Source organism: Molothrus ater, chromosome W, assembly GCF_012460135.2.
Source record: "Molothrus ater isolate BHLD 08-10-18 breed brown headed cowbird chromosome W, BPBGC_Mater_1.1, whole genome shotgun sequence".
NCBI classification, from domain to species: Eukaryota; Metazoa; Chordata; class Aves; order Passeriformes; family Icteridae; genus Molothrus; species Molothrus ater.
In genome coordinates, this window is record NC_050510.2 from 8,921,130 (window position 1) to 8,991,970 (window position 70,841).

A 70,841-nucleotide genomic window follows, 5' to 3' on the forward strand; every position below is an offset into this window, starting at 1 on the left:
CCTCCTCTGGGCTGCTAAACCTCTGAGCTTTTCTTCTTCCTTAATCTTTAAGCTTTTCATTTAGTAGTTGCCAAGCAAATTAAGAAGTGCACTGGCAGATGAGTTTTAGAGACTAGAGTGTGCCTGTTGTTTCCTACCATAGTTTAGATCCCTGTTGCCTCTCAGAGCCACTGACCACCTTACCGTTGGGGCTACACAAGCTCCCTAAGTTGGGCAGACACTGAGATAGTAAAAAGCTAGTTTCCTCTATATTTTTACCTCCCCATTGCTCCAAACTAGTGCAGCCCAATTTCTGTGGGGCTGAAAGAGTGTGAAATACCCAAACCAGACTACCTGCCCTCCTTTACTCCCTAGGCCCAACTCTGTGCCCATGTCTAGTGATTTCCTCTCTTGATCAACTCCTGGGAGTTTTTCTTTAGCTGAGGGCTGTATCCTGAAAGCTTCACTCTGCTTCGCCTTCCAGGCTCTCCTCCCTCAACCAAGAAAAAACACTCTTAAGAATAGCAGAGCTACAAGAGATCATAGCATAAAACTGTGAAATGAGCACAATTTCAGATCCATTCTTGCATCTGAGACCTGTCGTACCAGGGATTTACTGTGCAGTCTCCTGCTGCCTCCTACTCTAGTAGCTGCAAGAAGATTAATTAGTCATCACTTGTAGCGAAGTGAGAGGGAAAGTCAAGGAGCTGCCAGCACGAAGGTGTGCTTCCTCCTTCTAGCAGAGATGCTCAAGAAAGAAGGGAAAGAAATTAGAGACTTTCCCGGTTTGTACCTCACTGCATATTGCAGTCCTAATGCAGTAACATTTTCCCTTTGTTTGTAACTTCCTCTGCTATTTTAGCGTAAAGGAGTAGCTAGCTCCTGGCAAACTATGTTTTATAGTTTGTAGCCCCCTCTCCCCTGTAGTTTGATGCCTTCTTCACCACTCAACTCATCTGTTGTGTTCTTTTCCTTCCCTGAAGCTTTTCCTGCTTCCCTGCAACACTGCCAAGTGTTAGGAAGAGCAAGAACAGCCTTCAGCAAAGCCCTGTACCTGTAATGAAACAAGTCCTGGCATTTCCAGCCTCAAAAACCATCCGTGCTAGAAGTAGAGAGGGTTATATTTACCCAACATGTTATATTCTTCTGCTTCCTGTAAGTAGAGTCCTGTTAGAACATGTTTGTCATGCTTTGAACTCCTTTAGCTAAAAGTCTTGAGCTGCCTCCACTCAACTTTAACACTGGCAAAGAGCTACTTCTCTTTCAGGTTAAGAGAAGAGCTTAAGTGTCAAAAACTTAGATAATTTTCCATGCATGACACAGATACCTTTCCCTTTTTCAGTCCAAGATGACAACTTAATAAAAACTTTGTCTCAAAGTCACTGTCACCCCTGCAGAGAGGCCTGAAGCTTTCCTTAGCATATCCCCAGAAGACCATGAGCTACCCTTCAAAGTAATAAAAAACACAAGTATCCCTCAGTTAAGACCCATGAACAAAACACAAGCTTCCAAGGCAGTGGGATAAGGCTGTTGTTAGTTCCTACCCCAACATCCCATGATAATGTAAGGAGTGAAAAACGCCATGAGTGCTATGCACTAGCAGTAATCCTCAATAAGTCCTTCTAGTCCTCTCCTTTGTGCTAGTCAAGCTCCTGAGGAAAACAAGACAGCAAAAAGTGCCCAGCTTTGCCCTTATAGAGTGAGAAGCAAAAAGCAAAAATCCAGCGTAGTCTCTCTTTGACTTTTCCTTTAAGACAAGCCTGTCTGTTCCCACCCCAAAGGCACAGTGGGTGCTCTTTAAACTGTACCACAATGTCCCACCCATAATCCCCTCTTCCTGTCCCCATCCCCACTGTGACATGATCCCACAAAGAGAAACCCACGGGGGCATTGGGGCCAGGAGAGCTCTGACAGAGTGCTGTACATGTGTGTGCCAGTGTGTACAGCTCTGTGTGCACATGTGTTTTCTAGTGTGCTCAAATATGAGTGTACACATCCTGCTTTGCACAGTGTACATGTGTGTTAGTGTACACAGCACTAGTCACATAGATGTACTGATGTGTACATGTGATATGTGCACTGCTGTTTACATGTATGTCACTCAAGTGTGAGTGAACTTGTGCACAGTTCTGTGCTTTTGAGTGTGCACAGGTTCTACAAGTGTGAGCATAGCTCTGTATGAGATGTGTATATTAATGTGTATGATGCTGCACACTGGTGTGCTCAAGTTCTACATGCAAGTAAGTCTTGTGCTTGTAGGCACGTGTGCATTATTAAAGACTGTACATTAATAAGTGTCTGTATAACACGTGTGCTAGTGTGGCAGGTTGAGTGTACACAAGTGTGTACTGCTAGCAAGTACTGTAGTACACAAGAACTCTGTGCAGGTGAGCAGGTACTTCCCTCAGAGTGATATGCGGAGTAAGGACTTTACAATTAGAAATTGTAAAGCAGGTATGTTTTATTCTATCTGGGATGGATGGGAGATATTTCCACCAAAGACATGTGTAGCTGGTAAGGCAGGTTACAGGTTTTTTATACACATTGATCTCACAAGCCTATACCTCCCTGCCCGCCCATTCCCCACCCAGAGTCTTTGGTGGTGCCACGCCTCCTGGTGGTCGTGGGTGGGCGTCTTTGATGAAGTAACATCTTCCTCAATGTTTGCTGCTTGACCCTTTCTTCTGGGCAGGCGCAGTGGAGGTTTGGCTTTCTCTCAGGTCAGTTTGTCCTGGCCAAAACGAGGAGCCTGGTTCTTGCGGGCTCCTTAAGCAAAAGGTTCTGCTTTATGGGTTTCAGCAATACCTGAGTCTTGCTTTACTGAGTTTTTTATCTTTATGGCCTTTACCAAGCAACTAAATTCTTATGTGTTCTGTTACAAGTTGTCTCTACCTAGCAAGTTACATTCCTGTTACAAACTGTGTTCTGTACTTTTGCAAACTTGCTAAAGAAGCTATATATATATATTTCTGTTTTCCTCCACCTGCCTAAGTACATTATATGCTTCTAAAATTCTGAATTTTCATATACATATATTTTCCCATATCAAGAGGATACAATCCTATTGCTTGGTTCCTGTCGCCTGACTTCTTTTCCTCTTGCTGTGCCATTCCGTTGCCAGTATTTTGACTAGGATCATCAGAGAGCAAGGGAGGTGTGGTCAGTGCCAGTGGAGGAGGAGGGGGCTAGTAGTCTAACGGGTTCCATTCTTTACTCTGTTACTTTAAACTCGCCCTCCCCTGAAGGTGGAATTTCTGCTTCCCAACAGGCAGCGTAGTCACTCTCTTCTTGATTAAATGGTTTCTTAGCCTTTACATACATGTTTAAAACCCGACATATCCACCCTTTGTCCAACCCATACCTTGGCCAAAGTACATTATCAGGCCGAATTTCTTCTTTAGACCATTCTATCATACAGTACTGTATCATCTTGAACTTATTTTTATCTCTGGTGTTGGAGTCATATCTCCACTGGGCTAATTTTTTCCCTAGTGGGCTATCTGGGGGTATACCTCCTGATATCTCCTCAATTTTTACTTCTCCCCTTGGGGATTCCTTACTTGCCCATAGTCCCATCCTGACTGGCCAATCACAGGCCTTCCTGACAGAGCCTGCCTCCCTGATAGACCAACTACAGGCCCTCCCGACAGAGCCTGCCTCCCCAATCGGTTAGAAAGAAAAAGAAAGTAGAAAAAGAGAGAGAAGGGAAAAGAAAAAGAAGAAAAAAAACCCTTACTTTCTCCCTGGAAGGCTGGAACAAATAAAAACCCCACCTGCAGTCCAGGAACTCCCGTGTGACTGTATCAGCCCTTCTACTCTTTTGCCACCAGGGTCTCACACCCTGGTGCCTTTTGGCGTGCTAGGGCAACTGTCAAAAGGCCCCCCTCCCACCATGTGGGGTCCTGCGACCCTGTGGCTTTTTATGCCAGCGGATACTGCAGAGAAGTCTCCACAGTCCAGTGCTCCTGGGTCAGCCCTGCTGGCCATCCCCATTCCTGGCACCCCAAGTCACCACAGGCAGCCTGGTGCCAGGGCTTCGCTAAGAGGCACCAATTGGCGGCTGCTCCATGTGCAACTGTGCCCACACTTCCAAGCTGCCGTCCACGCTCCTAGCCAAGTTGGTGGCGCCGGAGATTACAACATTGGGCTTTGGTGTCCCAGTCCTCAGCAGTGCTGCACATAAACCGCGCCTCGCGCTGCCGCTGCTGCCACTGCTCCTGCCAGGCCAGCGGGTGCTGAGAGCTGCTGTGTTGGGTCCCTTCCTGCCATCACCCAAGTGCGTTCATGCCTGGTATCTGAGACCCTGCTGCCCACACAAGCGTGGTCAACCCCCCCCAAAATCTGGTGACTCTCAACCCAGCATCACCAGGTGTTCTTGAGCCCCCCCAAATCCAGTAAATCTCTCAAATCTCACACACACTCCAAACACACTCTCGGACTCTCACACGCACACAAATACTCACAATTTTTGTCTGCTTTTTCTTCCCCCTCTTGTTTTTCATTATTTAGTCCTCTGCTGTCCCCAGGGTGTTGACCTGCAATCACCGATCGTCCCAGGAGACCCGACTGAGCTGCCGAACTTGCGGCAGGGTACGCTTCTCTTTCGAAATCTCCTAGGGCCACAGAGACAAGGTTTTTCTCCCAGAATGAACCCCCATTTTGTGAGAAACGACTGCTCACTTTTAAAATGTCAAAGGTTTATTAAACTTTAACAAAAATACAACAAAAGGACTAAATAAGGAAAAATTACAGAGCTGGGAGCATGGAATAAACCACCATGTGCTCGTCTACAAAATGGATGCTCTGCCTTTTATAGTTCTAGCCCCTCCTAAAGTCTTGTCAGTCAACTCCTTCTTTGCTATTTAGTGGTGGAGATCACTTTCTTACATCTTGGTTGGAGGTCAGGTGTTACCATAGTAACAAGCCAACCCTCCCCAAATGTCCCAACTACCAAGGCCATCCCGTGATAACAATGCAACGGGGAGGACATACAATAACATAACTATACATCTACAAAACTTCTCTTACTACACACGTATCGTTCACCCCTTAATTGTGAGAGCCAACCATCTCATTAGTCATCTATAACAGGGGGAAGAGGTGCACCTGATTGCAGCCCCTTAGCTGGGGTCTCTTCTCTTGGGAAGGGCAGAGGTACCCAGAGATTTTGCCTAGGGGGTTAGGGGCTGGGCTCAGCTCCAAGCACTCTCTCGGTCTTGGGATCAGAGGTGAGACAGGCTGCAGTCGCTATGGGAAGAATTTGCCACCAGTGCGGAGGTCCATCTCCTACTATTTTCTCCTATTGTGAGTGAGGTTCTGTTTGTAAGAGCAGTTGTTGGACTGGGACCTTATTAACACCCTACCTCACTGGAAAGGACCCTCACCATCTACTCAGGTGCCTCAGGGGAAAACCTGGGACCTTGAGCCCCTCCCCACTCTGAGGGAGCCTCTCCTGACTGTGTTTAGGAACCCGGCTGCTGCTGCCCAGCCCTGCTGTTTTTCTGCCACTGCTCCAGGTTTTTTGCTACACTGTAACCCAGCACTCTGTGCCTGCCGGGACACCCTGTGGCTTCTGCTACAGCTGTAGAGCTTCTGCTACATTTCATTTGCTATCCCGGGTGTGCCTGCCTCTGCCATTCCAGCCGCCACTCTGAGGTTCCTGCTACAGCCCATTTTGCCATCTGGAGGGGCACTGGGACTGGCTGCCTACTGTGAGTTTGTAAAGGAAGCCCCTTTTCTATTTCTCCCGCCTGCGTGCCTGCCATTACCCACGTGAAGAGGCATCTGAGCTCACACCACAGCGCCACCTGCAGCCGCGGAGGAATCATCGCACCTGCCTGTGGGAAGAGATGGGATGGAATTGAGCTGAGGGCTGTGGGATGCGTCTGCAGAAGCACATGGCAGCACAGAAAGGCTTGTCTCCGTCTGACATTGGGGGGGAAGGAGGTGTCACGTGGTAGAGCACTACGGGAGAGAAGCCTCCTGGAAGCTGACTGACAGGTGAACAGCATGTGATCACCCCGCAGAAGGACATTTAGAACGTGTGTTGCTGACATGGTAAAATGGAGTAGGTCAAGTTGTGAGAATTACCATGTAAGGAAATACTGTGCCTTGAAAAAGTGTATAAAACCAGCTTGTTTCTTTGAATAAACGATTCAGATTCCCTGCTGGTCTGAGTCTGTGTCACAGTCTCTCACAAATGGTGCCCTGCATCAGGGATTGAAAGGCAACTAGCAGTTGCACCAGTGAGGATGACTTGGCTGAACTTTACAGAGGGGCTGAAAGGAAGCCCGGTAGCTGAAATGAAGTCCAGGAGCTAAAACGAAGCTCCTGGTGCCAGCTGACCTCTCTGCAGGACAGAGGGTGTGGAATACCCCTGTTCCTAAGAGGCAAGAATTTGATCTTACCCTTCTTGTGTTGCTAATAACTCCTCCCTTGACCCAAACCCTAACTCCACCCCTGCGATACCCTATAAAAATCCCATGACCCTGCCTTTGCCTGATCTTTCATCTTCGTCCCACCCCTCCTCCCCAGGGGTAATAAATGGATTCTCGAGCTTTATGAAATGAAGACCCATCTCGTTTGTTCCCGTGCCCAGCACTGGCAGCTGCACCCTCCCTGGACACGATGAACTCAGTTGCAATGTGACGCAACAAAAGGGTAGCAGCTGAGAACTATGGGGTGTGGTGTTTCCCAGGAGCAGAAGAACGTTGCGGAGATGCTGAAACAGATTTCACAGAAACATGGCAGGAAAGTTGAATCTTCAGATTGGAAAGACTGGGATCCAACTTTGAATAGTACCAATGTTTTTGACCCTCAGACATGGAATGTTTTAGGGGACACTTTGTGGGACCGCGTTAGGCGAGGCGGCAGAGTGCTGGTGGAGCTTTTGTATTCGCGGCAGACTGTGTATGCCTTACCTGTGGCGTATGCGTCACCAGATAACTGGAAAAAGAAAGACGCTCATGGCACCGCGACAGCCATGAAGGCTCTTCAGGTGCCTGCTCCTTCATCGCCTGCTCCTTCAGCACCACTGTTGCACAAAACACAAGACTTTGACCGTAAGTCTCTCCAGGCTGTGGGAGGAGAACCGGTGGGTGGCCCCTGGTCCCTTGATCTGTTTGCATCAGGAAGGGAGCTCAACATCTTCCCCCCTGTTGGGAAGGATGAAAATTTGACAAGAAAGTTTAACAGATATGTATGCTTGGCAGAAATATTTTTGAATGTAGAATCTGAAGAAGGAATAGAAATGAAAGCAAGTTTTGATATAGAAGAAAAGAATTGCTGAGCCAGTCTTACTGGATAACTAAGAAGGCAAAGGGTATATTAGTTAGAAGGGGTTTTTATGACTTAGAGCAAAGGATAAACCCACCTGAAACAAGAAGATGTTTTTACCAAGCAGAAAGATAGCACAGGAAAACAAGTCTGCCAATGTTGCAAGTAGAAAAAAGGTCTCAGAATTTTCCACTGCAAGAAAACTGAAAAATAACTTCTAGCTTAAACTGTAACATACTAACTTTTAGTGATTGGAGAATAGTAACATGAATATGGTAATTATAGTAGTTATGATAGGCTATAGGTAAAAATTAAGGTATAGATTGGTTCTTCTGTATTAAGATGCTCAGCAAAGTATATAATGCATTGTAACCAAAATTAAAGGGTCTCTAGGCCTTCCTGCAGCTGGAGCTGACAGCTGTAGGCACAAGCTCTGTCTCCCACGACCCTGGACTGCTGTAACGTCTTGGATGTAATAAACTGCATTTTGAAGAGCTGCCTGGAGTCCCACATCCCTCATTATGGCTCTTACACCCCCTGATCGGTGGGCAGTGGTGAGAAAACAGGCTGCCACGGAAGGAGATGCAGACTTATTGCATGCCTTCCTGGTTATCTACCAATCCCACTAACTACCTATATGGGAAAGCTTGCCTTATGGTGTCGTAAAAGAGCTGCATCGCTCTGCCATAGACAATGGCATCAGTGCCCCATTCACTACTAACCTTTTGGAAACTGTGGTGAACTTGTATGACTTGGCACCACAAGACTTTAAGCAAATAGCACGGCTTATGCTGATGAGTATACAATTCACTGTCTGGATGTTGGAGTGGAGAGAGCTCTGCACTGTTCAAACTATGGACAATTTGCGGCAACCCCTGGGGCACTTTTTGTGACCTATTGGTGACGAAACTCTTATGGGGGAGGGTCAATATGTGCCAACCGCAATGCAGTCTTGGTTGCCTGCGGAAGCTCTTAGTCAGTCAAAGGAGCTCGCTCTGTTGGCTTTTCATAAAGTGCTGGATGGTGGTCTCACTACAACCTCATTTGTTAACATAAGACAGGGAGCTGATTAACTTTTTTTTAAGTTTCTAGATAAGTTAAAAGCTGCCCTAGATAAGCAAATAGGCAACATCACCATGCAAGAAATATTACTGAAGCAGTTAGCAGTGGAAAACACAAATCCTGTCAAAAGGTTTTACAGCCCCTGCAAGCCCCACTGTTGTAGAAAGGCTTAAGGCTTGTCAGGGAATTGGCGCTGCTAGTCATAATGTGACTTTGCTTTTGGAGGCTCTTGCTACGATGAGCGTTCATTCCGGATTGAGTGTTTGTTTTTTGTGCGGGAAGCTGGGTCACATGAGATGCAAATGCCCCCAGAACAAAAGAGGTTCTGGGGACTAAGGTGTATGCGCACGTTGCCGGAAGGGACAGCATCATGTAAAACAATGCTGGTCTAGATTTAATAAAGAAGGGGTGCTGCTCCCAGCTACATCAATGGGTGCTCTGGTAAACTGCCAGCGGAGAACAGGGGGGAGTTGCGCATGGATAGCAAATCAAGCCCTGCTACACTTATCCCCTCAAAAGCCTTGTGAGCATGGACAGCAGGTGGCACTGGCATGGACCTGGCCTCTGCCATCACAATAGCTCTTCAGGACAGTGATGTGCACTGTTTGCCTTCAGATGTCTGGGGACCGCTGGACTGGGGGTGCAGTGCACTTGTGATTGGTCAAGCGTCAACCACAAAGCAGGGGTTTTTTGTTCTGTCTAGATTTATAGACAGGGATTTTACTGGGGAGGTTCAGATAATGGTTTGGACCCCTGTACCCCCATGTCAAATTGTCACAGTGCAGCTAGTCTGAAGCTGCCCCCCTAAACTCGACCAGCCTAGAAACAAAAACAGGTCCCCGGATAAGGCGGTGATAGATTGGATTCAAACTCAGAGACCTTGGCCAACCCTGTTTAAGCCTAGATGCAGACACATCATTGGTCAGAGATCTGGGCAGTAAGAAATCCCATCCAATCGGCTATCTAAACCCAGGAAATTCAAACCCCCTATAAAAGAGGCAGCCATAATAAACTCGGCGCTGTTTGTTGAGGACCCTCTGTAAGTTCATGTCATTTCTGTCTCCAACCAATGACCTCTAACATAATATCGAATTTCTGAAGGGGCACAAATTGCTCAACTTGTTTATTTCCATGTTAACCCCCCCGGTAGTTTTTCACAAGTTAGAGGTAACAGTGGCTTCGATTTCACTAGGCAGCCACAAAATCTTCTGGGCACAATCACTTTCCAGTCATAGACCCACTCTCAAATGTACTCTTTGGCATCAAAACGAGAAGCTACAAATTGCTGGTATACTTGATAGTGGTGCTGATTGTACTGTTATAGCTTTCTCAGCGTGGCCCACTCATTGGCCACTGACTCAAGCTGCTAAAGGTCTAGCTGGGGTTGGAGGCCTCTCTATTCCAAAGCAGAGTGTCAATTTTGTCACAATAGAGGGCTCTGAAAGTCACAGTGCCACCATGAAACCTTATGTACTATCACTCCCTGTTACTTTGGGGGCACAAGAATGCTTTAGCCAATGGGGTCTCGTGCTGGGAACAAATTTATCATAGGGGCCACCTCTGAGCAGCATGTCCCAGTCCTCACCTGGACGACAAATCGTCCTGTGTGGGTGGACCAGTGGCCCTTATCTCAGGAAAAGATGCAACATTTACACCAGCTTATACAAGAGCAGCTCCATGCTGGCCATATCGTTCCCACAACTAGCCCGTGGAACTCTCCTGTTTTTGTTATTCAGAAAAAGAGGGAACATGGCAATTGCTGCACGATCCTGAAAAAATCAGTAATGCTATTTTACCTATGGGAGCCCTACAGCCAGGGCTACTGTCTCCTGAAATGTTGCTGCAATTCTGGACCCTCATAGTTATTAATTTAAAATATTGATTTTTTTTTACTGTACTACTTTGTGAACACAATACCCCCGATTTACATTTTCTGTGCCTTCCATTATCTCGAGTGTCCATGCACAATGATTTGCAAAAGCTCTTGAGAACAATTAATTGGGTATTACAACTGAACAGTTCTACCCCCTTTTCCAGTTATTGAAAGGGAACCCTGAACTTACTTCCCCTCACACCCTGACACCCAGAGCAACAGGAGCCTTAGAACAGATCACACAGGTGTTAAGTGCTTGACGGGTTCGCAGAAAATTTGATGGTATGCCTGTCATTTTTTATCTTAATTTTATTGAAAAATCTTACTGTTCCCCAATTCCTATTGCCAATGCCTACACAGTGTTTACAGATAGCTCTGGAAAGACCGGGCAGTCTGTGATAGTGTGGCAAAGTAACAGGCAGTGGCTACAAGATACAAAAGCAGTTCATGGTTCTTCTCAACTGGTAGAATTAGCAGCTGTGGTTAGGGCTTTTGAAAAATTTCAAGATGAACTTAATATTGTTACTGACTCTGCTTATGTTACAGGTAGAGTGACAAGAATAGAAGAAGCTTCTATCAAGGAAGTAACTAACCCATTGCTCTTTTCTTTATTACTGTGTTTGCGTTTTGCAGTGCAGTTACGTACTAAGAGGTATTATATCCTCCACATATGTTCCCATACTGGTCTTCCTGGTCTCATCTCTGAAGGTAATGCCCGTGCAGACAAGTTAGCAGGGGCCGTTGTTGTGCCAGATGCTTTTTCTCAGGCATGTCTGTCACATGGGTTTTTTTTCACCAGAGTGCAGCAGCTCTTCAAAAACAATTTCAGCTTACACACGAATAAGCACGGCAAATTGTGCAAGCCTTTGCCAACTGTCAATAGGTGGCACCCTTACCTGCCCTCAGAGTTAATCCCCGGGTACTCCAAGCTCTAGAAATCTGGCAGACTGATGTTACACATATCCCTGAGTTTGCTAAGTTGAAACACGTTCATGTTACATTGATACCTTTTCGACATGTATTTTTGCCTCCGCACATACAGGTGAACACGCAAAAGATGTCCAGTATTACATTAATAATTCCCGTGATGTTCATATGTCTGAGACATGACACACGACAAAATCCCATTGGTCATCAGCAAACAGCACGATTTATTGTCCAGGGCTTTCTTTTATAGCCCATTCAAAACTCCCAGATTGAGACAGGTCATTGGTCTATCCATGTGCCCCCAGACCCTGATCCAATAAGATGCCTGCATCCTAGGAGAGCTCCCATTGGCTGTGAGCTTCTGTCAGTCAGCCCAGAGGCTGGTTCATGGAGCTGAGCTGGACTGCTTATTATAACTTGATTAATGCTAATACAACATCTCACCGTTTGTCTTTACTAAAAATTGTGATCTGTGCTCTGTCATCTATTTGTAGGAGTCCCTAGCAAACAGGGTGACACAAACAGCATGGTTTTAATTTGCACGACTTATGTATTAGTGAAGGTGCATTATATTGGTTTAGAGTCTGTAGGTAAGAATTTCTTAGTGTTTAGGTTACAAATCATAGCTTATTTTAACAGCAACAAGCTACTTAACTCCTAAAACTGTTGAAGAAAGTCTAACTACTAGAGAAAACAATTTGGAAACAGAAACCTAGCAAAACAATTTGTAAACAGAAAACAGTCTGTAAACATGAAAACTAGTTTGTAAACAAAGCTGTAAGCTATATCTTAACTCTGAACTGAATTTAGAAAACCTCAAAACATTCAACTTTAGTACTGTAACAAAAACAAGCTTAACAGATAAGGCAATTCGTAAATGAATAGAGTCCTTACATGAACTGTTATTTCAAAAGTCACAGATTTCTATGAGGCAGTTATCAGTTGTTTTGGTTACATGGCTCTGTAATGTCTGTTGGAGGGACATCGGGCTGGTGTCTATGGTTTTCAGTGTTCATTGTAATGCATTTACCTTGGTTTTTTAGGCAGCTGAATTATCATAGGATCATTGTACTGTTACATGATTCATTGTAAAACATGAGAACACGATATTACTTAAGACTAAAAAGGGAGTATGTATTCACCCCAACCTTTTTTCCCCTTTTTTCTTTGTATACTAAATAAGAATAGGAACAAAATATTGGTTTTGAACACTATTCTAGTGTAAGAAAATTTTGTTAATATGAAAACAGTGCAACCAATCTACTTTTTCCCTTTTGTTAGGAGTTAGAAATTTTGTTATTCACTTTAACTTTAGGTTTTAAAATGATGATAGGTGGTAAATTCTTGGTTAGAGACTTTGTAGTTGAAATTTGCCTATGATGTTAGTAAATTAATATTCTGTGTATGTGTCAATGGACCTAGAATGTTAAGATGATTACATTCTTTGAATCTTCAGGTTTGATCTAGAAATAATGCAAGCAGGGCTATTAGGAATTCTAAGAGACTAATTATTAATATATATCCTATGATCTCTTTGATACACAGCAGCCCATGCCTGATATAGAAATGTAATACTTTCTTAATAACTTTAGTAAAATCAGCTACCATAGGCTTAATGATTTTGATTTTAATAAATGTAAACAGTAATGACAGATATTGTACTATGAACTCTAAGGAATATTTAACAAACAGTTGTACAATTTTGTAATTCTTTTGTGGTACCTTTTCAATATTTTTACTTTCACCATATGTTATCACTTTATTATAGTTTTTGGAATATGGAACCTTTCCAATTGTCAAAATACCAGAAGGCAGGGTGTCTGTGAAGTTTTGTTGGGGTTTGATTGGTAGAAGCTTCCTGTCTGGGCTGGAGCTGTTAGGATTTTTTTGTTTGCTTCTTCATTGCTAAATCCTCTGCTTGGGCTAGAATAAAGGGGTTTAAACGTGCTTTGCTTTGTGGGTCTTCCATGGGAGACAGTCCTATAAGCTGAGAGATCCCTGCCACAAAACATGGGTTCTGCTGCAAAGCTCTTGAGCTTTTTAGTCCCTGATCTTGTCTATGCTTGCCAGCTCAATTCAAACATATATTGCACTGGACTACCAAGCAGTTTTGCAAGCTGCTTCATATCATAGGGAGTTAATTCACTAGGTATTATAAATCAAAGCATATTTGCAACAGCAGGTGATCCTAACCCATGTTTAGCAGCTAGCTGGCATAGATCTGAGCGGATTTGCCAATTAAAGGGTATGTATTTGACAGGTGTTGTCCCATTACCTTGCACTACTGGGAATGCTGTAACTGTTCCCTCACCCTGTTGCCAGTTCTTGGATGATGGTGAGCTCATGGGTACAGAAATTAGTTCAGCTTCTTCTATATCTCCACAATCTATAGCCTTTTGTTTTACCTCTGTCCAGAAGATTACCGGGTCTCGGGTGGGAATGTTTCCTGCTCGGAACATCAAAGGGGCTGGAGCTGGCGTCAGCAGCGTTGTAGGGGCTTCCTCGCCTTGTTGAGACCTTGACTGTAGCTGCCATGGTGCTGCGGCAGTGACAGCTGCATGTCCGGGGCTGGTGCTGGGAACGAGGCTCTGTATCATGGTGTTGGAGCTTCCTGGTTCTGGTGTGCTTCCGGGTGTGACGACGTGGTAACATCCGGGCATTTGTAGCGATGTCGTCTCAGGTTCCACCCCTGTGTTGCGGTGGCAGACAGGCGTGGTTTACGGAAGCGGGGCTGTGGGCGCAGTTTGTGGGCTGAGCCAACCAGCTCCGGGCAGGGGCGGTCCGGGTGAGGGGATGAGGGGCATGATCGGCCCCGGTGGCAGGGGTGCGGTCCCAGGGCCAGCACGGAGCTGGAGCTGCGTCATGCTCACTGGCTGCCCAGCCGAAATGGCGGTACTGTCCGAGCCCCTGCAGCAGCTGCGCAGGGCAGACACTGGGTGGCATTTTCGGGATGCTGGTATCGGACACGCCAGCTCCGCATGGCACTTTGGTATGGGCGCATCCCGCTGCCGGTCAGGACCCCGCCGCTCCCCTCCATCTTGCTGTGCGGCGGTGTCTCTCTGTGCAGGGGGGCTGCGGGGGACGGTTCTCCCAGGAACAATGCCGATGTGGGGGGTTATTCAGTGCAGCTCGGCCATGTGAGGCGGCATAGAAGTGTTTGGGAGCTGATAAACCTTCTGGTCTGGAAATTCAGGTAAGAGAGCTCGTTACCAGCCGAAAAGCCCACGGAATGGTTCTCCGTGAGGCTAAACTGGTAGATTTTTTTCAGCAGACGTCAAAAACAGGTACCAGGTAGAGACCCGGGATTCTCTTCGAGAATCCTAGCCGGAAAAAACTCAAGGTAAGAAAGGTCGGGGGAAGTCATTTTCAAAGATGGGACAGAGAAAAAGCAAGGCTCAGAGAAAAGCCCAGGAAAAGCCTTCAAAAGCCCCAGAAAAGGTTCTACCTGAAATCCCAAGAGATAGTCCGTTGGGATGGATGTTAGAACATTGGGAAGACAACCCTAGGAGGGAGGGAAAATCCAAGGAGAGAATGATCCATTTTTCATCGAGAAATGGGGAGGAAAAGAGATCAGGAGGTACGTGGTCTGGCCTGTTTTCGGCACGTTCGAAATGTGGACATGCCAAACTTTATATGATCATGTGGCCGACCAGTACCCACAAGACTTGGAAGAATTAGAATATGCTGGAATGTGGAAAAATGCTTGTTCAGGATTATTCCCGATACGGGCCCACAGGCGCGCGGCAACTCGGGGCAGGGAATGGGAGCCGCTGGATAACCTCCCGCCTCCCTATCTGGTCCCTCTGCCCCAGCCTGTACAAGCTCAAGTCCCCATGCCCGCAGTTGCGGGACCTTTGCAAGTCCAGGTACCTCTGGTGCCCATGTCACCTCCAGAAGCCTCACTCCCACAGGAGCAGGCTTCAGTGCCTCTGCTCCCACAAGAACAGGCTTCGACGCCTTCACTCCCACAGGAGCGGCCCCAGCCCCTGCCACCACCCAAATCGGAAGAGAAGCAAGTCCTCCTCCTGGGAGGAGCCAGCTCTCCCCCAGCCTGTCGAACAAGACGAAGAACTAGGAAGGTAAACATGACAGTAGTGAAGACGAGGAAGAAAAGCCCAACCTCTTCCCTTTATGGGAAGTGCCGACCGCTCCGGGAATTATCGGCTTCATGAATGTGCCGATCAATCCAGGGGACATCAGGGCTTTCAAATAGGAGATGAGGAAATTGATGGATGATCCGTTGGGGGTTGCAGAAAGACTAGATAAGTTCCTCAGAACCAGCATTTACACCTATGATGACCTTAATGCAATATTAAGGTCATTGTTTAACAACAAGGAAAGAGAAATGATCAGGCAAGCCTCAGTCAGGGACTGGGAACACAGGAACCCACAAGGGGAACGAGGGGACCAGAGATGGCCGGACCAGAAACCGTCTTGGAGCACCCAGACAGAGGAAGGTAGACAGAGGATGATAAACCTCAGAAACATGGTAATACAAGGTATACGGGAGGTGGTGCCGAAAGGGCAAAACATGATCAAAGTACTCAGAGAGCGCCAGGGAAAGGATGAGACACCCACTGAATGGCTGGAAAGGCTGAGAAAGAGCCTCCGAATGTATTCAGGAACGGACCCTGAGTCCCCAATCGGGGCGGTCCTGTTGAAAACTCAATTTGTGGTGAAATCGTGGGAAGATATAAGGAAGAAACTAGAAAAGATAGAGGGATGGCAAGATAGAGAATTACAGGATTTGCTTCGGGAGGCCCAGAAAGTCTACATGAGAAGGAATGAGGAGAAACAGAAAATCCAGGCAAAAGTACTAGTGGCTGCAGTAAGGGAAACACAGAAACAAGAACAAGTCCGGGGTTTGGCAAAGTCAGCGCCCCCGAGGAAGCAGAACTCTTCCCAAGGTAAGGACTCAGCCAGAGAAAGGATATTGAGAGCTTTTACTGCAAACAAAAGGGCCACATTTGAAGGAATTATCCGAAGAAAGTTAAGAACAAGAAAATGTTTCAGGAAGACTAGAGGTGTGTCCTAGGGTGACATTATGATGCTTGTATCCCCATTCATGTGTTCTGTTAATGTTGGATATTATGTTCTGTACCTTTAAGACTGGCTCTGAAGAGGGAAAGTTTTGTTTTGGTTTTCTTATCAGCCTGGTGGGACAGAGACTGCAGCTTTTGCTTTTTCTGCTTTTGTTTTTCGGTTTGCTCTCTCTCGCTCTTGCTTGCTTCGCTTCTGCTTGCTTTTGCTCATTAGCTAGTTTAGCTAAACTGTCCAAATTTCTTCCTGGACTGTTTCTCCTTTCCTTTTTCTGACCATTTCGAACCTGCTCCAGACTGGGACCTGGGAACACCGAGAGTTTGCACCTTGTGGCCTGCAGCAGCTGCCCCAGCGCTGGAGGGACTGAGAACAGAGCGACCACCCCCCAACAGAGACTTTCTGAATTTGTCATCTTTTTTCAGAGCGGTGTCATCCGGTATTGTTCATTTTGTGTGCTGGGGGGTGCTGTGCCTATTAAATAAACAGGTTCTTTCCACTTCTCTCTGAGGAATCCTTCCCGAACCAGTTGGGTGGAGGGACCGTGTGGGTTTGCTTACTGGAGGGGCCCTTCATTGCAAATTCTCCTCCAAATTTGCCCTAAACCAGGACAAGGTGTCAGGGGCTTTTTAATTTGGGGTCCGAGACATCCAAGGAGCCCTTGATAAAGTTGAGACTGGGACCCCACAAGCAGGAGGTAGTGTTTTTAGTTGATTCTGGAGCTGAGCGGACCACTGTACAGCAATTACCACTCAGATGCTCTATAAGCCATGATACTATGATGGTAATCAGGGCAAAAGGGGAACCCTTTAAGGTTCCAATATTAAAAACGTGGAAATAGAATCAGAGAATAAGTGTTACATTGGAAATATGTTACTGGTCAAGGAAGCAGAATACAATCTGCTGGGAAGGGATCTGATTGTGACACTAGAAATCAGCCCAGTGGTGCAGAATTCCCAGCTCAAGGTGAGGTTGTACCAACTCACTGCTGAGGATGAAGGGAGTTTGGTACACTCAAGGGGAGGCTGGGAGGTTGGACATCGAACCAATTCACATTGAAATTGAGAGGCCAGAAGACCCTATTAGGGTAAAGCAGTACCCCATTCCCATGGAAGGGAGGAGGGGGCTGAAACCAGTGATCGAAGAATTAGTGAAGAAAGGAACGTTGGAGCCGTGCATGTCCAGACATAATACCCCAATATTGGCAGTGCAGAAAACAGATGGTAGTTATAGGTTAGTGCAAGATTTAAGGGCTGTGAATCAAAGGACTAAGACACTGTTTCCTATTAAATATTAAGCCCCGAATGTTTCGGGGTGTGTCCTGCCTGGCTTCGTCTGGCCTCGCTGCTGGACCAAAGGCTGCAGCTGTGGTGTTTTCACCGCAGAGATACCTTTGGCTGGCTGGGTGCTGCAGCTGGGCGCTCAGAACAAATCCAGGCAAAATAGGAACTCAGTTTACCTTTGGTGGAAAAGGTTCGGACGACGGTGAAGAGAAAAGAAGCGGGTTCTACCGTAGAGCTTAGATCCAGAGTTTTATTGTAGCATGGTAGACCTCCGAATGTGGTAACAGCTCCCAGACAGACAGCGGCCGCATGCTCTCGTGTCCTTTTTAAGCCCCGGGGACAGGGGGAGGGGAGGGACAGGTGAGGGCCAACCAGGTGTGAGGAGGGGAGGGGGCAAGGGATGTGGACACTAGGACAAACCAATGAGCCCAGGCCTGGGGGGCATCTGCCAATCACACGACGCCTTGCTGGAAGGTGAAGATTAATGGACAGGTCCCAGGCAGGAGGGCAAAGGGGGAGGGGGAAAGGTTGGCGTACCTGAGGGGGATGGGATAGGTGAGACAGGAAATGGCGACACACTGCAACAGTTCCCCACGGTTTCAAATCCTTACACTTTGTTGAATAATGTCTCTTCAGAGGACACGTGGTACAGCGTGATTGATCTGAAAGATGCCTTTTGGACCTGTCCTTTAGCTAAGGACAGCAGAGACTATTTTGCGTTTCAATGGGAAGACCCAGAAACCAACCGAAAACAGCAATTCAGGTGGACATCTTTGCCTCAGGGGTTTGTGGACTCGCCAAATTTGTTTTGGCAAGCACTCGAGCAAGTGCTGAGTCACTTTGTACCAGTGGAAGGAACAAAATTATTACAGTATGTGGACGATTTACTGATTGCTGGTCCAAGGGAAGAGGATGTAAGGATGAGCACTATAGCGCTCTTGAATTTCTTAGGGGACAAAGGATTGAAAGTGTCTAAGTTGAAACTGCAGTTCACAGAGCCCGAAGTCAGGTATTTGGGACATTGGTTAACAAAAGGTAAGAAGAAATTAGACCCCGAGAGGGTGGCAGGGATCATTGCCCTGCCTCTTCCACAGAAAAAGAGAGAAATGAGACAATTATTGGGACTTTTGGGATATTGCCGGCAATGTATTGAAGGGGACAGTGAGAAGGTAAAGTTTTTATATGAAAAGCTAACCACTAACAAATTAAAATGGGCAGAAAATGATGAGGAGAGATTTAAGGAATTAAAAGAAGCACTCGTGGCAGCACCAGTGCTGAGCCTCCCCAACGTGAAACGGCCATTCCAGTTGTTCGTGGATGTCAGCAGTCATACCACCCATGGTGTGTTGACACAGGACTGGGCAGGGGCCAGGAAACCGGTAGGTTAGGTATCTAAGCTTCTGGACCCTGTAAGCAGGGGTTGGCCCACTTGTTTGCAGGCAATTGTAACTGTGGCATTGTTGGTGAAAGAAGCTAAGAAGGTAACCTTTGGGGCTCCGTTGGTGGTATACACGCTGCATAATGTGCGGAGTATACTACAGCAAAAGGCAGACAAATGGCTCACAGACGCTAGGTTGCTAAAGTATGAAGCCATTTCGATTCACTCACCTGACTTGGAGCTACGAACAACGACCGCACAAAATCCAGCCCAATTTTTGTTCGGGGAGGTCTCAGAGAAGTTCATACATAACTGCATGGAAGTGGTGGAGCTGCAGACCAAGATTAGACTGGATTTGGAGGAGGAGGAATTAGAAGAGGGAGAAAAATGGTTTGTGGATGGATCAGTGAGAGTGATAGAAGGAAAAAGGAAATCAGGATATGCAGTCATGGATGGCAGGACAGGAGAAGTGATAGCAGCAGGTCCTCTGAATGCGGGATGGTCGGCTCAAGCATGCGAACTGTACGCAATCTTGAGAGCTTTGAAAAGGCTGAAAGGAAGAAAGGAGACCATTTTTACAGACTCCAAATATGCTTTTGGGGTGGTCCACACATTCAGGAAGATCTGGGAAGAGAGAGGGCTGATCGACACTTGAGGATGGGGACTGGTGCATGGAGAATTAATAAGGCAAATTTTGGTGGCAGTAAGGGATCCAGAGGAAATTTCAATAGTACACGTAAAAGGGCATCAGGCAGGAATGCAGTTTCGAATCCGGGGAAACAACCTGGCAGACAAAGAGGCCAAAAACGCAGCGTTACTGATGGTAAGTACCCCGGAGATCGAAGGAACCGAGGCCCCAGAATATCTTCCACAGCCCTCCCAAAAAGAAATTGAAGGTTACAAGAAAATTGGGGGAAGATTGGAGGAAGGTAAGTGGAAATTACCGGACGGGAGAGAATTAGTGTCAAAGGGTTATACCAGAAGAATCTTAAGGAGGTTGCACCAACAAACTCACTGGGGGACACAGGCCCTTGCAGAACAGTTCTTCAAATTTTTCGGGTGCAGAGGACTTTAGGAATCGGCCAAGCAAGAGGTACAAGGATGCTTGATCTGACAGAAAATTAACCAGGCTAAGGCACGACAGGCAATGCTGGGAAGCAGACCCATAGCGTACCAACCGTTTGAAAGAATTCAAGTTGATTTCACTGAACTGCCCAAGGTGGGAAGGTACAAATTCTTGTTAGTAATAGTAGATAAACTGACCCATTGGGTGGAAGCCTTTCCGAGCTCAAGGGCAACAGCTCAAACAGTATCCAAGATACTTTTGGAGGAAATTGTACCCCGATATGGGGTAGTAAACTACATAGATTTGGACCAGGGAACTCATTTCACTTCAAAGATTATTAAGCAGTTGGCTGAGGCTCTAGGCATCCGGTGGGAACCCCCCAATCTGTGGCATCCCCAGAGTTTGGGACAGGTAGAGAATGAATCAGACATTGAAAGCGCAATTATCAAAATTAATAATAGAAACCCGGATGTCCTGGCTGAAGCGCCTCCCCCTTGCCTTGCTTAATATCAGGACTATGCCTCACTCAGAGATGGGGCTCTCACCGTCTGAAATGTTATATGGAATGCCATATGAACATGGAATGCCAGTGGGACACCCCAGGTTGGAGAATAGTCAAATTCAACCTTACTTGATAGTGATAAATAAGAATTTACAGGAACTAATGAAACATGGGATAGTATCCCAGAGTGCTCCTCTGGGGTTTGCTATCCACAAAATACGACCGGGAGACAAAGTGCTTGTGAAAGTTTGGAAAGAAGTTCCCCTCTCCCCTCACTGGAAAGGTCCCTTTCTTGTCCTTCTGATAACAGACACGGCCATTCAGACGGCGGAAAAAGGCTGGACACACGCGTCGTGGGTGAAAAAGGTCGAGCATCAGGAGGAAGCTCCTGAGTGGAGGATCGCCTCTTCCCCTGGAGACCTAAAGATAAAGCTACGCCGTCCAAGTAAATGACCGATGGAGAGTGGATAAGTTGTATACTGCCAAATTGTGTATGTTATCTCTTCATGTACTTCAAGTGCGAGTACTGTCTGGAAGTCTTTGTTATACATTGTAGAAGGGGACAGTGGCTGAAGGGGTTGTGTACCTGCTGTTTGGAGGAAGAACTTGAACTGACTGACCGCATTTTAACTCTCGCCACAAATTTAGGAATAATAGAATTGGATTCTCAAGAGTGGTATCACATATTCAAGAACGGTATAAGAGGGAAACTAGATTCTAAGGCTGAGATCGTAGAGGTCGAGTGCCAAAAATTGATCAGAGTTCCTTGCAGCGCAGATGCAGTCAAGGTATCAAGGTGGGGCGCCTTTAAGAGGAGGTATGCGGCTCAGTCCGAGAGTGAGATCCTGGAAGAATACTCTTGCTGCCGAGAAGATGGTCTTCCTCACCGCTGGTGGCACCCCAGGGGGCGCAGGCAAAGGCAGAGGAGTATGCCTATGGGGAATCCTAATGGGCCTGAGTCTAGTCGTGTGCAGAACAGCCAGTTTGCACACTGAGATCCCGTCTCAGACAGGAGGGCAGAATCCTGTTGAAGAGTGCAGACAATGCACTTGGATTGTCCAAGAGGGACAAGAAGGAGAGAGAGTCTCAGCATACCAGGCCCTGGAAGATTGCATCATGGAGCAAGGCAGGTACTGCATCATGAATGGCACTCAATCGAAATTATGCAGATTGGGCGAAGAAACATTATGTTTCAATCAAAAGGCAAGAGTTAAGGGTAGGCTGTCAGAAGGGTTCAATCACAAAATACAAAAGAGGGGTGCGGGAAAGACATCAGTCCCTGTTTGTAACCAATGCAATCGGACTGTGTCGGTCGGGCGAAAAACTGAACTGGTTTTTGTAGTGTATTATCAAGTTAACACATTGTATTATGATAATACCTGACTTGAAATGTGTTTAATGAATGGGAAAATGTACTGGGTTGGAAAGAATTTGAAATATGAAAATAAGCTCTCTCTGAACAGCGAGCCTGTCATCTTGGACCTCCTTGAGGCAAATGATGACAGGGTCTGTCTGCAATATGATAGGGCTTTCTGCTTCTGGAAAAACAAGGAAGGGATAGATCCCGAAAGCAAAATGAAGCAGATAGCTCAGGAGTTGAAGAGACAGGAGTCAGAGTTGAGGAAAAGGAGGGTGGAGCAAGAAAGGCTGAAAACTCTGAGTGAGCAATATGAGCAACTTGAGAGACAATATGCTGACTGGGGACTACCTGCCCCAGATCGAAACTTATTCATTGACCTTGTCCAGGAAATTGCCACGGAACTAGGATTGTCAAATTGTTGGATTTGTGGGGGGCTGAAATCTGCTGAGAAGTGGCCTTGGAAAGGTGAGAGTTTAACCCCAGAAGAGCTGTTGAAATGGGATAACACCTGGGTCTCTAGGATGACACAGAGACCTGAGGGTTGGGTGCTGGATCAGAGAGTGATTGGAACGATTTGTATCAGCAGGGAAGGAAAAGAATATACCGAGGTGGTTGGGTATACCCTGTGTATATCCATGTTGGCGGTAAATTCAAGTAGTAGGAGCAAAATCTGGCAACCAGAGCCTCCTATGGGATATTGGAGTCAGAAAAGAGAAGCAAATTGTGAATGGAACAATAAGATTGGACTTTGTTGGGTCAAAGGCTCCGGAGTTAACCCTTACCAATCCTTGGAGGAATTAAGAGAATATTGGAAGGAACCAGGAAGAACAAATATCAGGTGGAAAGTCCCTGACGGAATTTACTGGATCTGTGGGAAGAAAGAGTATAGTGAATTACCCCCAAAGTGCAAAGGGTTGTGCACTTTAGGTATGATACAACCTGTGTTCTTCACTCTCCCCCGATCAAAAAGCGACCTGTTAGGGGCTCCCTTGTATGAGACTGAACAGGGAGAAGAGAAGTTTGAAAAAGAAATTCCCTGCCGTAGGAGGCAGTCAGACATGGGGAGAGGAAGAATGGCTGGCTGAGAGGATAATAGAATATTATGGGCCGGCCACATGGGCACAAGATGAGAGCTGGGGATATAGGACCCCAATTTACCTACTGAACAGACTAATTAGGCTACAGGCAGTGGTAGAAATAGTCTCAAACCACACCTCAGTAGCCCTTGAGTTGTTAAGCCAGCAGCATTCTCAAGTGCGGGCTTTCGTGTACCAAAACAGATTAGCATTAGACTATTTGTTGGCCAAAGAAGGGGGAGTGTGTGGAAAATTTAATGAGTCCGAGTGCTGCATTGAGATTGAGGATTATGGAGAAACCATCAGAGGTTTAGCAGCAGAGATCAAAAAGGTGGCTCATGTCCCAGTCTAAAAATGGAATTCCATCTTGCAGGCAACTTGGTGGGACCGACTATTCGATGGGGCCTGGTGGAAAAAGATAATATTCTTTGTGATGTGTTCAGTAACCGGAGTCAAATTCCTACCGTGCCTAATACCTTGCTTTATTAGGCTGATACACTCCATGGTACAGGGCATGCAAATAGCGGCTATGCCAATGGACCCAGAGCTGGCTTCCGAAAATAGCAAGATATCCAAAATCATCAACATGGGGGAAGGTGAACAGGAAAGTAAGGGCACTGAAGTCTTAGCGAAATTTGAAAAAAAAAATCAAAGGTGATGGAAACATTTACAAATTATACCAAGGGGACCCACAAGGAGAACAGGACACAGAAAGAGTCTGAAAAGTCCCCCCTCTTCTTGTAGGAAGCCCCAAGAGGTGAAGGGTAGATTTAGCTAAAATGTAGATAATAGATATAAGGGTTGTAGTGGGAAGCATTAATTAATGTGTTTATGTAGAAGGGGAGAGCTAAAATGTAGATAATAGATATAAGGGTTGTAGTGGAAAGCATTAATTAATGTGTTTATGTAGAAGGGGAGGGACTCTAATATATGTTATAAAGTAATTCATGCTTAAGGGAAGAATGTATAAAATAAAAATTGTAAAAAGACTCTAATATCCAATAAGCCTCTGACCATGAGCAACCTGGAGACAGATTACTACATTGGAATTACGAAACTCCTGCTGGCAGCAGGAGAACAATGCCTCGTTTACTAATAAAAGACATGGCTGGCACGGAGATGGGCTTCCTCAGGAGCCATCAGGGAATACCCAAGGGTGATCATCGCTTGGTAGATATCATCAATCAAGATAACCGAAGTCACCAAGGAACATACATCTGAATACACTACTTCCCCTGACATGATAAGCACCTGCCACTACTCAGGAAACAGCAATTGTCCAGCCCTGCACAGTGAAAGAAACCTTCATGCATATGCAGGGTTACAAAAGAAATTGGGGCATCTCTGCCTCAGGCATAAAAAACTGTATAAAACAGCCCTGCTGGAAACAGCATTCATGAACAGAGGGAGATCCGGTGCAATAGAGGCCGGATCTAGGTTCACCCAGCGCCAATCCCAGGCTCGACACTGTCTTTTTGACTGTGGTTTTTGAGGACTGTATTTTGGTCGCGAAAATAAAATCTTTCACATTTATTAATTTGGATTTCTGGCTGATCATTTATAACAGGTTGATGGACAGAACTTTGGGAGGGGTTAAAGTGTTAAAAAGGGAAAACCTCCATTATGAGGGGGCTGAGCACATGGCGGGAAAAATCCTTTGCTCCCGGTGCCGTAACCTTTTTCTCTATTCAGTCTTCTGTTGCATTTTTGATAAGGTTTAATAAACCTTCCTAAACTATGAAAAGTGAGTAGCTATTTCTCACAGTATGCATTCCCCCTGAAAACACATCCGGTGTGTTTTCCTCCCCATATAATTCAGTATTTAATAGTCTTATTAAATCCCAAAAGAGCCTCCACGGTTTTATAACTCTTATTGCATTTTCATCACCTTTGGATGCTGCTGGCAGGATAATTTTACACGTATGTTTCCAGATATTAAAGTCAAAAGCAGTGTCTTTAGTTAATTTAAATCCGTAGCATTCCGACCAGTTAATTAATGCCGATAATGCTTTTTCATCATAATCTATATCCCATGCCATAAAAGAAGCCTTCCATACCTTCAAAATGGGGGTTTCCTGCTTAAAGATGAGATTTTCCATGTCTCCCGTGGGGTTTTTCTTCTATTTTCAACTTCTCCAGTTTCCTTTCCACGTAGCCCTTTGGCTGTGATTTTCTGCAACCTGTTGCAAAGCTTAATTCCTGCAGTCTTTGCTGCAGCTTCTGGGCTCTTTCAAGCCTCTTCCTTTTCCAGATTTTCTGGTTTCTCTTCCACACAGCTCTTAAGCTGTGATTTTCTGCAATCTTTGTCACAAGAGTTAGCTCCTGCAGCCTTTGCTGCCTATTTCCGGGGTCTTTCTGGCCTCTTTATTTTTCAGCTTTTCACTCCGTCTCTCTCTGCAATTTCCTTGGGTCCTTGGACTGCTACTGCTTGTCCTCACATCAGGGGGTCACCACGTATTACATTAATAATTCCTGCGATGTTCATATGTCTGAGACATGACACACGACAAAATCCTGTTGGTCATTAGCAAACAGCACGATTTATTGTCCAGGGCTTTCTTTTATAGCCCATTCAAAACTCCCAGGTCGAGACAGGTCATTGGTCTATCCACGTGCCCCCAGACCCTGATTCAATAAGATGCCTGCATCCTAGGAGAGCTCCCATTGGCTGTGAGCTTCTGTCAGTCAGCCCAGAGGCTGGTTCATGGAGCTGAGCTGGGCTGCTTATTATAACTTGATTAATGCTAATGCAACAGTCAGCATAATTTTGTGTCTGCTATTACAGCCCTTGGAATACCTGTCTCCATAAAGACCGACAATGGGCCAGCCTATACATACAAATGGATGGCTGACTTTTTCATTTGTGGAGGATGTGTCATGTCACGGGTATTCCACATTCCCCTACAGGTCAAGCCATTGTGGAATGGGCTCATAGCACTCTCAAGTCCGTGATGGTAAAACAAAAAAGAGGGAGTGTGGGAATGGGATATACCTCCCACAAAAGACTGCAGAAAGCCCTATATGTTGTCAATTTTTTGAATTGCATTCAGAACAACCAAAATCCCATCCAACGATGTTTTGGTGAATCACAGGCTCACTTAGAAAAAGCTAAGGTACTTGTTAGGAATCTTGAAAGTGAAAAATGGGAAGGCCCCTTCCCACTGATAACCTTGGGGTGAGGATATGCTTGTGTTTTCACACATTCCAGACCAAGATGGGTACCTGCAAGAGTGGTCCGACCAGCCTTGGATACCCCAGCTTCATAATCATCTTGTGGGGAAGATAAAATCTTCTGAAGTCATGTTTCTAACTGATATTAATAAAGTTTTTAGGCAATTTTGTAGGTATTTTAGGGAAACCGTCTCAGTCAAGGCTTGAGGCTCTGGCCAAGCCCTAGCCCTGGCTGACTGGGGATTATACCATCAGACCCAGGTGTTTCTGCCCTAAAAGTGTAATCAAGTCACTTTGACTTGCTAATCTGATCTTATAAAAGCTGGACCCCTGTCCGGTCGGCTGTCTGTCTCTGCCCAGACATGCGTAGGATGGTTCTGGGGCAGCCCGCGCTTCAAAGGACGAGTCTGGACTCTTCAGTTTTTGGGTCTTCAGATTGTTTATTATTTCTTATCTACAGAATTTTCTTTCTGCCCAGCAGAGGTCTGACCTGCAAGGCAACCAAGGGCACTCTGACCACCCACGGGGCGGTCGTGTCTTTTTATACTAAAAACTACGTACATCATATTTACCTTTATTTCCCAATATCTTTCACCCATATTAGCAAGTGCACCTTCACCATGGACCAATCCCCAAGTGCCAACATCACCACAGAAAATGGATGACAAGAAGAAGAAAGAAGAAGGACAAGACACGCCCTGATCCCTCCATCTTGTCTCCATAACCCCCCTGTACCAAAACCCTAAAATCTATATTTCACCCTGTAAATACATCATTCCTGCACCATTGACTCCCAAGTGACTCTCATGTCCTCAAACAGGTGGCACATCCCTAGAGGGATCAAAGTCAAGCCACCAGACACTCCTGGCAACATTCCAGGATTTCCGAGCCCCCCCAACGGTTCTCTCGGTAACTCTGGACATCCGAAGTGATGTGCTGAGTTCCCACAGACCCCCTTTCAAGGTAAACTTGGAAGTTCTCCCTGGGAAAGGCTCTCTGAGTCTTCGCTGTGAAATGGGACTCTCCAGCAATTGCAGAGTCTGGGTGATGGTAAAGTTTTTAGACAATTTTAAGTTGTTTCTCAAGGTTCTATCTGTTTAATCGCTGTCTCCATTCATGGGAAGGAGATCTGTGTGGTTACCAGTTATTGGGTGTTTTCATTTATCCCCTTATTCATAGGAAAGATACTGCTTTTGTGAGGAATGGAGCTTGTTTGGTTTAGACAGTGGGCCAAACATATTCTAATGTTAGAAGTGTTTTGTTTTATGATTCCTGTTTGTATAAAACATAAAAGAGGGAGTTGTAGGAAGAGGTGGGATGGAATTGAGCTGAAGGCTGTGGGATGCATCTGCAGAAGCACATGGCGACACAGAGAGGCTTGTCTCCGTCTGACATTGAGGGGGAAGGAGGTGTCACGCGGCAGACCCCTACAGAGAGAAGCCTGCTGGAAGGTGACTGACAGGTGAACAGCACATGATCACCCCATAGAAGGACAATTAGAACATGTGTTGCTGACGTGGTAAAATGGGATAGGTCACATAGTGAGAATTACCATGTAAGGAAATACTGTGCACTGAAAAAGTGTATAAAACCAGCTTGTTTCTTTGAATAAATGATTCAGATTCCCTGCCAGTCTGAATCTGTGCCTCAGTCTCTCATACCTGCCCTGCCTGGCTGTGAGCCAACAGCATCCCTGCCAGCTGTGGCCATAACTACACCAAAGGGGAAAGTGCTTGACAGCCAACAGAAGGCTGTTATTTGGTTTCTGTTTTTTTCTGTTTGTTGTTGCTGTTGTTTGTTTGCCTTGTTATACATACACATTCTACTCAAGAACTGTTATTCCTTTTCCCATATATTTGACTGAAAGCCCGTAATTTAAAAGTTATAATAATTTGGAGGCAAGGGGGTTATATTTTCTATTCCAAGGGAGGTTCCAGCCTACCTTAGCAGACAGCTGTCTTTCAAACCAAAACAGGCTGGAACTGAGTTTTCTTTTTGGTTCCAGACCTGCCATGAAAACATAACCCTGGCCAGTCTAGGAGCTCACTTCTCACTCTGGACAGGAGGGATGGTGGTTGATTGTCACTTAGGATGACATTGGGCTTGGCAATTCCAATAGGACTGATAAGGCCACTTGTTTATTTACAACTAAAGCCACAAAAAGACTTAATATGAGACAACAATCCTGTATCTGTATATTCCCTGCTGCCTGCTGGGCTCTTCCAGGGCAGGTTAAGGGATGCAGCCCCCTTCTAGCCCCAGGAGCACATCCAGAGAAGAGATTTGAAGCAGACACATTGCGGGCTGCTTTGTAGAAAACCTGCAGCAGGCAGGGTGGGAACATCTTTGCCATAGAATAGTCTCCAGCCTTGTGGTTAAGGAGAAGCTTTGAAACCTCTCAAGGGAAGAAAATTGAAAATGGGTCTCCTGTGTCTTGGTAGTGTGCTGTGGCCACCATGCTGTTGGGTTAAGATCAGCACTGTCCCTTTTTACCATGAGGAGATGGTAGAAACCTTTACTGCCCTTGATGCCTTTTTCTTTGGTTCTAGAAATATGAGCCAGACACAGGGTGATAAAAAGGGGTTAGCTTTATATAAGGATCCTTAGGTGCACAATTCGTCAGGTGGAAAATGCTGAAGATGCATACCCCGCATGATACATGTACAATTTTTATAGATTTTGCAAATTAGCATCTGAAAAGAATCCCCAATTAGAAGCACACTCGGTGAAGTCATGCCCCCCAGCTCTAGCACCTTCTAAATCCTCCCCCCTCAGATGAGGACTAAACTCTGTTTATTAAAAAATATGTCTGAAGAGCTGCTCTCAACCTTGTTTTCTAATGAGAAATGAAATAGCATAGGGATCCTGGAATTAGTTTTGTCTTTCTGCCTAGGAAAATACTGAAACTAAGTTACAATAATAGGCTACAGAGAGAGAAATATATGTGTAAAGAATACAGAGAATATAGAAAGAAAAAAAAAGGCAAAACTCAAGACGGCACCACCCTTGTGATGAGCCCTTCACAGAAGGGTGCTACAGGCAGAAGCTTCAAGAACACAAAGTAGAGGAACAGTTCAGGTCTAAACAGCGTTGGATCTTTGCATTCAATGCCTGCTAAAAGACTGAGGTCTTCCTGGGCATGCACAGCACAGCCTGTGGAATTGAAATTCCAGTGGAATTAGGAGGTGGCTGCCTCCTACACAGTTTTCAGGAACATGATTTTGGACTTACATGCCTATATTTTCTGCTTAGGATACAAAAGTTCTTTTCTAGTCGGCTCATACAAGCTAAATATCCAAGGCAACTGGTGCACTAGGGGAATAATCTGGGTAAATCTCAAGAAGGGCGAATACTCAGCTGCCTCAATCCTCATCTCAGCACCAGATATGTGCTAGGCTGCCTCTGAGAGCAGTTGTTAACCTCCCAACAAAGCTGAAAACATGCATCTTATTTCCTGATACCATCAGCAGAAGCTCCCACCTTTATGCTTCCACCACTGCAAGCCCTCAGCAGCTGAGTGTAAACAGTTCCATGTGTTGGGGAAGCAGAATTAAGTAACAAAAAATGTGCCATTTGCTTTGGACTTATTTTATGAACACAATGACCAGGTAATAATTCCCACCATCTGTCAACTACTTATGTTTCACACCTCTATTCCAGCTTTCTCTGAATGTTTTGTTGTTTCTGTGATCTGCTGCTAACAAGAAGCTGCATGTGAAGGTGCTTCCCATGAAAAGGCCTGTTTCCTCCACTGGCAGTACATATAATTTGTAGAAAGCTTTCCCTTGAAAGCAAAGGCACATTTTAAGGCAGATAAATAAGAGAGCTGCAGCCACAATTAGAGCTCTACAGTTTCCAGCCATGTAAATATTTGCCATAGTTCATATATTTTCTTTTTTCCATTTGGGTGAAATTCTAGCTTCAGAGCTATGGGAGATTTTGGCCCTAAACAAGAGATTCAAAAATAGCCTCCTGCTCAAAGCATTTATACAGACAGTAAGGCATATTTCTAAACACAGAGTTAAACCCAGACTCTCGTGCCAGGGATGTGCCTGGACTACTGGCTGCTTGGGAAGTAATTTCCCTTTTTCTTCCCACTCTGTCAATTTTTTCTTTATGAGCCTTTTGCTGGAGCTGGGTTCCACTTTCAGGAAACGTTGTGGTTTTATTGAACCACTGCTTTGTCAGATTTCCCAGGCAGTTCTAATTGCAAACGCTGCCTAAAATGGGGAAAAAAAAAAAAAAAAAACAAAAAAAAAAAAACACCAAAACTTTTTACTTTAACAAGTAATTTAAATTTTTTTATAATGGTGCAATAAATATCAGTTTTTATTTATAAACATGAATCTCTTCGGTTTTGTCTCCTGCAAATCTGTTAAACGATGTTCTTCTCTATTTTCATCCTAAGCTGCCATCTAGCTGCAGCCCTTGGGCTTGCTCCTGAGTCTGATTTCTAGTCTGCAAACAACAGTGACCTTGAGCTGAGAGTGAACAGACCGTGTGAACCGCGCACAGACACGAGGACGCTGGCTGATGCGCACGCATGTTTTACTTCCACACCTCGGGCTCGCACATGGGCGTATGCCGTCCTGACCGGTCACTCACCCCTCCCGTCGCGGCGCCTTTACCGACGGTCTCTCCGACTCTCTTCGCTCTGTGCGGCGCAGCGCGGCACCTCCGCGGCGCTCCCTGGCCGAAATTTCGCCAGGATTCTCGCGAGAGCAGGCGGCTCTAGATGCTCCCGACGCCTCCTACATTTCCTCTTCCCTGGCGCTGTCTGGAGGTGAGGACTTACGGCCGTCAGTGAGCCATCTCAATCCGCCTCCATCCTGCTCAGGGTGCCCTGGAGAGGCGATGAGGGGGCGAGGGCTTGAAGTCTCGGTCTGCCTCAATATATTTGCCCCTTGGTATTTGCAGGGCTGGCGCGGGGGAGGACGGGTAGGGGTTGGAGATAGCGAGCTTGGGGGTAGCTGTCTGGTGTGAGGTGGAAGCAGGCCCTAGGGAGAGGCTATGGCAGTGGTGATGACTTTTTTAGGACACCTTTGGATTAAATTGTGACACGACAGTGTAATTCCTGAGCAGCTCCTGTAGTTAGTTATCGGCAGTAAGGTAAACAATCCAGGTTCTGCTTATCAGTGTTAGAAGCTTTATTATGGGGGGGGGGGGGGGTTAATTGCTTTTTTTTGCAGCTGAGATCCAAAAATGGTGCGCTACTCTCTGGATCCAGACAATCCCACGAAATGTGAGTTGTTTTCGTGAATATTCGAGTAGAACTTGACCAAAGTAATTGAGATTTTAAATCTAGAAGTTCATCTTTTTTTTCTCCTGCAGCATGCAAATCACGGGGATCCAACCTGCGAGTGCATTTCAAGGTAGGCAGTGTGTGCATAGTAAGAAATGCAATTTCATTTGGTTTTGGTTTGGTTTTGTTATATTTTGTTGGGCATTTTTTGGAGGAAGTGTCTCTTATTCTGTGTCATTACATGGTTACTTAAGGGTGGTAGTGTAGGTTATGGCCTATGTTTGCTTTAGCTGCTTGTAATGGTTTTCATCCACAGGATCAAAAATAAGATAACATGTCCTAAAGCGTTTTCCCTCTAATACAAATAATAAAATACACTAGGAAAACAGTTACAGTGAATTTACCAGGAGGAATGGGGCTAGAGTGAGATGTGACATTTGTTTCATTTGTCTTACTCTGCCTTTCTGGTTGTTTGGAAGGAACATTGGGTTCACCTGCTTATGCTGCTGCTCAAGAAGTATGGCAGGGGAGGCATGCGATGTTTGGCATGAGGGCATAGGTCCCTCTGGAAAAAGTTTAGGTGTGGCAGTAAATCCAGGACACGTTTGAGTTAACCATGAAACCAAGCCTGAGCAGATGCTTTTCTGCTCCATAGTGGTACATAATTCATGTGAAAAGATATTTCAGTTGTCTTGATTTGCTTTTTTACTATGATCAGGTAGGATTATAGTTACTCTCTGACCTGCATTTAATGTCTTAAGCACTAATACTTTACCTTTAATTTTTCTTTCTTTTCTCCCCTTTATAATTCACTTACAGAGATATTTAGATTGTTTCTATCTTGTGTTCTCATCACTTCCTCTGAGGTGCCATATCTGACATTTTAGTAGGAATTTATCCTTCAGGCTCCTGCTTCTTTGGATTAGTGACCAAGGAGGAGCTATGAAAAGTATAACTACTCAAATTTTTTTGTTGGTTGGAAAGATCTAGGCATTAGGTAAAAAACAATCAAGGTGTGTTAGAGCTGCAAATTCAGTAATGGCAGTCACACCAAGGGTTAGAAAAGTAGGTAGCAAAAAAAAAAAAGTGTTCTTAATTATTCTTCATTCTTAATTTAGGCGTGGAGCTTTTTTATATGTGTGAGTGCTTCCTTTAAATTGAGTTTGTAGCAAAAATAATAGGATCCAGGACAGAGGAGTGGTTTTGCTCACATTGTAACTTGTACAGATGTGTTAACAACTTCACTGTACTCTATATTGCTAGAACACTCGAGAAACTGCCCAGGCCATCAAGGGCATGCACATCCGCAAGGCCACCAAGTACTTAAAGGACATCACATTGAAGAAGCAATGTGTTCCCTTCCAGCGCTACAACGGGGGAGTCGGTAGATGCGCCCAGGTGAGGCTCAAGATAAAAATGTGAGAAGGATGCTGTGTCTGGTTAAGAGGAAAAGATGAATTTGAGATGGTATGGAGAATAGTGTGTCACTGTTGATTATAACTTTGTATTAAAATATAGAATCATAGGATGTTTTGGGTTGGAAGGGACCTTAAAGATCATCTAATTCCAGCCCCCCTGCCATGGGCAGGAGCACCTTCCACTAGACCAGGTTGCTCAAGAGGGAGAAAAGAGTTGCTTTTAATTCCAGTACAGCATTGCATCTACTTGCAGTGTCAAGTAATTGATCAAATTTAATTGTTTTGGTATGCAATCTTTATAGAAGGGGATGTAATGGCAAGTTAATGGTGCCTGAAGGGTAAATTGTATTGTACTGGGACAAAAATGGATTAATTGTTGTCTTCTTCCAGGCCAAGCAGTGGGGCTGGACGCAGGGACGCTGGCCCAAGAAGAGTGCAGAGTTCTTGCTGCACATGCTCAAAAATGCAGAGAGCAATGCTGAGCTCAAGGTAGGCTGTGTCAGTATTAGTGAATGCAAAGTGTTCATGTTGTGCTGTGTGTCAGCACTCCTGAACTGGGTGTCTCTGACATGGAAAGCCAGGTAATGCCTGCTTTGTCAATGAAACTGAATTGTATCAAGGTGTTGATATACTCTTTGTTTGAATTAGGCTGTGTGTGTTTTTCAAGTTAAAATGGGAGTAATAATTTTTCACTGGGAGATAGTTTGCATGTGGTTATCAACTGTTTAAGTGGTGTTTAGGTCTCCTAAAAACTACAAAACAAAGCAAAACGTGAATTCTTGGTCAGTTTGTATCTTTGCAATATACTTAGTCCTTAATTTAGTAATTTTGATGGCAGTGGTGACTGTTCACAGTTACTCCAAAGGTGTCCTTTGGAGTAACTGTGAAATAATTGTCTCTTTCTGAGCCATTGGCATAATTTTAAATAAATTGTGATGGGAGGTCTCTGTTTTTCTGACTTTGGAGCTTGCTCAGTTCTGTGACACTGCAAAATTCAGGTGTTTTATTTGCCAGCAGTGGTATGTGTCTGGGGAGGGGGCGTGATTATTCAGAATTTTGCTGTGGAAACTATTTATTTGAAGACAAAAAACAAGTCACAAGTTTTATTCCTCTCCCTGCTAGGGTCTTGATGTGGATTCTCTGGTCATTGAGCACATCCAGGTCAACAAGGCTCCCAAAATGCGCCGACGCACCTACAGAGCACATGGTAGGATCAACCCCTACATGAGCTCCCCCTGCCACATCGAGATGATCCTCACTGAGAAGGAGCAGATCGTTCCCAAGCCAGAGGAGGAAGTTGCTCAAAAGAAAAAGGTAGAGCATCATACCCTTAAGTCCTCTTTAATGTCAGCAGCAGGAGAGCTGAGTGTTCATACTTGGCATTTTTCAGGCAGAAGGGTTGCTGTGATGACTATCTTAGAACACTTTTGGAATACCTATGAAAAAACCTAATAAGTTCTTTCTGAGCAACCTCAATATTTATTGTGAACACCACATAGATAACTGCAGAAAATGATTTTCAGGGGTTTATATAGTACAGGGAGTTTGTTCTTCCCTTCCTCAGTCCATGTGTGTGAAACTGGGATGTGCTGCAATAAAATTTAAATTGCAAGCCTGTAAGCAATGTAGTACTTGTAGGGACACTTATGTGCGTACAAATATGATCAGTGAATAATTTTGTAAACATGTAAACAAATTTCTAACAGTTCTCAGTACCTTCAAAAGATAACTAAATTTATTTGTAACATGTTTTGAGAAAGTGTTTTCTCATTTTGCCATTTTCTCATTTCTGTGTTTGTTTTTCAGATATCCCAGAAGAAGCTGAAGAAGCAAAAGCTAATGGCCCGGGATTAAATCTGCTCTGCCAGATGTACATAAATAAAATGAGAAAGTTGAGATTTATCCTGTGTGTTTCTCTGCTTTGGCTTCAGCAGGGTGCTGCTGTGGGACAGCCACAGGCAAGTGAGCACAGTAGCCGGGATGCTTGTTGTTGCAACGCTGGGGATGTTGTTGACTTACCGCTATTATTCATATATAAAGCGAGATAATTTGGAACACACGCAGGCATTCACTTTCCTTGCCCCACTGTCCTGGCCCGTTCGGGGCGCCTGATGGTGGCTGCGGCCGGAACGCGGTGGCTGGCGGCCACCGCCGGGCGCTAATGCGGCTCCTGGGGGCGGGGCGTCGGCCACATGACGCGACGCCGCCTTCTCCTATTGGCCGCGAGCGAGTCGGAAGCGTGGGATTGCTTCCGGTGTGGTAGAGGAAGCTGCGACTGTTGGTAGAAGCGCTGGATAGGTGCCGACGGAGGTGAGTGTGGGGCGACCTCCCCCAGGGTACTTTCATGATCTGCCGCTTCTCTGTCTCGGCTGGGGGCTGCCCTTCTATGGGCCCAGAGCGGCTCCGTTAACCGGGAGCTGACGAACCCCGAAATGTGACAGCCTATGTTAAGGTGTGGAGCCCTTAGGTTTCAACTCGTGTTTGACTGAAACTTCACCGATTCGGAAAAATATTTGTGCTCCCGGCTTTAATTCAGCGGGAGAGGGAAACGCCACCGCAGGGGGTTTGTTTGTTTGGTTGGTTTGTTTGTTTGGTTTTTTGGTTTTTTTTTTGTTGGTGCGTTTTTGGTTTTTTTCCTTGCTGACCAAGGAACAGAGCATCACCGAATCACAGAAGAAACTTGTAAACGGTATTTCACTCCAATAGGACAGGTGTTATACTTCCAATGGCTTGCTTTTACATCTGGCAGAGGTACGACTTATTTTTTGGTCTGAAATCTTCACAGAAACTGGCTGCAGAGACACGTACAGTTGGCTCAGAAGGCCAGCCTGGGGTGTTCCCTCCAGCCACGTTCTTTAGCTGGTGGATGAATTCACAAGATATTGCTGTAAATTTTGTATCTAGGAAGTTCTGGCAGAGAAAGTATCTGAATTATCTTTTTGAATGGTTTTAAAGGATTAACTCATTTGTGTTCTTTTGACTGAAGATTTCTCTCTGACTTCATAAAGTAGATCCTGTAAAACTATATTTGAAGCAGCCAAAGCTACACTCTGAAGTAATCATCTGAAAATTGATATTTTGTTCTTCTACAGGGCTAAAAATCTTTAGGAAAGCTCAAAAAAAGTTAAACTGATCCCAGATGAAGTGTGCACATCTGTCTTCATTCTCCATCTTGGAAAGCTTTTGTTTTGCTTCTTAATGTAAGAATTCAGATAGCAGCCTAGAAAGGTGGAATGTAAAGGGCAAAGTTGCTGCTGTGCAGCAGAGTGTATATATTGCTCAGCAGTGATATATATAATATAATACAATATATATTGCTCATCAGCACTGAGAGGGACAGCTCTAATCCTACTTAACTGCTTTCTCTCCCAGTTGAACTTTTCTGCTCCTGTGCTTTGGTTTTCCCCTTTTTTTCATCACAGACTTCAGGCTCCTGTTTTTGAAGAGTTCCTCCTGGTTTGGGGAGAGAGGGAAGGATTAATTTTCTAATCATTTGGCCAGTTGTATGGGATTGGTGTGGGATCAAGTGATTCCTCTTGCACAGGAGGAAGTAACCCATATTTTGCTTCTCTCAAATCTTGACTGGGATTCTCTTCCCCTCCCACTGACTTGCCCTTCAGTGATAGCCAGCCATTGGGTAGATTGGAGTCCTGTTGTCTAATTTCACCTTAAATAAAAAGGGAATATGAAAAGCAAACCTTTTGGACCCACTGTTATAATATAGTAAGAACTGGGCTAATATCTGCAGCTTGCTGCTTAAACTGTTTTTGTGTGGTTTAAGCAAAAACCTTTATTTTCTGAATTTGTTTTTCAGAGTTGCAGCTGTAGAACTGATGAATTAATAGCAAGCTTTTTTTGTTAAAATATCAAGAATGTTTTCCTTGTTGAGAACTTTATAAAATTGAAACACACAGCATTTTTGAAACATTAACAGCTAGTCTATAATTTAAGAATCTTTTATGTTTGAATATCAACTAAAATCTTTCTTCATTATTTAAAGACACTTTTTTTAGCTCATGGCATACAAACAGTCATCCTAAGTTATTTTGGTTTTTTCCTCACCAGCTTTGTCACAGAACAAGAGGAAGCTATGGTGTGCATTCCTTGCATTGTCATTCCGGTCCTCCTCTGGCTCTACAAGAAATTCCTGGAACCCTATATCTATCCCATTATCGCACCTTTAATTAAGCATGTGTGGCCCAAGAAAGCTGTGCAAGAAACAATAGCCACAAAACAAGGTCAAGGAGGCAGCAGTGGAAATCCACAGGCACCTTCAGCCATGAAAAGAGATCAGGAAGATGAATCTGGAATTTATAAAGTAAGATTAATGCATTTAGCTAACCAGGGAAACTACAGATAAAGTACCCAGCCATAGTTAAGTGGGAGCACAGCAAAAGAGTAAATCATTGCATGTTTTTAGACATTTTTGTGGCTATTTTCTTATGAAAGGGAATTGCTGGTACTGAGCCAACTAGAAATATTTACTTCAAGACAGCTTCTGGTAGGTCTTGGAAAGATAGGAATTGCACCTGTTTTCTGAAACAGCTTAGTTAATTTTTTTTAATGACTGGCCATTCTTTCAGAGAATAAAAAAGAGAAGAAAAAAGTTTAATAATTGGTACATTACACCAGATACATGAAGCAGAATTAAAAAAAACCCAAAATACACTCTTTAGCCACCTCTGCCTCTTGTAATGGAGGAAAATGTTTAGTGCATCTAAATCGTGCATTTATTATTTATCTCTTCTATCAAAATGCAGAGATTTATATATCTTGACTCTGCCCTTGTTCCCCTCCTGAAGTAATAACTATTTGTAAAGCTAAAGGGACACCAACACTTTGGTTTTTTGCTGCAGATTTCATAGATCACTGGCCCTGCTTCTAAAAGTCATTTTCATCACCAGCTGTTACTGTCCTGGGTGTGAAGTCCTTTTTTAACATCCCATTTATCATGCTGTCTTTTATTTGCAGTTTGAAAGCAATGGTGTTGCAATTGGAATTGCCACAAAGAGGTACACAAAAGTTTGTGACAAGAAAATGGATTAAAAGAATTCAGTCCTAAGGATTTTATTCCCTTGTGTCCAATATGAACTGGTGGTATTTCTCCTCTCATGCTGAGACTTTTCTTCTTTGTGTGTTTTAGCTGAATAAAACCCCTTATCACTTACAGGAGAGAGTTTCTTTTGCCACAAAAACGGCGGCTAGCACATTAATTTAAAATGTTTGAAAAATCAAGTTCTTCTATTTTCCTCACTGGAACTGCTTTTCATCTGTGATCTATTTGGTGTGATTGGAGTTTATGTTTAATAACTTATGAATAAATCTAGCTTTGAAAAGGTAAATGTATCTTAGCATCTTAATTTAATTAACTGCTAGTGTAATCTTTCAGGCTTTCACCTTAAAAGCTATGGCAGTTCTTGACCTTGCTTAAGAATTATGGATTGCATTGTGGTGACAGAAGTGTCACATTTAAATTATGAAGAGTTTAGATTTTTCATGTCAAATCTGGAGATGAGCTAAAGGAGTTACGCTATATGTAAAATTAACTTACTAAAAGCAGAAAGTCTTGATATCATACTTCCATTAATAATTTTCTTGGAAATATTGTACCTTTCTTTCCTGAAGCAAAGCAGCAGAGGCATGATGGAAGAGAATTGTTGCTTTATATTGTGTTGCAGTGGTTTAGAATGTTGCAGACCTGTCTTTCATAAAAACCCCACCCTCCAACTAAAATCTCTTTAACATGCTTGAGGAATTTGAATTATAATAAACCAGGATTTTATTTTTAAATAAGTTGCTTCATAAAATTGTCCTTAGGCTTCTGAGCTATAAATATATAAAGTGGTAACAAAGTTTTTGAAAACCTGGAGACAGGCCCCAGGCAGAAGGAGACCATAAAACTACTGACTTCCTAATAATAAAGATCAGCTTTGCCTCCTCCTGAGAAGATGCATTCTGCTACTGACCTACATTCCAATTGTGAAACGTTTTAGATGTCCCTGTGTTTAGTAAGGAATAAAAATTAATTCCTGCTTTGTCCTCTCTGCCAAAACAGAGTACTCTTTAAAAGATTCAAAACCAAAACAATTTCAGCAGTTTTGGATTGTTATTTAAGATTTATTTTCCCTAAAATCCTACCTAAGATATGTCTTAAAAGGCTATGCTATTTTCCCATTGTTTTTGATCTCTGTATCGTTGGATATTTTGCCCACGTTGTTGCAACAAATTTTACCTTTACCAATGAGAACTTCACCTGGTAAAAGGTAGGTGTAATCTTTGCTAGGGTGGATTGGGTTTTCTAAACCAATCAACCCCCATCTCACCCTAAACAATAAGTTCCTCTGCTACCACTACTCTCACAGTTCATGCTCTAAATCTGAAAACTGGGAACTTTCTAAGGGTCTGGAATCACCTTGCAATGAGAAAGGAGTAAACTGCCTGAGAAAGTCACTCCCATGTATTTCAAATGGCTGTAGAAATGGAGATTGATGGCAAGTGTGCAGCTGGACAGAAATACGTGTTCTGACATTGTGAGGATATCTGAAAAGATTGTCCCTTCTGCTGTGCTTCCTGTCCCTGGGCAGGTAACCTCAGCCACTGTTTTAAAATGTTGGGCATCTCATAAACAGGCCAAAATTTTAGAGTATGTTCACCCCTAACAGATGTGAGCACAACAAAAAGTAGAGCAAGAGCTGTACCAGGGCTCCTTCAATTTGTAAATGTATGCAGTCAATTTAGAAAGTGTACATAATTCATTGAGTTATTTAGGATATTATTATACAAGGAAGTACAACAGACTAACATGGGAAAATGAAGTGTATAGTAAATTAGACTGTAGGGTGAACTAGGCTTCTAGCAGTGTGCCAGCCAGCACTGTAAACACCAGGCCTACTAAAAAGACTGCAAAACAAACCAGGCAGATAATGTGAGTAAAATTATACCATTTTGTGCTTTCTGGAATGAGGTTTCAGTACTTTTATCAGCTGCAGTTAAATTCTATCTTGAGTATTCTGCATCATGCAACTTTCTTGAATAAGATAATTCATTGGAAGTTCCGGCAGATTGGTGTTGCAACTCTTCTGTTCCTATTATTTTCCAAAAATAGCTCAATAATCCTATTGTGTTGTGAATAGTAAAACAATCAGGTGAAAGCAAAGGAACTGCCTGAGCCTGATCATCTGCTGGGATGCAAAGAAGTGGTCAAAGCCTTGTTTAAGAAAAATAAGTAGACAGAAATTAAAGAAATAATTACATGAGAGAATAATTGTCCTAGGGTGACAATTTTCCACTTCTCCCCAAGGAAATTTTTTCCCGAACCAGTTGGGGGGAGGGGCCGTGTGGGTTTGCTTTCTGGGGGGGGGCCTTTTGGAGGTTTTCTCCCAAATTTGCCCTAAACCAGGACAAATAATATATATCAAATAAATTGAATTTAACTGAGAAAATTCCCATATTTTTGTTACTCACTAAAACCAAGATTTACAAAAGGGCTTAGGCACATAATGATGTAGCAGCTTCATTTATACCAAAGACTTTTAGAAAATTGCAGAGTAGGCATCTTTAGGGCTCAAAGTACTTCTGCAAATCTAGTCCTAAGATCTTCAGCACTAAAGCTGTCTGGTTTTGTTTAAATACTATTGAGGAAGGATCAAAAAAATCAGTACTTGAAAATAGTTGAAAAATAATTCAAATCAACTAATTTTGAACATATTTTTTATGGGCAGGTCTAAATGTCATGGTACCTTCCATGTGTTGGTTTGCAAAGGTAGCTGGATGCCAAGGACCTAATTTAAATACATGTTTTAGAAACTGCAAGTATATGCAAAAAAATCTTAAAAGTTGAGAAAGTTTTATGTTGCTGATTATTGTTATAGGCCTGATTCTGAAAGCAAGGAATTGAACATGATCAGCCCCTAAGGATGTCTAAACTAATAATGAATTCTGCACAAAATTATCTTTATTCAGATGTGTTCATACAACACATTTAAATTCTCCCCACAAAGCTGATCTAATGACAATATCTTAGTTTAGAAAGACAGGTGTCTGCTAAGGAAGGCAAGAGCCTCCCCTGAAATGGAAAATATAAACCCCCTCCCTCAGAATTGCTATAAATTTTAAATTAAGAGGCTCTCAGGCAAAAAATATGGGAGCAGCAATAACAGTTCTTTATTAGGGGAGAAAATAAAAAAGATAAAATAAACAATGCAGTAAGCCAAAACAACACTGAGAGAGTCAGAACACAACCTGACACCCTGTTGGTCAGGGTGTTGGTAGCAGTCCAATTGAAATGGTGGCTGCAGTCCTCCTGGAGTGTCAGATGTGGTTCTGTTGGAGCAGGGATCCTGTAGAAAGGGTGTAGACTTCCTCTGAAGATCCAGTGGAAGAGGCAGCTGTTCCACTGAGAAATCCAGTGGAGAAGCTGTTCTGGTGTTCCAGAATCTCAAGATTATATCTGGGTAGGAATGCTTGGCTCCTCCCTCTGGTGGAGCATCTCACAATGGGATGCTATAGTTCTTATCAGTCATGCAGTGACATTCAATAGCCTATTAGCAGATGTCTCTCCCGAGGGAGGATTAGTTGTGGAAGAAATAAGGAAATCTGCCCACTTAAAAGAAGACAACTGCCATACAGATGGCAAATAGAATACAATTTGCTTGGCAATCCAGGACAGACAGTAGTACAATTTGTTTTTATTACTGAAATATAGCAATCACACCCCAGCCTTCTGGGAGCTTTTGGGCATGCCGCTAAGGTTCAGTCCTTGGAGTCATTCCTTCTTGATCTCTGTACAATGCAGAATTTTATTGCTGAAAGAACAGTTGTTTCAGAGGCTGCAGGTAAAGGAAATGAAGAAAAAATTAATTTACACTTAGATTAACTAAATCTGCATTCAGTGAGAAGTAATTCTGTTGCATTAATCTACCTAAGACATGAAAGTAGGGATCATCTTCCTTGTGCAGTTTTCTCATTCTTCCAGCCACTCCCAACTGAAAATCAGCTAGTTTCGTTGGGGGCCCAACTTAAATGCCTCTATGCTTCCAGGTGAGGTTGTTTGAAATTATATAACCATCCTAATTAATTTTTCTAATTAATTGTTTAATTAACTTTTAAATTAATTGTTTTAATCACTATCAGTGTATTAGTCTTAAGCAGTGTAATTTTCCACTTTAGCCAGCACGTAGCTAAGCTTTTCCCACAGAGTGCTAGAGTGTGGTTATTAGACTACTGAAACTTTAGGTTTTGCTAAACTAACCCTGACAAGCTTCAGTGAACAAAGCCTGGGAGAGCTAAAGTCTGAACACCTGGAATCCAGAATATATAGCCCTCCAAGGATATGTTGAAGTAACCAGAAGATAAAGAAGAGACTAACAAAGACAATTCATTATCTGCTGGAGACTCCCTGTCTGGGAAAAAGATAATAAAAAGAGCGAAAAATGTGGACTAATTAGCACGAGAAGTGAGAAATCAATAACCAATAGAAGACAGAATACTAATTAATGAAGAGAATTATGTAATTTAGAACCACTGAACATTAATTTCTTTGTTTGCTAAAAATGTATAAACAAATGAAAAGTTTTGAAAGTCGTGTGCATGTAGGTGGAGCCATCCCTATGCACCCTGGCCAGAATAAAGTAATGCCTACTCCCTAATACTAAAAAAGAATGTTAGAGACTTTAATTTATCCCAATGTTTTTGGTGAGAATTTTTGGTGAACCAGACGGGACAACTGCTTCTGACGTGCCACGGATTCATGGGATTGAGAGAGGCTTTAGCATGCACCAAAGGTTTTTCAGGGAGGTCCTCTAATCTCCTGATCTAGTGAGTTCAGGGCAAGGCCCCATGGCTTTTATTATAGCATTACTGAAGGCATAAAAGCTATACCTAACCATAAGCTGCAGTTGAAAATCGCTGCAGAAATTGAGCTCTATAATACAATTGGGTTATAAAAGTGGTGATACAACCGTAAAAAAGGAGTGTGATATTTGGGTTATAAAAAGGAATCACTAGTGACGATATAATTGGCTATTTTCTATTAAATATAATTGTAAAACTGTGAGTGTCAAAGGGTGTGGGTTTGAGTCCTACTGTCTAGTTGGAAAACTATATGAGCAAGAATCAGAAGGTGCACGCATGGGTTCAAGTCCTACTTGCCTTTGCATTAGTCGGACACAGTGCTGCATGCACATGAGCCACCTTGTAGAGAGGTTTGCCAGGTGTTCTGCACCTATTAAAACCCTATGATAAGCGTTAATGCCTGAAATGTAAATTATTTTGTAAATGTGTGTTACAGTATTCTTGAGCCTGCCTGACTTGGGGATGCCCGTATGTCGTGAACAGCGGAGGAATTGCAGCACACAATATGCGTGAATGACAAATCCCCAAGGTTTATTGAAAACTCACACATATTTATATTGGTGTTAATGAAGCTTATACATATTGCAAAAGATGAGCTCATTATTGGTTAAAGCACACTTAGATCAACCACACCTACTTCTATCTTCTAATAATTATTTTGCTTCTATGTTTGCATTCTTCTAGCTTCTCTACCTAAGATATCTACATTTTCTGGCAAGCGATTTTCTCCCCCGTCTTCCCGTTTCAGCGAAGGTCACTATGACCTTTGTCAGTGATTGGACACCGGTTACATAGTTCCCAGCTTGTTTCCCCTATCCTTATCCATCGGTATCACATCGAAATGTCCTTTCTCAGCTAACCAATTATCCAAAAAGCTCTCTACATTTCCCCCGTTTTTCTGTTGAACAAGCATGGTTTGATTAAATGTGGTAGTTATCATCTTTCGCACCATATTCTGCAAGCATATACAAAAACAAGGCAAAACTAATATTAACAACAAAGCTACAATAGCTACTACAATGCTAACCTTAACAATAGAACGTAACCATGATCCTAAGTTTAAAGACTTGAGCCATCCATCAATACCAAGGCCTGATTCTATCTGTAAGTTCCCAGTTAATCTCCGTAACTCAGAGAGCTGAGAGTGTACAGACTGTGCATGATCAGAAAGATTCATGCAACACATGCCCTCAAATTCATCACAACCATGGCCTTGTGCAAGTAAGAGAAAATCAATTGCAGCTCTATTTTGAAGTGTCGCATGGCGAATAGAATCTACATCAAGCAAAAGACTAGAAATCGCTAAAGAACTTGCATTTGTTTGTTTAGCAAGCCAACACCCTAACCTATTTAAAATAGCATGAGCACGTGCTGCTGATACCCCTGGAGCTAAGAAAGATGCTGCGATTATGGCCGCTGGGGACCAAAACTTTACATTGTCCCGGCAGTCAGCTGCAAAAGCATGAGCCATTCGTTTGCCTCTACGATGGCGGCGGCTCATGTTTATTATCGTGGACATGTTAGGTGTAAGTAGAGACAGCCGTCCAAGTGTACATGGTCCCCCGTGCAGCATTGATGAGATACCGGCCCAAGCACGGTCTCCACATATCAGGAAATATCCCGCTGGCAATTGAATAGGGTCATTTGATGAGACTGATACTCTCTTTGTTGTATAATTGCACTAGGCCGATGCATTCTGGTAGATAGCCATGCTAGAAGTTACAACATTAGAATGGTTTCTGACTGACAGCAGGCTTCTATGGTTAAAATGAATGCATGCATCTGCCATCACTGACCCTAGCAACTCTAACTCTTGGGGTTCCTGTGGTGCTATAGGAAAGTGGGAAATCCACTGATCCCAATTATCCACACTTGTCCTAGCATTGCTGACCTTACAAGTTGGTACATGTGAAGGGCACGGCCAGGGATCTGCTGGTAATCCAACCAAACAAGTTGTGAACGGATTGCCAGGAGACGATAATGACAGGCAAATAGTCTCCTGTTTAGTTAGGTTTGCCAGGGTGACCCATATGTTAGTCTTGGGCTGAGGTGGGGCCCATGCCTGATGGTCTACACTGTCCCCAAAAGAAGCAAAAATTAATAAAGCAACAACATAAAGTTTCCATCCCATCTTGATTTTTCCAGGCACCCTTTTGGGCCACTCGGCCATCATGTCTGTCACAAACCCTTAAGAATATCTCTTCTTTCTCAGCTTCAGCTTCTTTAGGCTCTTCAGACAATCCTCCCACACTTGGTTGGGATCCTGACCTCCCAAAATAGGACCTATCACGTTCGACTGTGACAGAGGAATATTTCTACCACACTTAGTCTGCAAAATACAGGACCGAGATATCCCCAAAACACGTTTGACTAAATGTTGTATTTCCCACCTAAACCATGCAAGGATTTTCTGTTCTGGGGACTCATACAATTGTAACCCTTGGCGGCCAGGTAGTCCTGTGAACAATGTAAGATCTCTCTGCCAAGAGTTAAGCCGCCAATAGAAGTTACAGCTTTCACACCACAATTCAGCTAATCGGGTTTGGTGTACCCACTTAGTTTCCTGACAACCTCCACAGAAAAATAATACCCATGCAGTACAACGTCTATCTTGACACTTAATACAAGCTAAACCCCTAGGCCCTTCAGATTCAAAATCAGAAAGCATCGAATACAAGCTTAATATGTTATCAAGAGATTTGCACCGATCAACTGCTCGATCGATGGCAGCATCACACTGTCCTTTCAGTTTGAGAAGTATCGGTCGAAGGATGATCAGCAGCTTCGTCTCCGCCCGCTGACGATCCTCTTCGCTCAGCTGATTGAGGTGTTCCATCAAACACAGCTGCTCGGGTCCATTTAGCAGGTACCCACAAAGATCCTGTAGGAGTAGAAACACAAAGATATCCGCAGCCCCAATATAACACCTTAGCAGGACCTTGCCATTGTCCTGTCTTGGGATCCCTGTATCTCACCCATACATCTTTCTTTACACCATCTGTTTCATGTACATAGTGACGAATCACAGCAGGAACCTTATTTTCCCCAAAAACACACAGGTGGTTCAAAACAAACAAACACTTTAACAATCTCTCTTGTGGCTCTCTGGTATCCATATATTTACTCAGATATCTTTTCAAGGTACCATTTGCTCTCTCCACAATCGCTTGCCCTGTAGGAGAATTGGGGAGGCCTGTTATGTGTTCTATCCCCCACATCTGCAGAAACTGCTTTATTCTTTTGCTACAGTAAGCAGGCCCATTACCTGTCTTGATGCGCTGTGGTACTCCCATTACTGCAAAACAACTGCTGAGATGTCTCTCTACCTGCCCTGCTTTCTCACCAGTCTGTGCTGTGGCCCATATAAAATGACTGTAAGTGTCTATGGTAACATGTACATACTTCAACCTCCCAAACTCTGCCACGTGTGTGACATCCATCTGCCAGGTCTCATTTGTGCTCAGCCCTCTTGGGTTAACTCCCAGACCTAAACCACAGCCTCCATTATGATGACTACATATAGGACAGGCTTTGACTATTGCCCGAGCCTCCTCCATAGATATCTGAAATTCTCTATGGAGGCCCTTTGCATTCTGGTGGAACATGGAGTGTGCCTCTCTGGCTATGGTTTGTTTGGGAATCGGAGTTGCTTGTGTGATTGAGACTAATTTATCTGCTCGCATGTTACCTTCTCCCAGACCAATATCCCATTTGTGACTTCTGATATGGATAACACAGAAGGAATGCTTTCTTAGCTTAATTGCTCTCTGCAGTTGCATAAACAGCTCATGTAACCTCCTGTTCTGAACCTCTTTTATAGAGGCATCCTCTATTCGCTCACACACTCCTGCAACATACAAAGAATCTGTTACAATGTTAAGAGGTCCAGAGAAATGCATCATGGCCCATACAACAGCCAATATCTCCATCGTTTGCAAAGTGTCCAACTCAGTAGCTCGGAGTATGTGATGATGCCATTGTCCCTTTTCTCGCCAGGTCACTGCAGCAGTTTTGGATTTTCTTCCTGCATCTGTGTAAACAGTTATAGCATCCGATAAGGGCTTTAGTGATCTTTTTGGGCATTGAATCCAACCCCATTGTCCTATCACGACCCTTTTTGAGCAAATCAGCTAAAATCTCAATTTTCTGAAGAAGGGTTTTATGTTGTTGAAGTGGAGGAGATATCCATTCCAAGGCCCATATCTCCCCCGTTTTTTCTGTTATGCTGAGTAAGTGCACCCAGTAAAAATTTTTGTCCACACCAAACTGTCAGCTGTACAGGGAGATCAAGATCACGTCTCCGAACACTGCCTTGTATAACACAGTCCAATATCTGCTGTAGTGTCTCGAGGATGAAGAGCAATAGTAAAGAAGCAGTCCTTCAGATCAATAATCAAAAGTGGCCAGTCCCTTGGCAGCATAGCCGGATTAGGTAAAACAAATAATCTCATCATTGTAGCCGAGGAACATCCTAAAAGCAAAGCTCCCATAGGTAATCCATCAATAATGAGTGGTCCCTTTACCCCAGTTGGAACCTTTTCTGGGTGAGTAGTCATCAAGGTCACTGTTGCTGCGGCTGCGAGGTCCAATCCAAGGCTCCCGGTGGTGGCGGGCTGGAGGCAGGTTGAGCCGAAGTGGTGACAGCTGCTATTTGTGTCCGGGCGCAGGGAGCTGGTGGCCGGGAAGCAGAACCGCGCCGGGCAGCCGCGGGGCGGGCGGACTCACCGGAGCCCGCTTCCCCACGGGGGGTGGGAGGCCCGTCCTGCTGCCCCCCCCGGCTCGGGGGTCGGGGCGGCTGCGGAGCGGATCTGGAGCGGGAGGCGGCCGCGCTGCAGCTGTTAAGTCGCCCAGGGCCGGGGCCGGCACGAGCCCCCCCGGCGGGGTGGCCACGGGCTGCGCTGCGGCGGGGAGGCTGAAGGTGCGGACGGCACTGCTGGAGTACGCGCGGGGGGGGGCTGCCGCCTGAAGCAGGAGCTGATAGCTGCAGGGAGCTGCTGTTTAGAGCAGGAGCTTGTGTCGGCGGGGAGCCAAACCAATCTCCGTAACTCCTGTTTCTTTCACGGGCTGCACTAGCCAGCTGGGCAGCTCTTTCCTCTGCCTGGTATTTCAACAATTCAGCATGCACGACCCGCCATAAATTTCCCAACTTTCTCGCGGCTTTATCATCATCTATGACTGCCTGCTACAACTTATTCCTGAATATACGGCAGTCTGATAACCTATGCACTGTGCGAGGAGTCCGAAAAAGTCCTTGAGCATACCCATGAGCTAACAACCCATGAAGCTCTTTCTGCAAATCTATACCCTTAACCTTACGCTTTTATAAAAAGCTAGGAAATAAATCATATGCTGCTTGCCTTTCTTTATCCGTGTTGAAGATAACAGCGCGCTTCTTGCAGCCCTTTCGGACTCCGGCAGCATGTCTCGGCCGGGCTCTCCTTTGAGGTCACCCGGGGCACTGCACTTTCCCTTTTTCAGCGGTGCTTTTGCCATCCTCAGCTGCGATAGGACCTGAACCCTGTACGCCGCTCGACCGTGGCTACCGACGAAGAAGAACGTCCGGGGTCACCATTTGTCGAGATACGGCGGGCGGAATTGCAGCACACAATATGCGTGAATGACAAATCCCCAAGGTTTATTGAAAACTCACACATATTTATATTGGTGTTAATGAAGCTTATACATATTGCAAAAGATGAGCTCATTATTGGTTAAAGCACACTTAGATCAACCACACCTACTTCTATCTTCTAATAATTATTTTGCTTCTATGTTTGCATTCTTCTAGCTTCTCTACCTAAGATATCTACATTTTCTGGCAAGCGATTTTCTCCCCCGTCTTCCCGTTTCAGCGAAGGTCACTATGACCTTTGTCAGTGATTGGACACCGGTTACATAGTTCCCAGCTTGTTTCCCCTATCCTTATCCATCGGTATCACATCGAAATGTCCTTTCTCAGCTAACCAATTATCCAAAAAGCTCTCTACACCCGTAGTGTATATATATTTAAAAAAGAAAAATTCATTCGCTGTAAGAGTGTTAAATGCAAGTGTTTGTTTATTGTGTAAGTTTTAAGGTATTTGATGTGTATTAAATGTTTGTTTATTGTGAATGTTAGAACATAAATTGTCAAAGCATCTCCTAAGCTAGGCTTGTGTGTTCAGAGTGCTCTCAAATTTTGGCACAGCGAGACTTACTGCTTTAGTGTTAATTATTGAGAGTGTGTTTAATCTTCAGTTATTTTTTAGTAAATGCAGGGTCTGGATTTGCATTAATTGTGGCTCTGACACTAAAGTGGTTGTCAGGGAACTAGAGATTTGGTATCATAATGGGATTAGGCTTGTCTTCACAAACTCGGGAAGGGGGAATACCAAGATGTTCACCTTAAAGTTGTATTTTACAACATTGAAAAAAGTTTAAAGGCAGCCCTTTAACTTGGAAACAGTTAATAGAATGCTGTAATTGTTGGTGGCCAGAGTATCCATTAGATGATCAAGAGAAGTGGCCTGTTAATGGTAGTGTGGATTATTATATGGTTTTACAGTTAATGTAATATTGCCAGAGAAAAGAGAGGTGGAACAAAGTGCCTTATGTAGATCTGTTCTTTGAATTGAGAAACAGTCAAGATTTGAGAAGGATGTGTGGTTTGATACCAAGGGAACTGACTGATTCTATGGTGTTAGTTTTGGAGAAGGACAATGGGCAGAAATCTCCTGAACATGGTTGTCATGTAATACTGGGAAGTGATGTATGAAGCATGGTTGTGCAGGGAAAGAAATGGAACTGTTGGTAGGCCCTGGAAGGAGGTAGAGAGGAGCTGAGGCTGCAGCTGAGGAGGTTCCTCCAGCTGCAGGTGAAGGAAGCACAAGTGGTCAAGCTGACAGAGGAGTGGAAGAAAGGATTTAGGGTTTGGAAAACAATGAAGGTTTTAGTCAGGTGGCAGGGAGAACACATGAAGGAGGAAAGAGAAGGAATGAGGAAAAGGCAGTGATCCAAGCCCCTCTCCAGCAGGCAATGGGGACAGAAGGACTGATTACAGTTAAGGTACCTTTCTCAATGACAGATTTAAGATCTTGAAAAGAATTGGCAGGAACATTTGGGGAAGATCCTGAGAAGGTGGCTAAAATCTTTGAAACCATCATCAAGACTCAGGATCTGGATGGGAACGACATACAGGTAGTTTTAGGTACACTGCTAACTCCGGGTGAAAGAATTATAGTAATAGCAAAAGCAAGGGAAGAGGTTGAGAGAATGCATGCTCAGAATGTTCAGCAGGGAATGGTGGATTGGCATTTCCCTCTTGCAGATCCCTGGTGGGATCCTAAAAACCTGAGTCAAAGGGAATTATTGATTCAATATCAAAGACTAGTTATATTTGGGATGAAACACGCTATTCCAAAAGCTATAAATATGTCAGTCATATCAAGTGGTCCAAGGAAAAGATTAATCCTCTTCTGATTTTCACCAGTGATTAATGGATGTGGCCAGAAAGTACACTAACTTGGACCCAGAAAGGGAGGGAAATGCATTACAGTTAGCAGCTTTATTCATGGGACAATCGGCTCCAGATATTAAAAAGAAACTTCAGAGACTGGAGGGGGAAGATTCTAGAAACATAAACAGATTATTGGAAACCGCCTGCAAAGTATATAATAACTGAGAGAATGTCAAGGAAAGCAGGGATAGGAAATTCATAGCAGCTTTAATGAGCCTGAAAGCCCAGGGGGGAGGATATGAAATAAGGGATCAAGGGAACCCAGAGAGGGGTGGCTCTCATAGTCAGCCTCTAGGTAGAAATCAGTGTGCAAGATGTAAAAAAGAAGGTAATTTGAAGTGTGACTACCTATGAAGAAAACGGCACAACCTTGATCAGGCTGCAAGGCTTTTAACAGTAGATGAAGCATGAAGGGAACTGGGGGAGTAATCTCCAGCTGAATCCCTGGTTACCCTGATGCTGGGGAATGAACTGGTGGATTTTCTGGTGGATACAGGAGCAATTTACTCTGTTCTAAATAGATGTAAAGGAGCTTTTAGCCAAGATACTGTAAATGCCATTGGTGCCACCAGGGAGAATAAAAATCTGCTGGTTTTCCAGCCTTTAAAATTCGAGGTAGGTAGACAGTGGTTAACACATCAATTTCTATATATGCCTGAATGCCCAATGCCTTTGTTAGGGAGACATATTTTAAGTAGATTAAATGCACAAATATTTGAAAATGGACAAATACAAGTATGTATTCCAGTAAGTAAAGCCCTGGAGGCCCAGGTTTTTTATGTTCCTACAGCAACCAAAAGCAACAAGGAATCTCAGAGGAGGTAGAAAATACTGTCACTCCATTGGTGTGGGCTGCTGGAGTTCTAGGGAAATCAAAAGCAGCAGAACCAGTAAGAATACAGTTTAAACCTAACACCAGACTAGTAAGGCAGAAAATATATCCTTTGAAATTAGAAGCTAGAAAAGGGTTAGAGGAATTAATTGCTACATTTGTGCAACATGGATTACTAGGGGAATGTGAGTCAGAATATAATACTCCTATCCTACCGGTAAAGAAGCCACATACTAATGAATACAGGCCAGTGCAAGATCTCAGTGCTATTAATAAAATAGTGCAAGACATACACCCTGTGGTAGCAAATCTTTATACACTTTTAACTACAATTAAGGAATCTGATAAATGGTTCACTTTTGGATCTTAAGGATGCTTTCTTTTGCATATCCCTTGACACTGAGAGTCAACCCTTGTTTACCTTTGAATGGGACATAAAACCCAATTAACATGGACTGTTCTCCCTTGAGGATTCAAAAATAGCCCCACTTTCCTTGGAAACCAATTGGCAAAAGAATTGGAGATAGGGAAAGAGGAGAACAAAGAAATCACTTGCTGCAGTATGTAGATGATATTTTAATTGCTACAGGAACTCACGCTGAATGCATTGAAATTACTGTAAGTTTACTAAACTTTTTGTGACAAGCTGCTTACAGGGTATCCAAGAAGGGCTAAATTGCAAAAGAGCATGTTACATATCCAGGATTTACCATTTCCTGAGACTATCTGAGTAAAGAACAATTTTAGGAATGGCTGGTTGGTGTCAGCTATGGATTCTTAATTATGGACTGTTAGTAAGACCTTTATATGAGTCCCTGAGAAACCCTAAGGAGGTATTACAGTGGACTCAGAATGCCATATAGCTTTCAGAGACTTAAAGAGACCTCTAATATGAGCCCCTGTGTTGCTATTACCTGACTCGACAAAATCTTTTGTGTTGTTGTAGAGACGGACATGACATACACTGAGCAACATATTAAAGGCCTCTTTTATTGCTGCATGTTCTCTTTTTATACATTTATTAACAAAGCATGTTTCTTAACAAAGCGTGTAATTAAATCATTGGTCACAATAAAACTGCTCATTGTGTTCATTGGTACAAAGCAATTTGTGTGAACATATTTGGCAAGCATTTACAAAAATCTTTAAGGCACATATTCGTTCTGTTTCTCTAACTGCAAATATCCCTTTTTTATCTCTGTTCTCTTGGTTCCCATGAAAACGACCTTGTCTTCTTCCTTTCTGGGGTAAACACAAATTTTATCCACTTCTTCTGCTAACTCAGTCTTTTGGCTCACAGACCAGCTGTCAGCCCTCTCCACACTTTTGACCTGTTTGTGCATTAATGCTTATACCTTGCATTAGGTGTGCTACATCAGAGGTTGGGGACGTGGAAAAGAGCTGTGAGATATTTTTCCAAACAACTGGACAATGTAAGTAAGGGATGGCCCACCTGCCTTACAGCTGTAGCAGCAACTATCCTTTTAATAGAAGAAGCCCAGACATTGACCATGGGTCAGAAAATAATTGTTTATGTTCCACACATAGTTATATCTGTTTTAGAACAAAAGGGGGTCACTGGTTATCCTCAAGTCGAATGCTTAAATATCAAGTTTTCCTGTTAGAACAGGATGATGTGGAACTGAAAATTACTACTGTCTTGAATCCAGCTATGTTCCTTGAATCTGTACCAGAATGCCAAGAAGCCTTACAACATTACTGTCTTCTAACTATTGAGCAGGTTTACTCCAGCAGAGAAGGTTTAAGGGATACTCCAGTAGAAGATTCAGACTGGGAACTGTTCACAGATGGGAGAAGTTTTGTGTGTGAAGGAAAGTGGAAATGTGGGTATGCAGTAATGATCCAAACCGAGGTAACTGAAATCAATCTGTTACCACCTCTGCACAAAAAGCTGAGTTAATCACTCTGTGGTGATCCCTAGAATTGTCTGAAGGTAAGAAGGTCAACATATGGACTGATTCTAACTATGCATTTGGAGTAGTACATGCCCATGGAAAAGAAAGAGAGCTCCTTTCCAGCACAAGGATCTCCTGTCAAATATGGAGACATTATTAGACAATTACCAGAAAGTGTTCAATTACCAACTAAAGTGGCTCTCACGCATTGTGTAGCTCATCAGTTTGGAAATATGCCAACTAATGTAGGAAATTGATTAGCAGATAAAATTGCTAAAGAGGTAGCAGAGAAAAGCATCCTAATAGTTGTTCCTTCAAAATGTGTGAACCTTTCAAATGTAATCCCAGAATAGCAAGCCCAAGATAAAAAGCTAGCTCAAGTTTTCGGTGACAGGGTCTTACCAGAGCAGAGTAGAGCTGGAGAATCACCTCCCTTGACCTCCTGGCCACCTTGCTTTTGATGCAACCCAGGACGCGATTTGCTTTCTGAGCTGTGAGTGGTCGTTGCCAGTTCATGTTGAGCTTCTCCTCAACCAACACCCCGAGTCCTCCTCAGGGCTGCTCTCAATGACTTTTTCTCCCAGTCTGTACTCATGTCTGGAATTGCCCTGACCCAGGTGCAGCACCAATGGCTATGACCGCAAGCCCATGTCCCCGAGCTTCCCAGGGTTATCGAGGAAAGCCTCCTGCCCTCAGAAGGGTTCATCTGGAGGACGACGATCTCCCCGGGGAAAGGTAATGCCCGGAGAGATGCGGAACGGCGGCAGCTGGGCCTGCCCACCCCAGACCACACTTCCCGGCATGCCTCGTGGTGGTGCTGCCTCACCCTCCGTGCCTCATCTGCGCATGTGAAGCGGGTCGCACTGGAGACGTAGTAGTTGGAAGTGGGTGGTAGCAGTGGATGGACGCGCCTGCGCTGTGCGGGGGCTGTGGGCGGCGGCCGTTGCAGGGAATGGACTCTGTAGCAGGGGCGTGGCTAACCGCACCTGTGGAAGCCGTCTTGGCGGCTAGCCAGGCCCGCTGAGGTACTAGGGCCGTGGTACTGGCCGCCTCAGCGTTGAGATGCGACAGGACGAGCGGACAGTTGCCGCAGACGGGGTAAGCGGGGCATTGGCAATACCTCTGGGTCCGCCCCAGCGCAGGGGTTGGCTGGGCGGCCGAGGTGCGTGGGCGGGTGGACCGCCGGGATTCTTCTCCGTTCCTGACCTTCAGTGCCGGCTCCGAAAGGGGCGGGAGTGCAGGGAGTTGCTACACTCCCTGCAATATCCTGATTGTCCTGGTGGCCACCGTTACCTCGTGGCTCGGCACCATATCACGACAGAGGCTTGCACTTGTGCTGTAGCACCGTCGCTGCAGAGAGTTTCCGCTGCCGCCAGCTCTACAGGGTGTCCACTCCCGGGATGATACTGATATCGGCCAGACAATAAACTTTCTAACACAATTTGAAGCATTAGAAGGCAGGTATTCTTTATCAGCGCTGGGTATCTCCTTTAATCTGATGTGTGTGGGGAAACTTGACAACGGGGTATTTATTCCGTCATAATCATACGTATTAATTACAATGTACCTTCTAGCTAATACATAAACATCACTTTTCCTAGAACTAATTTGCATGTATCCGCCTCCTACTGGAAGTCCTTTTATGGTCCTAGAGGGTCATCTAAAGGGGTCTCTGATCGTCGTAATCACTGAATCCTTCGATATTATAGACGACCTTTCCTTGAACTTTTTCTTTGGCCATGCGCTGTTGCTTCTTGTTACATAACTTGCCAAAAAAAACCACTATAGTCCTCATCTGTTTCTCCACTAATTTCAGCAACGTTTATCATTCTGTGTGCACACCTTTACATTCTTTTATCATTTTTGCTAACTAGTCTTTAAGCTCTATCCAGCAACTCCAGGGGAAGAGAAAGTTTCTATTTTAAGGGGCACTGGCACATACTGTGCCCCCACCTGGGTGCTCCCTGCCAGGGACTCCAGGAATCTTTCAGGGTTCGAAGGTTGTGCTTGCTGTCCCTTTGTATGTGCTCAAATACAGAATGAGAGGGGTTCATACCTGTATTTCTCATTTTGTTTTCTTAGTAGCATTTATTATTAATGAAAAGACTATAAAATGACATAATTTCCGTTCTGCTTTTGTGAAACAAGATTTTCTAGTTCTCAGTGGTTACTGCTGCAGTACAACAGATCTGTTCAGGCTCATTTTGGTTCCTGTTCACTCTTGCTAGTTTGTTTTCATACTTCTGAAAGCTAATATTTAACAAAAGTGGTAAATAGTTTAAATGAGAATTTGTATCTTAATTATTAGGCTTTGTATTATCTTGTATACTTTCATGCCAAGCACTGTTGTTTGTTTGTTCTTTTGTACTGTCAATTCTCAAGTAAAAAAATGTTGAAGTTGCTCCATTTGGGGTGACTGAAAAATTGTTATTGCTCCTTAAATTGCCAGGATCTTGGAAAGGCCCCCTTCTGTTCTCTCCCTGGACTGTTTTCTCTCTTTACATTGCTGCTGCATCAGGAAAAGCCTATGGACAGCCTGAGGAATAATGGGCCCTGCTCAGCACTCTCACCTGGCTGAAGGAACCATCAGCTCCTTCTCCTCCAGTCCTGTGCTGATGCTTTACTAGCACAGCTTCTAATGCTTAATATTTTCTGCTAAATTTAGTAGAAAAGTATAGCAAATTATTACTAAACTTGAGTGGCTCTGTTATTTCCAGTGATTTTACCAGATTAATGGAGGATATCAGGATGTTTTTAACATGCTGATGACTGACTGAAGGTATTCAAAGGAAGAAATTCTGTTTCCTGGCCAATGAACTGTTGTCCAAGTGGATGGTTAAAGATGATAATGATATTTCTTCAAAGTGTATTCTCTAGAGTGGAAAGCCTATTGCACACTTTGGCAAGTATAATTTCATTTGCAATAGATCTTGAAGATAGGCAATATAAATCATGATATATAGTATAATATAAAATTAGGTGTACATGGAAAACAGATTTTGCCTTCTGTGCAATATGTATTTTTAATGCTGTACATAGATTTCTAGCTGTGGGAAACATTTAAAGCAGAGGTAGGTAGCTCTGTTGTAAAAATATGCATAATGACCAATTGTGGAAGAGTAAAGATGCCAAAATAATTGTATAATCTTTGAAATAGAGCAAAATATACCAGCATACAAAGAAATTCAGACCTTCTAATTAACATGTAAGCATTTGTTTGAGGCTTAAAAGGCAGTTGAATTTTTCTTTTTGAAACATCACATTGGCAATTTTAATTTTATTTATGTTTGAGAGTGAAATAGGAAGAAAATCTTTATGTGTAATAGTAATCTTAATACCCCTTCCATAAAGCATTATTTTTACCAAGGTAGTAGCTACTTAGATTATAAAATTGTGCTAGGTTTAGCATGACTTGTGTCACATCTAGCTCAGCCGCCCAATTGTGGTAGAAACTGAATCAGTTACTATGAATTGTTTTTAGGTGAGGGACAAATTAATAATCATAAAACATTTTCATATCAAACAGAATCTCCAGCACTATATCATCCATCATATATTATCAGGTAGCTGGTGTAAAATGATGGTTTTGAAAACCATTTCTGTATTTGTTGTGATAAAAGTCTCTTTGACCACTGGAAGAAGATATGGTTAAACCAGTAGTAGTTGTACTGATATGCAGTATATTCTTAAGCTGTAAAGTCAGGTCTCAGTATGGGTTGTGCATAATTTTGATTAGTCTTTTTTTTAAGGTCCACATTCCCCTGAGATTCTTGTTTAAAATTCAATTTGTTCTTCTAATTTTACAGTTCCAGTACAGCTGTCCTGCAAGCAGCAGGAATCTCACTGGTGAGGGCAAACAAAACTATTTAAAAATATCTGCCCACTGCAAAGAGCAGAATTAGTATTTGACTGTTCATTCTTGAAGGTTTTGGAAAATATCTTATATACTTTAATAGTTATTTAACAGGTGGAGAGAAATTAAGTCTTCTAATGGTTGTTTTGCTAATTGGATTAAAGAAATTATTTCTGTATGTATTCCAGGAAACACTTGCTTTGTTTGAATTCTGACTTAAACTTGGGATGTAAGAGTAAAGATAGAGGTAATTTTTTTTAATTTCTCCCACACCACCTCTCCTTCCCTACTATGATAGGATGTATTTCTAAAACTGATGCTACCATTCTACTCTCAGATTAGTAGTGTTATAGATGATTAATGTGATGGTTGGCTCTCACAATTAAGAGATTGTGGTAGGCATAGGGACAGGCGTTCGGAAGATTTCGGGCTGTGACGGAAAATTACAGGAATCCTCCTACCCCTCTCCCCATAGATAAGGATCACCCTTGGAATGTAGCCAAACGTGTAGCCCCCCTAACCTATGGATGCCAGTAACTTTCCACTCCATACTAACCCTAGAAAGAATAGCCAAACCCCTGTCTGACGTAGAGAAACCCCTTAGTCCATAAATACCCTCGAGACCCCTCAATAAATGCCTTTAACCGTCCACCACATTGGTGTTAGCGTCTGTTATTGGCCACGAGGGATCCCAAGGAGGAGATCGCAGTGCTGGACTCCGATACCAGGTCATCACGGCCTTCACAAGAAGGCAACATAGTGGTGCCGAAACCCGGGATGAAGAGTCCGGGCGACGGGAGTACTCCTGGCCAGGGGACAGCACTCACAGAGCCGGAACGACTATAGCGAAGCAGGGGGACGCACCGGGACCCGCGATTCGCATGGAAGCGATAGCGAAGGTCGTAAGTTTGATACATATGCAATGGGGAATCAAATGTGAGCTCAGGAATTTTAATCTCGCTTTAACGAGACTCCTAGAACTCGGGGTCATTGGTCGACCCATAGATATATTGCACTCTGAGGTGTGGCAGAAATGTACTGTCGCGCTAGCAGAGGACACAAAAGCCACAGGCAGCAGCAAAAGCCTGAAAGCGTGGGGGAAGGCAGAAGCAGCCCTATGCAAAGCATTAGAAGAACAGGAGACGTGGAATGCTGCGCGTTCCCGTCTGTTAATCACGCCACAGCTGGGGGAAGGGGCGATAACACGAACCCCCCCCGGTGGCGACCCGATTGAAAACGGGGAAACGCGGGGGCCGGGCGCATCCCATCCCTCCCCGAGCCCAGAGCCCCCGGAGCCCCCGGGGGACCCCCTGACCCCTTCGGGGGACCCGCCGGGACCCAGACCACCTCCGGAGCCCCCCGGGGTGCCCGCGGGCCCCCCGCCCATCCCTTCCCCGCCGATAGTCGACTTAGCGCAAGAAGCAGAGAGACGCGCGCAGTCCTTTTGGGAGGGATTGGCGGCAGAAGCCCGAAATATTGAGAGAGCGAGCGCGTGGGCAGGCGGCAGAGGGGATCCGCCGCCCTACCCGTTTGAATATGGCGCGGGTGGCCCGGAGGAGGGGTGGAGCCCGTCGGCCCGCGGCGGGAAGAACCCGGAAACGCGGCCAGCCGCGGACGCGCATGCGCGGGAAACCAGCGCTGAGCCCATGCCCAGCCGAGAGCTGTGGATCCCAGCAGACGCGCATGCGTGGGGGCGCGACAGAGGGCGGGCACTTGCTCGGGAACCGCGCCCACGGATGCCACCGTATATGGGAGAGATCCCTCCCTGCGGGAGGCAGGGCGAGCCCAGGGGGCGGGAGCAGCACCGCCCCCGAGGGGAGGAGCGGGGCCGAAGCCGAACAAAACGGCAGCAGAGACCGGAAGTATATTGGCAGTCGACTTCCGACTCTGAAGGGAGCCACAGCTCCCCAGATCGCTCTGCGGAGCCCACCGAGTCCAGCAGCGACTCGGAAGCAGAGAAAGCAGAATCAATGCGGTTTCGGACGAAACCAAATAAAACTTTCAACACAGTCGAGAACCAGCCCCAATACGAACTCACCGATTGGGGTAAAATCAAAATCAAATGCGCGGGATGGGCACCCGCAGCATCGGTGCATGCCTTCCCAGTGAGAATTACAGGACCCCAGGGGAACCAGAAAAGAACATATACTCCCGTTAATTCCAAAGACGTTCAGACAATAGTAAAAGCTATTTCGGAAAAAGGAATTAACTCAGGGGTGGTCTCCACTCTCGTGGACAGTCTTTTTAGCAATGATGACTTACTCCCTTTTGATATAGTGCAAATAAGCCGTATGCTTTTTGAGAGGGAGGGGACGTGCGGGATTCAGCCCCCTCCCGCTATGGATGCGAGACGGCCCATCTATGCCAACCCATAGTGCGGCAGGGGATTTTCATACCCTATGCTCCCACAGGCAAAAGCACACAGAAAGGGAGGAACATGACCTACCCCAAACCCTTGCCCACAAGGGTCACCGACGTCCCGACTGGCGATGAGGAAGCCTTCCAGATAGGCCGCTCAGCCAGGTCAGGCTCGGACCCAATCCCTCACATGTTAGAAGCTACCTTTCTATCCCTGAATGAATCTAACCCTAACCTAACCGACTCCTGCTGGCTTTGCTACGATGTTAAACCCCCCTTTTACGAAGGAGTCGCTTTAGATACCCCCTTCAGCTATTCCACAGCCGACGCCCCTCGCCAGTGCAGATGGGACACACCCTGCAAAGGAATTACCCTGAGTCAAGTCACAGGTCAGGGCAGATGCTTTGGTAATGCAACCCTAGCTAAGCGGAAAGGCGACGTCTGCACCGAAGTAGTTGAGCCCGACAGGAAGAATAATAAGTGGGTAGTCCCATCCGCATCTGGGATGTGGGTTTGCCAGAGATCTGGAGTGAGTCCCTGCGTGTTTCTTGCCAAATTCGATAACTCTAACGACTTTTGTGTTCAAGTTCTGATCGTCCCTAGGGTCCTGTACCACTCAGACGAAGAGGTGTACCACCTTTTCGAAGAAAACAGCCGGCTCCACAAGAGAGAAATATTAACAGGTATAACTATCGCAATGCTGCTCGGCCTAGGGGCGGCTGGAACGGCAACAGGTGTCTCAGCCCTAGCAACTCAACACCAAGGACTGTCCCAGCTGCAGATGACCATCGATGAGGACCTGCAGAGGATCGAGAAATCCATTTCCTTTCTAGAAAAGTCAGTCTCCTCGCTCTCAGAAGTGGTCCTGCAGAACAGGCGAGGACTGGATCTCCTGTTCATGCAACAAGGAGGCCTGTGTGCCGCCTTGAAAGAGGAATGTTGTTTCTACGCTGACCACACAGGAGTCGTTAGAGACTCCATGGCAGAACTCCGAAACAGACTGGCTCAGAGACAGAAAGACAGAGAAGCCCAACAGGGCTGGTTTGAATCCTGGTTCAATCGATCACCATGGCTAACCACCCTAATTTCTACCCTAATAGGTCCATTGGCAATGCTGCTTTTAGCTATTACCTTCGGGCCATGCCTGCTGAACAAGCTAGTCTCATTCGCTCAGGCCCGCCTAGAACGGGCTAGCATCCTGTTCGTGGGACAGCAACACTTACTGTGAATTCAACAGGGAACACTGCCAGTCACGAGAGACTTGCCTGGCAGAAACTTACTCAGGTTTCCCAAGACCCTTTTCCCTAGTCAGATCTCAACCTCCTACCTCATTTCAGTGCCTACGTATAGGACTACCTCGTTCATTTGTGAAAGAGGGGGGGGAAGTGTGGTAGGCTGTCATGGTTTGACACTGGCACAATGCCAGTGCCCCCATGAAGATACCTTCTCCCTGGCTTCTGCTGTGAGATGTGACCAGGAATAAGCAAAGCAGGCTCCTACTTAGGGAAAAAAAAAGAACCAGAACTTTATTAACTACTCTACAACTACAGATAAAAAGGAACACACACACAGGGAAAATGAAAACTTCACAAATGCATTTCCTCCTCCCCCACCAAATTTCCAACCCAATACATTTGTTCTTCAAATCACCAACTCTCAGTCTAGCAGCACCTTTTAGACAATCAATCCTCAGTTCATCAAGAGGAGAGGAGTCCTTCTTGTACCATGGGCTTCCCCTGGAAACACAGCTGAAGCCTCGTGTGTTTCTGTGTCACTTGTGGCACCGCCCGGAGTACATCTGCCGTCGTGACTTCTTCCTTTCCATGTCCAGTGCTCTCACCACTGAACACGGACCAGAACTGCTTCTAGGGTTGTCTTTTAAGGATGCTCTGTCCCGATCCAAAAAAGGCACAGTCTCTCCTTTGGGACACCTGTCCCCACAATCTCTCCTTTTGGGACACCTGTCCCCCCCATATTTTCACCCCCTGGGGCCGAGGGGCATCAACACTGAACAGTCTCTGTATCACAAACAATCTCTCCTTTGGGACACCTGTCCCCCCCATATTTTCACCCCCTGGGGCCGAGGGGCACCAACACTGAACCCTCTTGGTTCTGAGGCCATTGCCTCCCCCTAGAATGCAGTCTCTGTATCACAAGGAACATGGTACTGTCCATGGCTATACAAAAAGAGTCCAGCCAAAGCCACTCCATCATCTCTTCCCACTAGGATTCTTCTCTATTCCTCTACTATCTCTCACTCGCCCAGACCTCTCTCACACTGGCCCATTTCTTTCTTCATTTTCCACTCTATCTTCCAGGAGAGGTCAATGATCTGTAAAGTTCTCATTCTCCAAAAAGGGGTTAAAAGCTCCTACAAGCGGCCGGCTGAACCCCCCCCTCTTCTCCGTCCCAGCCGTGCTGCCGGCACAGGCCCATGTTTATCAAGTCTCAAGGTTACAGTCCCAGGCAGCGGCTCTCTCTCTCTCTCTGTGTCTCTCAGGGGGGGCTGCCCGATGGCTCCCGGTCTCTCTCTTTCTCTCTCTTCCACCCTTCCACCCCCGGGCTCAGGCCTACCTCTCTCAGCCTCATGGCTTTCCCCTCCCCCTGCCCAGCCAGCAGCTGGGCCGGGGGAGAGACCCGAACTCTTTCCTGCCCGAAACCCAAGAGGACCCTCCCAGGGGAGAGCTCTGCTTTTAACCCCGTGTTCTCAGAGGCGTGTCCATGTCTCAATGGTCAGGTTAAATGCCAATATTAAAGTCTGAATATCCATTGGCCAAAAACACAGCATCTCAAAAAACACATTTCCTGTCAAACCACCACATTCCACCCTTCGCCTCTGAGAACACACTTTCTAAAATTATTAACAAAATTACAAAACACTTCAACACTTCTACAAAACAAGAAAACCTTCATCCCCAGATTTTACTATGCATCTACCTTAACTCAATACATGCTTTGTTCTTATTCTTCTTTGGTCCCATCTCACAGCTTTACTCACAACTTTATCTTATCACTCCCCCAAAATTCGATTCCCCGGTCAGGGAAACCAAAAATGTCATGGTTTGACACTGGCACAATGCCAGTGCCCCCATGAAGATACCTTCTCCCTGGCTTCTGCTGTGAGATGTGGCCAGGAATAAGCAAAGCAGGCTCCTACTTAGGGAAAAAAAAGAACCAGAACTTTATTAACTACTCTACAACTACAGATAAAAAGGAACACACACACAGGGAAAATGAAAACTTCACAAATGCATTTCCTCCTCCCCCACCAAATTTCCAACCCAATACATTTGTTCTTCAAATCACCAACTCTCAGTCTAGCAGCACCTTTTAGACAATCAATCCTCAGTTCATCAAGAGGAGAGGAGTCCTTCTTGTACCATGGGCTTCCCCTGGAAACACAGCTGAAGCCTCGTGTGTTTCTGTGTCACTTGTGGCACCGCCCGGAGTACATCTGCCGTCGTGACTTCTTCCTTTCCATGTCCAGTGCTCTCACCACTGAACACGGACCAGAACTGCTTCTAGGGTTGTCTTTTAAGGATGCTCTGTCCCGATCCAAAAAAGGCACAGTCTCTCCTTTGGGACACCTGTCCCCACAATCTCTCCTTTTGGGACACCTGTCCCCCCCATATTTTCACCCCCTGGGGCCGAGGGGCATCAACACTGAACAGTCTCTGTATCACAAACAATCTCTCCTTTGGGACACCTGTCCCCCCCATATTTTCACCCCCTGGGGCCGAGGGGCACCAACACTGAACCCTCTTGGTTCTGAGGCCATTGCCTCCCCCTAGAATGCAGTCTCTGTATCACAAGGAACATGGTACTGTCCATGGCTATACAAAAAGAGTCCAGCCAAAGCCACTCCATCATCTCTTCCCACTAGGATTCTTCTCTATTCCTCTACTATCTCTCACTCGCCCAGACCTCTCTCACACTGGCCCATTTCTTTCTTCATTTTCCACTCTATCTTCCAGGAGAGGTCAATGATCTGTAAAGTTCTCATTCTCCAAAAAGGGGTTAAAAGCTCCTACAAGCGGCCGGCTGAACCCCCCCCCTCTTCTCCGTCCCAGCCGTGCTGCCGGCACAGGCCCATGTTTATCAAGTCTCAAGGTTACAGTCCCAGGCAGCGGCTCTCTCTCTCTCTCTGTGTCTCTCAGGGGGGGCTGCCCGATGGCTCCCGGTCTCTCTCTTTCTCTCTCTTCCACCCTTCCACCCCCGGGCTCAGGCCTACCTCTCTCAGCCTCATGGCTTTCCCCTCCCCCTGCCCAGCCAGCAGCTGGGCCGGGGGAGAGACCCGAACTCTTTCCTGCCCGAAACCCAAGAGGACCCTCCCAGGGGAGAGCTCTGCTTTTAACCCCGTGTTCTCAGAGGCGTGTCCATGTCTCAATGGTCAGGTTAAATGCCAATATTAAAGTCTGAATATCCATTGGCCAAAAACACAGCATCTCAAAAAACACATTTCCTGTCAAACCACCACATAGGCATAGGGACAAGCGTTCGGAAGATTTCGGGCTGTGACGGAAAATTACAGGAATCCTTCTACCCCTCTCCCCATAGATAAGGATCACCCTTGGAATGTAGCCAAACATGTAGCCCCCCTAACCTATGGATGCCAGTAACTTTCCACTCCATACTAACCCTAGAAAGAATAGCCAAACCCCTGTCTGACGTAGAGAAACCCCTTAGTCCATAAATACCCTCGAGACCCCTCAATAAACGCCTTTAACCGTCCACCACATTGGTGTTAGCGTCTGTTATTGGCCACGAGGGATCCCAAGGAGGAGATCGCAGTGCTGGACTCCGATACCAGGTCATCACGGCCTTCACAAGAAGGCAACAAGAGATGGATATTATGTGTAAATTAAGAGAAGTTTTGTAGATGTATAGTGATGTTATTGTAATATGTCCTCCCACGGTCCTCTTTCCCCTCTCCCTTGTAATAGCCTTGGTAGTTAGGGCATTTGGGGAGGGCCGGCTTGTTACTAGGAGGCGCGGCATGATGACACCTGACGTCCAATCAAGATGTAAGAAAGTGATCTCCACCAATGGATAGCAGAGAAGGAGTTGACTGACAAAACTTTGGGAGGGACTAAGGGTATAAAAGGCGAGCATCCATTTTGTAAATGAGCATGTAGCTGCTGGTCATGGAGACTTCCAGAGCTGTAATTTTTACTTATTCTGTCCTTTGTTGTATTTTTGTTAAGGCTTATTGTGAAAAACACCAATCACTTGTTTTTAAAATTTTAAAAGTTTAATCGTAATAAAATGGTTATAAAAATAGTAATATAATTAGAGTAATAAAAATTTGAACAATTGGGATTGGGACAATGTGAGACAATAAAAACAAAGAGTTACGGACAGTCCGGGTACCTCTTTCTGGGCAGCATAAGCCCGAAAAAGGACCCCTGTTAACAAAAGATTAACCCTTAAAAGCAATAGCCTGTTGCATATTCATACATCTCATACATGATGCATAAATTCCATTCAAACAAAGGATTCTGTCTGGTCAGTGTCAGCTTCTTCCTCTTAATCCTAACGGCATCTGCATGCCTGAGCAAGGCAGGAAGAAGTTAGTTTCTTCTGATAAGGGAGCAATAAATTCTCTTTCTCTGAAAGATTTAGGTGTCCTGTGGCTGCTATCTGGTGCGAGTACCTCATTCCTTTCTTTAAAAAATATCCCACATACATAGTTTCTATTTTAACTACAAAAGTTACGTTTTAACTACAAAACTGCATTTACAATACTATTAAAATGTTAATACAGCACTACTAATCAATACAACATAATACATATAGTAAATATCTGCGTAGAGCCATATAATATGCACTTTTCACATTTAATAAACCTTTGAAATGTTAAAAGTGAACATCGTTTCTCACAGTAGACTTGGTGCAGTAATTATTTCATAAAATGTTATTTAGGACTTATGTAGGTAGTCAGAAAAAATTATGTAGTTTTTGCAGCTTTAAATTTTGTTAATTCATTATAAATTTTAGAGACTTCTGAACATTAGGGAGATTTGGCCACAAATGCCGTGTTTCAGTGTGAAAGCATAACTAGCAACATTAGACATGAACAAAATTAAGGGGTCCCTAATAGATCTTGTGGAATTTTATATTAATGAACTAGAGATGTGTTTTGTTGCATGTGTGTAAATTAGACAAAGAAGTACTTAAATGCTATAAATGCATATTTACCTTTAAAAGTTGTGATAAACGCCAATCACTTGTTTTTAAAATTTTAAAAGTTTAATAGTAATAAAATGGTTATAAAAATAGAAATACAATTGGAGTAATAATAATTTGGACAATTTGAATTAGGACAATATGGGACAATAAAGACAAAGAGTTACAGACGCCAGGGTACCTTTTTCTGGGCAGCACGAAAAAGAGGACCCTCGTTAACAAAGGATTAACCCTTACAAATAATAGCCTGTTGCATATTCATACACCTCATACATGATGCATAAATTCCATTCAAATACAGGATTCTGTCTGGTCATCCTCAACTTCTTCCTCCAAATCCTAACAGCGCCTTCGAGGCGGGAAGAAGTTCGTTTCTTCTGATAAGAGGGCCATAAATTCTTCTTCTCTGAAAGATTTAGGTGTCCTGTGGCTGCTATCTCGCTGCAAGTCCTTTCTTTAAAAAAAGTATCCTACATAGCATCGTTTCCATTTTAACAATTTTTATAACTTAAAACTATATTTAACACAGCACTTAAGAGAATTAATACAGCATTACTTTCTAACACAACCCATATAATATTCATTTTAATATTTGTGAAAAGCCAGTCATAAAATACATGCATTTTTCACAAAGTTAAATGGAAGCTCTGTCAATTTTTTAACATAAAGATGTTTGTGGGATTTGCATCCCATCAGCAAAAGCTTCTTCAGGAGGTTTAATATATAACTGCTGTGAAAAATGACCAGATAATATTGGCTTTCACATTTATGTATTAGCTTATGCACGTTACTAGTGATTATAAGTATTTAGAAAGAGCATCAACTATAACTCTTTTTAGCTGCTTGTTAATATAATCTTTTAGCTTAAGTATGCACTGTGTTACTCATAGAAATAGTAGTGTAATAAATATAATATCTATGTATCACTTATGGAAATAATAGTGTGATGAATGTATTGTAATAGGGACCTTAGCAAAACATTAAAAAAAAGGCTTTTGTGTAACTAAAAAACAGTGTAAGGCCATCCACTGACCAACCTGTCCAAGTGATAACTGTGACACAAACCAGAGCACCTGAGGACAATTAGAGAATACCATATTAAATTTAAGGAGGACATACTGAATCCTTATCAGAGGATGTGAAACAGCAGGATGGAGACACAAGAAGAAATAAAATATATTGCCTTGAAGTGATACGCGGAATAAATAAACTCCACAACCAGATATAGTTATGAAGTGGGTATGTATGTCAGGCCCGGCACAAGCGAGATAGCTCTTGTGAAAACTTGTGCCCCGAGCCTCAGTCTGACCTACATCTTCATTCACAAAGGTATTCCATATGCAATACATTGCACAACTTTTCCATGCATATTCAACCCCTGGCCCTGCCTGTTCTCGCCTCGCATGGTAATCAGATCCACGCCCTTCTGGGCGTGTCTTGTTTGCTGTGGTGGTCGCAGGGGGATCTCTCGGTGGTCTCTGAGGCTGAAGATTGTAGTCTTCCTCATGACTGAACTTTTGAACTTTTCTGCTTTGCGCATGCGCTTTTGGTCCCTTGGTGCTTATCTCAGTACGTCTGTCGGCCTTGGAGACGGAGTCCCTTTATCTGGTTTCTTTGCATCCCTTGGTCTCCTCTGGTATTGTTCTTTTATGCAAAAAGCTTCAGAAATTTGCATTTTCCTATGCCCTTTGTACCATGGCAGAGGTTTCTAAAGTAAAAAGGTTAAAATTCAACACATAGTTCTACAGGCTAAACTTTAAATGCTTAATACATATTGCTAACTCGAGTGAACTCCAAAAATCTCTATTTCAGCCTGACACCCAGGATGTCATGCAGATAAGCCAGAGTGTGATGAACTCAAACAAAGCATCAAAAAGTTCACAGGAATGTTTGAATAATGTATGTATCTCAGCTATGTAACAGAAGAATGATAACATTGTCTGTATACCCCCAGTGTGTTTTTTGGCTGTTGGCCAGGAGCACCCCAGCACTGGAAATATTGTCCTTTTTTATCCTATTACTACTGCTATTACTATTATTATTATTAAACTTTTAAAAACTCTAAGCAGTGAATTCTGTTTTTCACAGAAAGAAAGCCTATGTGCCTTTCTTTGGTGTGAAAAATGCGTATTTTATGATTGGCTTTTCACAAATATTAAAATTAATTTTATATGTGTTATGTTAGAAAGTTATGCTGTATTAATTTTCATAAGTAGTGTGTTAAATGTAGTTTTAGATTATAACATAATGTTAAAATAGAAATTATGCTATGTAGGATACTTTTTTTAAAGAAAGGACTCGCAGCGAGATAGCAGCCACAGGACACCTAAATCTTTCAGAGAAAAAGAATTTATTGCTCTCTTATCAGAAGAAACGAACTCTTCCCACCTTGCTCAGCCCTGAAGATGCCGTCAGGATCAAGAGGAAGAAGTTGAGGATGACCAGACAGAATCCTGTGTTTGAATGGAATTTATGCATCATGTATGAGGTGTATGAATATGCAACAGGTTATTGTTTGTAAGGGTTAATCCTCTGTTAACGTGTGTCCTTTTTCAGGCTTATGCTGCCCAGAAAAAGGTACCCTGGCGTCTGTAACTCTTTGTTTCTGTTGTCTCATATTGTCCTAATCCAAATTGTCCAAATTAATATTACTCTAATAATATTAGTATTTTTATAACCATTTTATTACTATTAAACTTTTAAAATTTTAAAAACAAGTGATTGGTGTTTTTCACATTTAGCACAGCAATTAATCGAACTGAATGCTAAGTTAAAATATGTTACTTCTGCCGAAATGCATTCATAGAAGAGACAAATTGAAGAACAAGCGGTGTTGTTTGTCCCCCCCACTCCCCCGCGAGTCGTCTGTCCCTCCACTCTCTCCCGAACAGACGGATGGATTAATTAACTCTGTATTCTTCGTTGCCCGAAAAGCCGGTGATAAGATCTCCTGGAGGAGCCTCTGCCCTTCCCCCTCCCCACCCTGCGCCGAGAGGCTGCCGGCACCCAGGATGGAGTGCTGCGACTGTGGGGGAGGGACGTGACTGTTCGAGGCCCCCTTCGACCCCCCCGGCTCCCCCCCCCCCCCCCCCCCCGCCCTTGCTGCCCTTTCGGAGGCTGTGCAAGGCGGGGCGAGGAGAGCTGCGCCCAGACGGTGGGGGCCGTGTCTGCTGCAGTTGGAGGAACTCTGTAGGGGCAGGGCTGGAGCCGTCCTGTGCCGTTTCCCTACCTCCCTTCGGCTGATGGCGGCCTTAGGCTCCTCTCAGGACTTTCGAAAGTCTTGCGAGCTGCTCAGAGCTCTGTGTTGCCGCTCCACCTAGAGGAACCTGGACCTCTCCCTCACTGTTAGAAATGAGAAACGACTCAGCCAATATATCAAGCAGTAATTAAATTTATTATTTAATATGCTAACATATGAGCAAAACCAGCGCTGGGTACAGTGGTGGGGTTTTTTCCCTCTAACTGCACACTGATTGCTGGGCTTGCTGGTATTTATTGATCATATTCATGCATATTCATAAGCTTTCTGTGAAAAATGCATGTATTTTATGATTGGCTTTTCGCAAATATTAAAATGAATATTTTATGTGTTGTGTTAGAAAGCAATGCTGTATTAGTTTTCTTAAGTACTGTGTTAAATATAGTTTTAGGTTATAAAAATTGTTAAAATAGAAACGATGCTATGTAGGATACTTTTTTTAAAGAAAGGACTCGCAGCGAGATAGCAGCCACAGGACACCTAAATCTTTCAGAGAAAAAGAATTTATTGCTCTCTTATCAGAAGAAACGAACTCTTCCCACCTTGCTCAGCCCTGAAGATGCCGTCAGGATCAAGAGGAAGAAGTTGAGGATGACCAGACAGAATCCTGTATTTGAATGGAATTTATGCATCATGTATGAGGTGTATGAATATGCAACAGGTTATTGTTTGTAAGGGTTAATCCTCTGTTAACGTGTGTCCTTTTTCGGGCTCGTGCTGCCCAGAAAAAGGTACCTGGACATCCATAACTCTTTGTCTTTATTGTCTCATATTGTCCTAATTCAAATTGTCCAAATTATTATTACTCTAATTGTATTTCTATTTTTATAACCGTTTTAGTACTATTAAACTTTTAAAATTTTGAAAACAAGTGATTGGCGTTTTTTACAATTTGGTAGCAGAGGATAGTTAACACCTCGCTGCCAGTGCTTTAGGAGAGTCAGAGTGGGGAAGGCATGCCCTGCCCTCTTTGGCAGCCTCGCTCTGTCTCCCCTGAAGTGACCGACAGACGCAGGTTACGATCTGTGGACAAAAGGAGGCAATAAAACAAACAGAAGGGAAAAAGGCTCCCTACAACCGCGGTAATTGGCCCCCTAAGACTAGTAGTGCGCAGGAAGAACCCGGGAAAAAAAAAGGATTGGTAAGTATTTCTCGGGGGGGGCAGGTACGGGGGGGATGAATGTGTGTGAATGAGAGGCGGGCTTGTTGTCCCAGACCTGCCAAGTGAGTGAGGTGTCTCCCATGCTGCGTTTCTGTCTTTCCGTGAGGGAAGCGGCCAGTAAAGAGACGAAGCGAGTGATAAGAGAGTGAAAGAATCCCCCGGGGTTACTGGGACTGGGTCTCAGGGAGGGTTTGGACCCCTCGGAGGTAGGGAGCGAGGTTTCCTAGCCCAATCCACTAGGAAACAGGACAGGAGGGGCCCCTAAAAACCTGCTGGGTTGAGGGATTTATATTCCAAGAGCATCCAAGAGCAGGGTTGAGCAGAATTCTGTCGGAGTGAGGATATGCCCGAGAACACTCAGGGTGGGACAACACAGCTAGATTGAGGGATGAAAATTTTGCCCAACAGTATCCGGGGTTGGACAACACAGCTAGATTGAGGGAAAAATTTTTGCCCAACAGGATCCAGGGTTGAACAACACAGCCAGATTGAGGGATAAAAAAATGCCCAAGAATATCCAGGGTTGGACAACACAGCAAAACAAATTAAATGCCCAAGAGCATCTGTAGTTGTATCACACCGCTGGGTTGAGGGACAGAAAAGGCCCAAGAGCATCTGGGGTTGGACAACACAGCTGGGTTGAGGGATATCCAACAGCACCGGTGTCTCGGTCTCTCTGCGAGCCTCTCAGGAACCCTGGGCCAGTCCCGAGTCGGCAGACACTGGGGGGAGCAGCCCCAACACGGCCGACAGCGGGGGACACTGTCTGTGCCCCGAGGGTACTGAGGGCACCTGGGCTGGGCGCCTGTGCAACACAAGAGATACCAGAGACATCGGTAGAAGAGAAAGGGCCGACTCTTAGCAGGGGTTAATCCAAGCTTTTATTAGGATCCCAAAGGAGCTCCTGCACCTCAGGGGCCTCCTGCCGAGAGCCCCGGGAGATGTCCGAAGGTCACATTTAAAGGGAGGAGGAAACCAAAAGTAGATAACATTTTACCAACCAATAGGTATCTCTGAGGGATGGGAACTGGGGGATAGACATATAGGGCAGCGTATGGGACTAGGCCTGGGGGGCTGACCCCTGGCCTCTGGCAAATCACTCGACAACTTGGACCGAAACTTCTGGATGGGGGGGATGGGATGCTGAGTGATTGACAGAGAGCCAGGGTGGGGGTTTTGGGGATGATCTCATCCCAGGAGAGGGATAACACAGGTAAAGGGAGGGGAGTACAGTCTGGGATAAACCATTTGGGAAAAATATTGGAATACAAAACAAAAC

The 70,841-nt window shown here is 44.4% G+C and overlaps 2 protein-coding genes, 2 long non-coding RNA genes and 2 other non-coding genes across 8 annotated transcripts; 5 read left to right on the forward strand and 1 right to left on the reverse strand.

Moving 5' to 3' along the window:
* Positions 1–4,655: 4,655 nt before the first annotated feature.
* On the reverse strand, positions 4,656–11,808 carry LOC118701513 (uncharacterized). The gene is made up of 2 exons (XR_008508924.1): positions 6,900–11,808; positions 4,656–5,816 (listed from the first exon to the last, which is right to left on the reverse strand). It is a non-coding gene; the product is annotated as an uncharacterized LOC118701513 (long non-coding RNA).
* A 2,032-nt stretch (positions 11,809–13,840) lies between these two features.
* On the forward strand, positions 13,841–16,656 carry LOC129046997 (uncharacterized). Its single transcript, XR_008508923.1, has 2 exons — positions 13,841–14,309; positions 16,452–16,656. It is a non-coding gene; the product is annotated as an uncharacterized LOC129046997 (long non-coding RNA).
* Positions 16,657–30,672: 14,016 nt separating this feature from the next.
* On the forward strand, positions 30,673–34,551 carry LOC118701511 (60S ribosomal protein L17-like). 3 transcript variants are annotated; one of them, XM_036406165.2, is made up of 7 exons: positions 30,750–30,772; positions 31,179–31,231; positions 31,321–31,361; positions 32,495–32,629; positions 33,040–33,138; positions 33,772–33,963; positions 34,456–34,551. In XM_036406165.2, the coding sequence occupies exons 2-7, from the start codon at positions 31,192–31,194 to the stop codon at positions 34,501–34,503; spliced, it is 555 nt and encodes a 184-aa protein (XP_036262058.1). In that variant the 5' UTR covers positions 30,750–30,772; positions 31,179–31,191; the 3' UTR covers positions 34,504–34,551. The 3 variants fall into 3 exon arrangements, with proteins under 3 accessions (XP_036262060.1, XP_036262058.1, XP_036262059.1); XM_036406166.2 differs by lacking the exon at positions 30,750–30,772 and adding an exon at positions 30,790–30,896; XM_036406167.2 differs by lacking the exon at positions 31,179–31,231 and having other exon boundaries at positions 30,673–30,772.
* On the forward strand, positions 31,004–31,072 carry LOC118701565 (small nucleolar RNA SNORD58). Its single transcript, XR_004982562.1, has one exon. It is a non-coding gene; the product is annotated as a small nucleolar RNA SNORD58 (small nucleolar RNA).
* On the forward strand, positions 34,049–34,120 carry LOC118701564 (small nucleolar RNA SNORD58). Its single transcript, XR_004982561.1, has one exon. It is a non-coding gene; the product is annotated as a small nucleolar RNA SNORD58 (small nucleolar RNA).
* Positions 34,552–35,327: 776 nt separating the features above from the next.
* LOC118701512 (UPF0729 protein C18orf32-like) lies at positions 35,328–37,991 on the forward strand. Its single transcript, XM_036406168.1, has 3 exons — positions 35,328–35,400; positions 36,715–36,967; positions 37,621–37,991. The coding sequence occupies exons 1-3, from the start codon at positions 35,375–35,377 to the stop codon at positions 37,693–37,695; spliced, it is 354 nt and encodes a 117-aa protein (XP_036262061.1). The 5' UTR covers positions 35,328–35,374; the 3' UTR covers positions 37,696–37,991.
* The last annotated feature ends 32,850 nt before the right edge of the window (positions 37,992–70,841 follow it).

Coding starts and splice junctions, on each gene's coding strand:
- LOC118701511 (XM_036406165.2), top strand. CDS start 31,192: ATGGTGCGCTACTCTCTGGATCCAGACAATCCCACGAAAT. Junction 31,362..32,494: donor ACCTGCGAGTGCATTTCAAG/GTAGGCAGTGTG, acceptor CTATATTGCTAG/AACACTCGAGAAACTGCCCA. Junction 32,630..33,039: donor GAGTCGGTAGATGCGCCCAG/GTGAGGCTCAAG, acceptor GTCTTCTTCCAG/GCCAAGCAGTGGGGCTGGAC.
- LOC118701512 (XM_036406168.1), top strand. CDS start 35,375: ATGGCTTGCTTTTACATCTGGCAGAG. Junction 35,401..36,714: donor TGCTTTTACATCTGGCAGAG/GTACGACTTATT, acceptor TTTCCTCACCAG/CTTTGTCACAGAACAAGAGG. Junction 36,968..37,620: donor ATGAATCTGGAATTTATAAA/GTAAGATTAATG, acceptor TTTTATTTGCAG/TTTGAAAGCAATGGTGTTGC.